At 33.8% G+C, this 72,089-nt stretch overlaps 3 protein-coding genes across 5 annotated transcripts; 2 read left to right on the forward strand and 1 right to left on the reverse strand.

The window, feature by feature from the left end:
- The first annotated feature begins 25,350 nt into the window (after nucleotides 1–25,350).
- Nucleotides 25,351–34,098, forward strand: LOC115715675 (elongation factor G-2, mitochondrial). The gene is made up of 20 exons (XM_030644333.2): nucleotides 25,351–26,022; nucleotides 26,431–26,652; nucleotides 27,008–27,129; nucleotides 27,225–27,375; nucleotides 27,682–27,753; nucleotides 28,553–28,648; nucleotides 28,732–28,820; nucleotides 28,921–28,987; nucleotides 29,357–29,395; nucleotides 30,466–30,526; nucleotides 31,551–31,660; nucleotides 31,755–31,829; nucleotides 31,941–32,009; nucleotides 32,111–32,232; nucleotides 32,418–32,543; nucleotides 32,625–32,745; nucleotides 32,880–32,980; nucleotides 33,072–33,132; nucleotides 33,630–33,683; nucleotides 33,776–34,098. Exons 1-20 carry the CDS (start codon nucleotides 25,606–25,608, stop codon nucleotides 33,878–33,880), a joined length of 2,280 nt encoding a protein of 759 aa, XP_030500193.2. The 5' UTR covers nucleotides 25,351–25,605; the 3' UTR covers nucleotides 33,881–34,098.
- On the reverse strand, nucleotides 34,011–37,576 carry LOC115715677 (3-hydroxyisobutyryl-CoA hydrolase-like protein 1, mitochondrial). Of its 3 annotated transcripts, none has more exons than XM_030644334.2 (14): nucleotides 37,385–37,576; nucleotides 37,228–37,308; nucleotides 36,876–36,944; nucleotides 36,657–36,720; nucleotides 36,429–36,508; nucleotides 36,091–36,174; nucleotides 35,798–35,882; nucleotides 35,505–35,590; nucleotides 35,294–35,418; nucleotides 35,086–35,146; nucleotides 34,882–34,980; nucleotides 34,672–34,773; nucleotides 34,473–34,514; nucleotides 34,011–34,366 (listed from the first exon to the last, which is right to left on the reverse strand). In XM_030644334.2, exons 1-14 carry the CDS (start codon nucleotides 37,508–37,510, stop codon nucleotides 34,247–34,249), a joined length of 1,224 nt encoding a protein of 407 aa, XP_030500194.1. In that variant the 5' UTR covers nucleotides 37,511–37,576; the 3' UTR covers nucleotides 34,011–34,246. The 3 variants fall into 3 exon arrangements, with proteins under 3 accessions (XP_030500194.1, XP_060971571.1, XP_060971572.1); XM_061115588.1 differs by having other exon boundaries at nucleotides 34,672–34,707; nucleotides 37,385–37,568; XM_061115589.1 differs by lacking the exon at nucleotides 36,876–36,944 and having other exon boundaries at nucleotides 37,385–37,558.
- Nucleotides 37,577–43,195: 5,619 nt separating this feature from the next.
- LOC115715680 (sucrose-phosphate synthase 4) lies at nucleotides 43,196–50,095 on the forward strand. The gene is given in 10 exon segments (XM_030644338.2): nucleotides 43,196–43,734; nucleotides 45,980–46,069; nucleotides 46,437–46,921; nucleotides 46,923–47,721; nucleotides 47,805–47,981; nucleotides 48,093–48,146; nucleotides 48,261–48,323; nucleotides 48,413–49,273; nucleotides 49,392–49,519; nucleotides 49,621–50,095. Coding segments are annotated over 10 exon segments (3,135 nt in total). The 5' UTR covers nucleotides 43,196–43,530; the 3' UTR covers nucleotides 49,895–50,095.
- Nucleotides 50,096–72,089: the final 21,994 nt, after the last annotated feature.

Here is a 72,089-nt window from a genome sequence, read left to right on the forward strand (position 1 = left end):
ATGTAGATAATGGGAGGAGATAGACATGTATATAAATAATAGAAGGAGGTAGACATTTAAATGTGTAAACAGATAAATATATATACATATGTTGTAAGGAGAAATATATATAGATATGTGCTATAAGGAGGTATACATATATATATGGTGTAGGGAGATAGACATATATATGGTGTAGGAAGATAGACATATATATATGATGTAGGGAGATATACATATATATGTTGTAAGGAGATAGACATATATATGTTGTAAGGAGATAGACATATATATATATGGTGTAGGGGGATAGACATATATATATATATGGTGTAGGGAGATAGACATATATATAAAAAATGACAGGAGGTAGACAGACATAATATGTTTGAGATAGGCATGTATGTAAATAATAGAAGGAGATAGACATGTATATAAATAATAGAAGAAGGTAGACAGACATAATATATAGGCATGTATGTAGATAATGGGAGGAGATAGACATGTATATAAATAATAGAAGGAGGTAGACATTTAAAATGTGTAAAGAGATAAATATATATACATATGTTGTAAGGAGACAAATATAGATATGTGCTATAAGGAGGTAGACATATATATATATGGTGTATGGAGATAGACATATATATGGTGTAGGAAGATAGACATATATATATGATGTAGGGAGATAGACATATATATGTTGTAAGGAGATAGCTATATATATGTTGTAAGGAGATAGACATATATATATGGTGTAGGGGGATAGACATATATATATGTAGGGAGATAGACATATATATAAAAAATGAAAGGAGGTAGACAGACATAATATGTTTGAGATAGGCATGTATGTAAATAATGGGAAGAGATAGACATGTATATAAATAATAGAAGGAGGTAGACAGACATAATATATAGGCATGTATGTAGATAATGGGAGGAGATAGACATGTATATAAACAATAGAAGGAGGTAGACATTTAAATGTGTAAAGAGATAAATATATATACATATGTTGTAAGGAGACATATATAGATATGTGTTGTAAGGAGGTAGACATATATATATGGTGTAGGGAGATAGACATATATATGGTGTAGGAAGATAGACATATATATATGATGTAGGGAGATAGACATATATATGTTGTAAGGAGATAGACATATATATGGTGTAGGGGGATAGACATATATATATGGTGTAGGGAGATAGACATATATATAAAAAATGACAGGAGGTAGACAGACATAATATGTTTGAGATAGGCATGTATGTAAATAATGGGAGGAGATAGACAGACATACATTAAGTGTTGTGAGGAGATGGACATTAAGTGAGGATCAGCGGTACCCACGAGCTCTTTTGATACACGCCTAACTGGTATTTGGTAATACCAATGTGAGATAGACAGTTTATAGCTTTATGAGATAGAAATGCGGTGACATATATTAATGGTAATATATGTATATATGTGCTAACATATATTGATGGTTCTTGCTTTGCGAGATTGACAGATTGACAGCTTTGTGAGATAGGCATATGTATATAGTACTCCTTATTTCATGTCATTGGCTGAGGACATATACAAACGTCTACATACTTGTCCACTGAAAAGTACCGAATATATATTAAATTGTAGTAGATTATTATCATATCTATCTCCATGATATATTACTCTTGTGTATCATATGTCTATTTCACAGATGAGTAGACAACTTGTCCGTCTTATTTGATAATACCTCTACAGTTTACAAGGGAGATAGACATATGCATATATGAGAAATATTTGTGATGTCCATATATATTCCAGTTAAATATATATATTTTTTTTTGTGATGATCAGATGGGATGGGAGACACTTGTCACTCATCTAATGTCTCCTTTTGCCTATAAATATAGTGAGTTACTTTCACTCTTGTTCACATTTGTTGGAGCTCTTGGTGAAGTAAGGCTTGAAGTCTTAGAGGGAGGCTTTCAAGTGGTAAGTTTTCTAAATCTTCTTCCTTGAATGTTCTTGTTATGTTTTTCATGTTCTTGTACATGTTCATATTTATTTTTGTGATGTAGATGAGTAAATATATTTTACTTGTTGTATGTTTGTGTGTGTGTTTGATCTTTGTGGGTAGCAAAAATCTACAATTACGGAATTTGGGCACCAGCAACCTGTCAAGAACAAAGATAGAGACAAAAGTTCAATTGGGAGCACCGGTGGGGTGTCAGCCAAAGGGACTCCGACGCTCAAGTCAGTACGATTATAGTAACAAATAATAATAATGGAAAATAAATGTAATATAAATGGTAGCCGGACGGATGAGTGGACAAGCGGACAGACGGACTAAAAGAGTAACTCCGATGGTGAGGCTTAAGAGAAAAGCTTAGAAAAGGCGACTGTCTGCTTGAGTCAGTGAGTAGTGTGAGTCTCGAATGTGTCCTCTCCAGCGTCTATCGTATGGTTCCTTTTATCGTGTGTTTTCAGTGTCGTTGCTCCCTTTCCATGTCACCCGTTCGACTCGTTCAAATTGGTTACTTCCCTAATTATTAGGGAGTAGTAACCGTCTTCCTGACTGGTTCCATATTTACTTGATTTCACCCATTTGGCTGACTGGCTGGGCTCGGACCCGGTTGCGGGACGATCCGGCTTGTGGCCCATAGGCTCACTCGTTAGTCTATTTCAAGGCCTAGTGAGTCTGTCTAATTTAATTAACCTAGCATGGTTATCCAAATAAGGCAAATGGGCCTTCACAATTGGGGTAGTTCATGTGAGGGGTAGCTGGGTTCAGTATGTCGTACCCACTTTTATTGGCCCCCAACTCTCACACAAGGCCCAAAAGAGAGGAATTTAACCTTAAAATGAACAACTGTTATTAATTGAATAGGCCCAAAAACTAAATGGGCCTAAATCAAATCTATCATGGTGTGACATTTTATTTAGCAACAACAACCTATATGCATCTATAACAAAAAATAAACATATAGGCTCACATAGGCACACAGATTTGGATGAATCCTATCATGTTACTCGGTCATACATAGATGAAAGAATAATGTAAAATTTACCTGTTACAAATTATCTACTTGACCTATTGACAATTGAACCATGGGTTAAAATCAGATCATTGGATCTGTCAACAAGTTAACCATGGCAATTTAGATCAAGCAATAATAGGTTTTATAAAACTTACACATAAGTTAAAACACATACTCCTGCAATAAGTTGAATTGGATAGTTGGATGTAGGGTTTATTTAATTTTAAATTATTTAATAAAAAAAAATCGAAAATAATAAATAAATAAATAAAATATTTTTCCGATTTTAAATATATATAATAATATTTAAAATTAAACCTACGATTTTGGATAAATTAGGTTTCAACTAACCTAAATATCATTTCAAAAAAAATTGCTAACCTCCTTTTAAATTTCATGTTATTTTATAAATTAAATGTTCAATAAAATAAAAAAAGATAAATAAATATCCTTTTTTTGATTTTATAATTTAATTTAAATAAAAAAATAATAAAATTTAAAAAATTAGCAAAATATCTTATATCCATTTAAAATATCATGATTATAATTATCTTATTTTAAATTTAAATAAGGTCAAATAATTTTAAAATTAGAGTAATTTAAAAAAAAAATTAATATCTGACCTTAAATTTAAAAATAAGATAAAATAATCAAATTTAAAAAAAAAAATAAGATAGATAATTAAGCAAAAAAGTTAGATATTTACCTATTTTCAAGTTCAAATTACAATAATATCATAAATTAATTTTAAAAAATTAAATTAATTTAATTCTGATAATTAGAATTGAAATAGGAATAGTAAATATCTAAATACAAAACTACATAAAAAATCGGAAGTTAATTCCATGAAAAAGCATGAAAAAATGAAGAAAACAAAAAAAAAATGTAAGTGGTACGGACAGTATGCATTCCATACTGTCCGCGCGCGCTCACTAGGTGTCACAGCCGAGAAACCTCGGCACTGGGTGTGTCCCAGCATGATTTCCGTGCGCAAAATGGGGTTTCAGACACCCCATGCACGTGTTGCTCGGACAAAACTTGTCCTAACATGCGTCTGGCCGAGGGAATGGGCCATCCGCGCGCGCGTGGGATAGGTGATCACCCTATCTTTTTTTTTCCAAATCTTCAAAAAATCATAACTAATTCAAATAAAATCGAAATTGAGTTCTGTAAAAAAAGTAAATTGCTTAATTTTTTCCAAACTATCCAATAGAAATAATTCCAGACACGAAAATCAATTATTTTTCACAAAATCTCACAAACATCAATCAATCATCATATGACACACAAAACAACATGAAACCATCCAAATCACACACAAATCGTTTTAAGTCCACATTTCTTGCAAGCAAATCAATTACCATGGCTCTAAGGCCAGTTGTTGGAATTATTTTATCAGGATCTTAGATCTACTCACAGGTATGTTATTTAACAACCTAAATATGAACTTCTAAAACGATTATAAATAAACACATACAAAGTATGAGAAACCTTACAGTAGTTGTAGCGGAATATAATGTCTCCTTCCACTCAGATCTCTAACCCTTGTATCCTTTTGGTCGCAGAGTATTATCAAGATCTGAGCCCGAATGTCCTTCTTGTTGAATCTGGATTCTTCACGATCTTCCACACTATGATTGAGGTACCACTTGATGTGTGTGGGCACTACTCTATCACTCAAGGATTTTGAATTTTAATGGTGAAGAAGAAGGCTTAAAGTGGCGGCTAGGTTTAGGGAGAGAAGGCACTCATTTTCTGAAGAAAGATGTGTTATTTTTCTGAAGTCATCACTACCTATTTATAGCAAACCACTAGGATAGGGTTAGAATTATTTGGCATTAAAATAATGAAAAAATAAATGATAAACCCTATAACAGTGGCTGGCCATGAATGTGGATAATGTGCCCCACTTTTGTAATTTTGCTGTTTTATCATTTCTGCATCTCATTTTTTCAAAAACGCCAATTTTCCAATTTATCCATTTAAATGTCAATTCCAATTATTTAATAACTATAAATAATCATTAAATAATAATGTCATTTAATACATTTATTAATTAGACTAATCAAAGTCTCTTAATTAACAAATGTACCCTATAAACTTTTTCCTTCACAATTATGCCCTTGCTTAGTGAAAATTTATAAACTAGACATAGTCTAATTTTAGAATTATAATTGATTAATCATAATCAATTAAATGAGTCTTAAAAGGTGTAAAGACCGCTTAGTTTAATTTGGAAATTAGCAGTTAATCACGTTTAATTATGAAATTATTTATAGCTATTTAAATAATTATTTATACTGTTATTATTGAATTCTGAAATGCATTTTATGTCATTTAGTAGTTTTCATAATTTTGCATTTCCGGTGCCCGGTATCATGGAACTCGGTGTTTGGCTCAGTAAAATCACAACTTAGTATGTTAGTAGTTTGGAACGGTTTATTAGACATTGGGAATGTTGGAAATGGCCGGGAATTTAGAATTTCCCAAAAATACCCCTTTAGTATTATTTATGTGATTTTAGTGTGAAGGGGCAAAATGGTCATTTTGCCCCATTGTTAGTTTGTCTTTTTGTGGCTTAATAAATGAGAAATATGTGTTTTATTTGATGTTATATTGGCTGAAGTAAAGGGATTAAGTGTCATTTCTTTCATTTTTCAAAACTTAGAAAAAATTACAAAATTTTCAAAGGAAAACTCTCTCTCCTTTCCTCCCTCTTTCGGCCTCCTTGTGCAGCAAGGATTCTTGCCATTTTTCTTGGATTTCAAGCTCACTTTGTTCAGATTTGGTATTATCAAGTTGTTGGTATGTTTCCCTTAGCTTTTCTTTAAGTTCTTGAAATTTTGGTGAATGTATGATCATTGCATGCATTGAGTTTTGTGGCCGTAGTGTTGCTAGGTTTTTGATTATGTTTTCAGAAGCCTAATTATGTCTAAAATGAATGGATTAACTAGGTTATAATGCATGCTTGCTATCTTGTTTAAGTTGTGTGATTTTTAGCTCAAAAGTTTGGTTTTCAAAGCAAATTCTTGATTTTCGTTGCTAGGGTTGCTGTTATGGTTAGGTAGGGTTTTCTTGTGTTAAATGATGTTGGAATATGTTGATTTATGCATGTTTTAGTGGCTGCTTGGAGGTTTAGACAAGTTTTGAGTTTTTGAACTCAATCTTGAACCTCCAATGGTGAAATGTGTTTCTGTGCTTAAAGCTTGGTTCTGTTGCTTTAGAAATGTTCTAAGGGTTATATAGAACAGGCCTGGAAGGTTTTGTGTGATTTGGAGTTGATTTGAGTGAGTTGTGAAATTTTGATTTCTGCCTGCGAGGAACCGGAATTCCGGTTGTGCATCTGGAATTCCGGATGGGTTTTGAAAATTCCCAGAACTGAAATTCCGGTTGGACAACCGGTCTGCTGGTTGGGTGATTTTCAGAAACCCTAGTTTTCCTCGTTTTTATGTTATTTGGGGTATTGCCATGCTTTTTATCGATAGGGAAACTTTTAGTTCCTAGTTTAAGTCCCCGGGAAGTGATTTAGCGTATCACTTATAGTGTTGTGATTTTTATGGTTTAGGAGCCTGTAATCCGCCGCGCAGATAGTTCCAGTCAGGTTGACCGGCACACCTGAATTCGGAATTGAGGTAAGATTAGTATAACAGTATGCATATGTAGATTATGTAGGAAGCCTGTTAGATTACATTAGATATGTATGTTGGCTTCGAACCATCCGACTGTGTCACGTCGGTACAGGCTGGAGTATGACCAGCAGCTGGAGTATGACCAGTTCGACCGATTAGGCTGACACTGTATCACGTCGATCTTGGGCGGAGTATGACCGACGGCTCGAAGTATGACCGGTTCGACCGATTAGGCTGATACTTAGGTTGGTGGTTCCGTACTATTTGACGTATCACGTCGGTACAGGATGGAGTATGACCAGCAGCTGGAGTATGACCAGTTCGACCGATTAGGCTTATGCTGTAACACGTCGGTACAGGCTAGAGTATGACCAGCAGCCGGAGTATGACCGGTTCGACCGATCAGGCTGTTACTTGTCAATAGTACCGTCCCTATGAACGTTCAGAACTCAGTACCGTGTTGGACACGGCAGTTAGGGGGACTCAGTATCGTGTTGGACACGGCAGTTAGGGTTATGGTCAGGGGTATGGGCGTCTGATCATGACCGAGATTTATGTATGAGTATTATTATGCTTTTCTTACTGAGTCTGTCGACTCACAGTGCTATGTTTATGTGTAGGTAAGGGCAAGGCTAGAGCTGATGGACCGTGAACGAGCCTATGAAGATTGTACATGTCGCGGCGGTTAGGCCTGGAGCGTACGATCATCGGGACAGCGAGGCTATTTTTGTAATTAGTCGCTAGGCGACAAGTATTTTATATAGACAGTAAACTTTTGTAAATGGTTTTGTAATCGGGATCCCGAGTATTTTGTATAAATATTTTACAAGTTTAATTAAAAAGCAAAAATTTTAATTAATCACGTTTTCCATAAACCTCGCTGATTAGCAACGAGCTGCACAGCATGTTTAAAAATCACGTAATACGCCTATGCTAGTTAGGTTGTTACAATTTGGTATCAGAGCCGCCAGGTTGTCTTCCAAAGATTGTCACGACATGTACAATCATCATCAGCAGTTAGCTCGTTCTACGGTTTAGTAAGCTTTTATTGCTTTAGTAGTTATTTATTTATTTTATGAATAAGAAAAGCCTGATAGGAAGCATGTTAGTAGCCTGATAGTAGAATAGGCGCATGTTTCGTTTTTAATTTCCAAATTAAGTGGCATTAGTAAGCTCTCCTTGAACACGACCTGATATGCCAACTCTTGGTTTCGCAGGCGGTTCCGACTAGATGGACGCCAGGTGGACTACCAGGAGCCAGGGCAATTCGGTAGGGTCGAATCAAGGTCAGGGAGCTCAGTTTCCCCCGCCAGCTAGGGGCCGAGGTAGAGGTCCCAGGGGTAGGGCTCGTGGTCGGGGTGATGAGAACCCGCCACAAGCTGCCCAGGCTCCCCAAGCCGATCAGGGAGCCCAAAATTGGGAGGTTAGGTTTGCTGAAATGCAAGCCAGAATTGAAGAGCAAGACCTCAAGATTCAGAGATTGAGGCAGCAGGGGGCTCCTGCAGTGCTTGTGCCAGTAGTTCCAGTGGCACCCGCCCCTGCTCCTCAGGCCGAAATAGTTGTGGCGACCAACAGAATGGAACCTTTGTATGAACAGTTCCAGAAGCAAGCACCTCCGGTCTTTCTGGGAGGTCCAGATGTAATGAAGGCCGAACAGTGGCTAACGGTGATCACCGAAATTCTGAACTTTATGGGTGTCACCGGTAATGACAGAGTGGTGTGTGCCACTTTCCAGTTCCAGGAAGACGCTCTGGTCTGGTGGGACATGGTGTCTTAGATCCATGACGTCACCCCCATGACCTGGGAAAGGTTCCAGGAACTCTTTAACGCCAAGTATTATAACGAGGCGGTCAGAAGCGCCAACAGGAAAGAGTTCGCCCACCTGACCCAGCGAGAGAATATGAGCGTGACCGAGTATACTACTTAGTTTGACCGGTTGGCGAGGTTAGCCTCGGGAATAGTGCCAACCGACTTCAGCAAGAAAGAGAAGTACCTCGATGGGTTAAATGCGAAGATTAAACATGACTTGATGATCACCACTGACGACAAGACCACCTATGCTGAGATGGTGGAGAAGGCACTGCGAGCTGAGGGCGCAGTTGGGTGTATGTCGGAGTCAGCTAGTACTCCGGCGAGTGGCGGAGCTCCTACCCCTCCTGCATCAGGCTTTAGCAGGGAAAGTAGTGGTTCGGCCATAGACCAGAAGAGGAGAGCATCCACTGCATCCGGTGGCTCGAGTCAGAACAAGAGGTTCCAGGGGAACCAGAATAGAGGTAGTCGTCCTGGTGGTGCAGAGACCCGGTTCTCCTATCCTGAGTGCCCAGCTGCAAAAGGCACCATCGGGGTGAATGCAAAGGTCAGGGATGCTTTCACTGTGGCATGCCCGGACACTTCAAGAGGGATTGTCCCCAGCTCCGATCAGAGGCACCGAGGGCTCCGACGATACCCACTCCAGCTAGGGTGTTCGCCATCACTCAGGCTGATGCAGATGCCAGCCCCTCAGTTGTAACAGGTCAGCTTTCTATTAATAACTCGTATTACTCAGTACTGTTTGATTCTGGGGCTACACATTCTTATGTGGCAGCCAGAGTCTTTAGTAAATTGGATAGACCGTATGATAGATATGAATCAAGGTTTGGAACCCTATTACCTGGCGGAGAGTTAGTTATCTCCAAAAGGTGGATTAGGTCTATGCCGATCAGGATAGATGGTAGAGAGTTAAGTGCTGACTTGATAGAGATGAGCCTAGTAGAGTTCGATATTATTTTAGGAATGGATTTCCTATCTAAATATTCGGCGAGTATTGATTGGAAAAGGAAGATGGTGATCTTCCAACCGGAAAGTGAAGAACCTTTTGTGTTTGTTGGTTCGGTTTGGGGATCTCGGATTCCGGTGATTTCGGCCATGTCAGCTAGGGAATTATTGCATGGAGGATGCTTAGGGTTTCTGGCCGTGGTGGTGGACACCCCTCGGCCAGATACCATTCGGCCAGAGGACATCAAGGTGGTTCGGGAATTTTTAGATGTTTTTCTTGAAGAACTTCCAGGGTTACCACCTCACCGGGAGATTGACTTCGTGATAGATTTGGCACCAGGGGTGGAACCGGTTTCCAAGGCTCCATATAGAATGGCTCCAGCTGAACTTAAGGAATTAAAGATTCAGCTCCAGGGGTTGCTTGACATCGGGTTTATTCGGCCTAGTGTGTCACCCTGGGGAGCCCCGGTTTTATTCGTCAAGAAGAAAGATGGAACTATGAGGATGTGCATCGATTACAGAGAATTGAACAAGCTGACAGTGAAGAATAAATATCCATTACCTAGGATCGATGATTTGTTCGATCAGCTTCAAGGGAAGACGGTCTTTTCTAAGATTGATCTCCGCTCGGGTTACCATCAGTTGAAAATCCGAGAGGAGGACATTCCGAAGACGGCTTTCCGTACTAGGTATGGACATTATGAATTTCTGGTTATGTCTTTTGGACTAACCAATGCTCCTGCAGCGTTTATGGATTTGATGAATAGAGTATTCAAGGATTTCCTCGATATCTGTGTGATTGTGTTTATCGACGACATCCTTGTGTACTCTCAGTCAGAAGAGGAGCATGAGTTACATCTTCAGATGGTACTACAACGGCTTCGGGAACACAAGCTTTATGCCAAGTTCAAGAAATGCGAATTTTGGCTATCTCAGGTGTAACACCCTAAATAATTAGGCACGCTACCCAAAATACTTATAAAGCCCTAATCCCCTAACCGGGATTATTAATTAAAATAGCGCAGAATTTAAACTTTTATATTAAACAGACTGAAAATAAACTTGTAATATATTTAAACTTTTCAAAATAGTTGGGATCCCAAAAATATTTACAAACTTATTACAAGTTCTTTCTTACTAGCCGACCTAAGCGGCAAAACAGAATACAAAAGTCAACACTGTTCGACCCATAACCCGCTTGGTCTGAAGTGGCATGAACATGTACATTCTTCGCCCTGCTCCTGAAACTCATGGCTGATCAGCTAATGCCTTACCCTTTCCTGCACAGTAGAGCACCCGTGAGCCAAGCCCAGCAAGACAGTATAAATCATAACAAATATATTATGCTCATTCACATATGTCTGTATAGCACAGACCTGATCATTATTTCATCATGCCCATTTATGTCTACGTGGCGTAGACCTATGTGTTGCGCTCACACATCTAATTAAATCTACGTGACGTAGATCCACGTGTTACTCTCACACGTCTAAATGCATTAAGGCCTTAGAAGCGGTTCATCTCGGTTATGAGTACCGAGTCCAACCTGATTATGCCTTGAGCACATAATCCTTATATCTCATTTCAATTAACATGGCATGGCATTTATACACATATATCACTAGGGTAATAACCCTAGGCTATTAGACCGTTCCTATTAGGGTAATAACCCTAATCCCGGTTACTTAACATTCATGCATATCATTCTCAACATAAGCGCCATTGCGCATACTCTACGTGCTAATCACTGTCTTACCTGTTGTCCCGCAATAGTAGAGATTCCAAATCCTCGGGTGCTCCTGACCAGGTGCCGGTAATCCTAGTCACAATACCGGGATTTACACAAATAGGGTTAATCCTAAATCTCACTTCCACAAAAATATAAAATTGGCATCCAAATCACATATAATCACATAGAGCTCGAAAAGAGCTTTCCAACGGTATAAAGAACGTCCCAAACGGAGTCCCGAGTCAAAAGTTATGGCAAAAACAAAAACTTAAAAAAAAATAGCAATCTGCCATTATCGTGGTCGCGACCATGGTCGCGACCACTGGGTTTAAAAACCCAGAAAACCCAAATTTCAGCTTCTAAAATATGCCAAACTCACCCCCAATTCAACCCAAACATGCATATAACTCAAAATCATGAAATAGAGCTGCTAGCATATCTCAGAGGATCAAAAACACATATCTCATGCATCAAATCCAAAAATTCAGATTACATAAATGACTCAAAACTCATGCTCAACTCATCAAAATCTCAAGTTCAAGAACATGAACTCAATCCAACACAAACCTAATAAAAATCCAGCAGCATAACACCATTTTAACATGAAAATCCAACTAAAAATACCATACAACCTCAGCCCAAGCTCAACAACAAAGCATACAATAAATAGAAGCTCAATTGCACAAGATTAACAAGCTTAAACTAATCAAAGAAACCACTATTATGCAACCTTTCTTCATCATCATCAAGAACATGCAATTCACAAACCCAAACATGCTTTTACCCACAATATTTCAGCAATTAAAACAAGGTTAAGATCATAAAAACTACCTTGATTCTCAACAAAACAAGAGCAATGATCTTCCTCCAAAATCAAGCTTCAATCAAACCAAAAACCAAGCTTTTTCTTCAATAATTCAAGTTTTGAAAAACAAGAGGGTAAGAGAGGGAGAGGGAGAGGGTGAGAGAGAGAATTAACCAGAAATTATCAATCTATTTTCCTCAAAATTCATTTTTAACAAACTTAGAAAATAAAGGTCTAATGACCAAAATGCCCCCATGGCTTAAATCCACACACACTCACCCACACAAGGGTAATTTTGCCATTTCACACTCAATTATATCCAAATAGAATTTCAGATTATCATTCATCAAATAAAATGCCAAATAATCAATCCAATTTACATTTCGGGCCCGAACCCGGTTCGGCCCGAAATTCCCGGGTGTGACTATACCGTGCTAACCTGTCAGAACACACCTGAAAAGACAACACAGGCATACTATATAATAATATAGTTCTATTAAGCACGTAATTAATTTAATCTCAACAATTTACCCTTCTCGGGTCATAATTACCAAAATGCCCCTGGCTCACCAACGGGGTCTTTAATATATTAAAATTTATATAAAATCACATATATTAAATTATATAATAATATAATTTCTTCAATTATACATAATTATCTAGTTAGGGTTTTGCTAATCCATTTCTTAATTCCGGGTATTACATCAGGTGTCCTTCTTAGGGCACATTGTGAGCAAAGATGGGATCAAGGTGGATCCCGGGAAGATCGAATCCGTCAGGGATTGGCCGAGACCGAAGACAGTGACAGAGATTAGAAGCTTCTTGGGTTTAGCTGGGTACTATCGTAGGTTCGTGGAAGGATTTTCAAAAATTTCAATGCCCTTAACGGAACTTACAAAGAAGAATCAGCGGTTTGTCTGGTCAGACAAGTGCGAAGCTAGTTTTCAGGAGCTGAAACAGAGGTTGATTACCGCTCTAATGCTAGCTTTGCCTTCAGATAACGAGAAATTTGTTGTTTATTGCGATGCATCCAGACAGGGTCTGGGGTGTGTGTTGATGCAAGTCGATCGGGTTATCGCTTATGCCTCCCGTCAGTTAAAGGATTACGAACAGCGATACCCGACTCATGATCTAGAGTTGGCCGCGGTGGTTTTTGCATTGAAGATTTGGCGGCATTACCTTTACGGAGAAAGGTGTGAAATCTATACCGACCATAAAAGTCTCAAGTATTTCTTTACTCAGAAAAATTTGAACATGAGACAGAGACGTTGGTTGGAATTAGTCAAAGATTACGACTGTGAGATTCTCTATCACCCTGGGAAGGCCAATGTAATGGCCGATGCCCTGAGCAGGAAGGGTCCCGGGCAAGTAGCTAGTATGGTTCAGATCTCGCCTCAGCTAGCAGAGGATATGGTTAGATTCGGCATTGAGTTTGTGATAGGTCAGCTTCACAACTTTAACGCTACAATCTGATCTGTTGGAAAGAATTAAAGCCGCTCAGATGACTGATCCATAGTTAGTGAAGATCAGAGATGAGGTTTTGGCTGGTCAAGCCAAGGATTTTTCAGTGTCAGACAACGGGATGCTTTTGTATAAAGCTAGGGTTTGTGTTCCGAATAGTGTGGAACTCAGGAATGAGATCTTTGAGGAGGCTCATTCTACCCCTTATTCTCTGCATCCCGGCACCACTAAGATGTACCAAGATCTTAAATTGTACTTCTGGTGGAGCGGTATGAAGAAGAATTTGGTAGAATTCATATCGAGGTGCCTCACTTGTCAGCAGATTAAGGCTGAACATCAGAGGCCAGCAGGGTTGTTGCAGCCTCTAACCCTACCGGAATGGAAGTGGGAAGATATCACGATGGATTTTGTGGTCGGGTTACCTAGGACCACAGGTTTATTGGATTCCATCTGGGTAGTGGTGGATCGATTCACGAAATCTGCTCATTTTCTGCCTGTTAGAACAACATTTACAGTGGATCAGTTGGCAAAATTGTATGTCAGAGAGATTGTAAGACTTCACGGGGTACCGAAGTCTATAGTTTCGGATAGGGATCCGAAGTTCACCTCCAAGTTTTGGCAGAGTTTGCAACGAGCAATGGGTACGAAACTGAAATTTAGTACAGCATTCCATCCTCAGACAGATGGTCAGTCCGAGAGGACAATTCAGATATTGGAGGACATGTTACGAGCCTGTGTTATGGATTTTGAAGGCTCATGGAATAAATATCTACCGTTGATAGAATTTTCTTACAACAACAGTTATCAGAGTACGATAGGGATGGCTCCCTATGAACTGTTATACGGTAGGAAGTGTAGATCTCCCATCCACTGGGATGAGACAGGGGAGAGGAAGTACTTAGGTCCGGAGTCAGTGCAGCGGACCAATGAGGCAATAGAAAAGATAAAAGCTAGAATGCTTGCCTCGCAGAGTAGACAGAAAAGTTATGCAGATCCGAAACGCAGAGATGTTGAGTTCCAAGTAGGGGACCATGTGTTTTTACAAGTATCTCCGATGAAGGGGATCAAATGTTTCGGGAAAAAAGGCAAGTTATGCCCTAGATTTACAGGACCTTTTGAGATTCTCGAGAAAATAGGTCAAGTGGCATACTGATTAGCGTTGCCTCCAGCTTTATCAGCAGTTCACAACGTATTTCTTGTCTTGATGTTGAGAAAATACGTTTCAGATCCCTCTCATATACTCAGTTATGAGAGCCTAGAACTGCAGCCAGATATGTCTTACGAAGAACAGTCAGTGCAGATCCTGGATAGAAAGGATAAAGTCCTTCAGAATAAGACCATAGCATTGGTCAAAGTTCTCTGGAGAAACAGCAAGGTGGAGGAAGCCACCTGGGAGCTAGAGTCAGATATGAGAGCTCAATATCCAGAGTTATTCAGGTTAGATTTCAGGGACGAAATCCTTTTAAGGGGGGGATAGTTGTAAAGACCGCTTAGTTTAATTTGGAAATTAGCAGTTAATCACGTTTAATTATGAAATTATTTATAGCTATTTAAATAATTATTTATACTGATATTATTGAATTCTGAAATGCATTTTATGTCATTTAGTAGTTTTCATAATTTTGCATTTCCGGTGCCCGGTATCATGGAACTCGGTGTTTGGCTCAGTAAAATCACAACTTAGTATGTTAGTAGTTTGGGACGGTTTATTAGACATTGGGAATGTTGGGATGGCCGGGAATTTAGAATTTCCCAAAAATACCCCTTTAGTATTATTTATGTGATTTTAGTGTGAAGGGGCAAAATGGTCATTTTTCTCCATTGTTAGTTTGTCTTTTTGGGGCTTAATAAATGAGAAATATGTGTTTTATTTGATGTTATATTGGCTGAAGTAAAGGGATTAAGTGTCATTTCTTTCATTTTTCAAAACTTAGAAAAAATTACAAAATTTTCAAAGGAAAACTCTCTCTCTTTTCCTCCCTCTTTCGGCCTCCTTGTGCAGCAAGGATTCTTGCCATTTTTCTTGGATTTCAAGCTACTTTGTTCAGATTTGGTATTATCAAGTTGTTGGTATGTTTCCCTTAGCTTTTCTTTAAGTTCTTGAAATTTTGGTGAATGTATGATCATTGCATGCTTTGAGTTTTGTGGCTGTAGTGTTGCTAGGTTTTTGATTATGTTTTCAGAAGCTTAATTATGTCTAAAATGAATGGATTAACTAGGTTATAATGCATGCTTGCTATCTTGTTTAAGTTGTGTGATTTTTAGCTCAAAAGTTTGGTTTTCAAAGCAAATTCTTGATTTTCGTTGCTAGGGTTGCTGTTATGGTTAGGTAGGGTTTTCTGGTGTTAAATGATGTTGGAATATGTTGATTTATGCATGTTTTAGTGGCTGCTTGGAGGTTTAGACAAGTTTTGAGTTTTTGAACTCAATCTTGAACCTCCAATGGTGAAATGTGTTTCTGTGCTTAAAGCTTGGTTTTGTTGCTTTAGAAATGTTCTAGGGGTTATATAGAACAGGTCTGGAAGGTTTTGTGTGATTTGGAGTTGATTTGAGTGAGTTGTGAAATTTTGATTTCTGCCTGCTATGTATGAGTATTATTATGCTTTTCTTACTGAGTCTGTCGACTCACAGTGCTATGTTTATGTGTAGGTAAGGGCAAGGCTAGAGCTGATGGACCGTGAACGAGCCTATGAAGATTGTACATGTCGGGGCGGTTAGGCCTGGAGCGTACGATCATCGGGACAGCGAGGCTATTTTTGTAATTAGTCGCTAGGCGACAAGTATTTTATATAGACAGTAAACTTTTGTAAATGGTTTTGTAATCGGGATCCCGAGTATTTTGTATAAATATTTTACAAGTTTAATTAAAAAGCAAAAATTTTAATTAATCATGTTTTCCATAAACCTCGTTGATTAGCAACGAGCTGCACAGCATGTTTAAAAATCACGTAATACGTCTATGCTAGTTAGGCTGTTACACAAGGAGTATTGTCTCAACTAGTATGGGGACCATGGGCCTATATATCCGAGCTTCCAATAAGCTGATCAAGAATTTACCAAGTAAATTCACTAGCTTATTAATTCCTTGTTGCATCCACTCTTGGAACTTAGAATTGCACTCTCAATCATATAGAACGCTCTATATATTCCACCATATAGATACGCTATTAATTATCCATTGTTATAATCCTAATTTGATCAATGACCCTCTATAGATGATTTACATTGAATAGGAATCCAAAATACCGTAACACTCTTTAATGTATTTTATCCTTAAAACACTTAGCTCTATATAAATGATATTTCAACTAAGTGAAATGAGTACTCAACCATTTATCTCTGTTTAGCTAAGCTCGAAGGAAATCATCATTTTACTTTCTATTTGCCAGATAGAAGCTATAGACTCCATCTTTATGTTTAGCGCTCCCACTCAATTGCACTACCATGTTCCCAAAAAGTACGTATCACCCTAACCCGAAAGCGGGCTTAACTAACAAATTAAGGAACATGTGTAATACTTTTGAGATTGAACCTAAACATATGAAGATTAAGATCATTTGATCTAGGATCAACTAGGTGATATTGAATTGAACAGATACTACGGTAAGTTTAATATATCTGGAACAAAATTCAATATTAGTCCCTTCCGATGCATACTCCATGCATCCAACCCAAGCTTTACTTTAACCAATAATCTGGAAAGAACATAGCACTTATCCACGGTGCAAGTAAACTATGTTGTAGATTCTCATATTAGTTAAACCCTGTATTCTGATAAATCTAGGAATAAACATTCAATCACATAATCTTGATTACTTTCCACTGTGTTGACGACACAATAAACAAGAATATAAATGTGAAATGGGTTTGGATGAATTTATAAATCAATTAGACAAGTAAATGATAACATGAACCAAATGACACACAAATGAGTGATAAATACTTCTGTTTCTTTATTGATATTTAAAAGAATAGAGATTACATTGAAATGGAGTTTTATTTAGGGCATAAAACCCAACAAGCTCATCTAAAATGAAAAATATTCTAGCAACCATTTATTCGATCGAAAAGAGAATCCGACATTGTCCCGTTTAGGCGAGAGACAAGGTCATTCTTATTTCATGAGCTTCCACCATTGTTTTAAACTTTTGTAAGTCTTACTCTTAGCAGCTACCATTAGGGTGGACGTCACTAAGAATAAAACACTTACAAATAATACTTATCCTTCGAGATTCTACGACGTTAAATTTCTAATGAGAACTATGTAGAACCAACAATAGAGATCGAATATCCTTAAAATAAAGCTCATTATTTAAAGCGTATTTTCATCTAATATTTATTTTAATCTATTTATTTTATATATATTTATTTAATTAAAATTACTAATTTAGAAAACTCTAAATATAAATTTTAATTCAATACTTATAAAATTATATTTAGATAGATCTGAAAATAAATAAAATTATTTTCCATCTTAGTAATAATTCTTAATAAATATTATGAAAATTACTTAATTTAATTTGGTCCAAAATTAATTAAAATTAATTTTCAACTCAAATTTAATTTTCTATAAATATATATAGCAAAATTTAAAATCCAATGTATTCAAAATAAATACATTTTCGAAATTGACATAAAATAAAACAAAATAAATACTGAAAAATTATCTAATTTATGTTGGTCCAAAATTAATTTTCAACACAAATATAATTTTCCTATTTAATTAAATTTCTAAGAAAAATATCAAATATTTAAGTATCTTGAATAAAATCAACTTAAATATTAATTTTCTATTTAATTAAATATCACTAGAAAAATACTTCAAGTAAATCATCTATAGAGGATCTTTGATTATGGGATTAGAACGATGGTTATATATTTATAGCGTATCTATCGTGGAACATATAGAGCGTTCTATATAATTGAGAGTGCAATTCCTCATTGCACTACAATAGAACTTGGAATTGCACTCTCAATTATATAGAACGCTCTATATGTTCCAAGATATAGATACGCTATAAATATTTAACCATCGTTCAAATCCCAATAATCAAAGATCCTCTATAGATGATTTACACCGAGTAGGGACACAATTACCATTTCACCCCTCAATGTATTTTATCCTTAAAACACTTAGCTTCCTATAAATGATATTTCAGTAAACTAACATAATCACTGAAATAAGAGCTCTTCCATTTATCTCTATTAAGCCAAGCTCGAAGGAAATCATCATTTCACTTCTATGTCCAGATAGAAGCTATAGATTCCATATCTATGTTTAGCGCTCCCACTCAATTGTACTATCATGTTCTCAAAATGTACGTTTGACCCGGACCAAATGGTAGGCTTTAACTAACAAATCAAAGAACACAAATAACACTCTTGAGATCGAACCTAACCATGTCAGGATTAAGATCTTTTGATCTAAGACCAACCAGTGATATTGATTTAGAAAGATACAACGGTAAGATTATAATATCTTTACCAAGATCAATATCCGTCCTAGTCCAATGTATACTCCATATATCTGAAACTAGCATACTTTGCCAATATTTTGGAAAGAGCATAACACTTATCCAAGGTGTAAGTATACTTTATTTCTGACTATCACATCAGTGTAAATCCAGTGCACTGATGAATCAAAGGACATTATCTTTTGAAGCATATAATCACAATTACCTTCCACTGTGTTGACATCACTGTGATTGTGAATAACTATATGTTCTGGATTTAACAGATTTTGTACACATTAAACCATAAACATGAAAACTACATGTACATGTAAATGACTCTAATCTTCTATTGATAACAAATCAGATTAAATTGAAATGGATTTTATTTAAGGCATAAAATCCCAACAACAACATCCTATGGGCTGCGAATTGGGCCCTAAAAGCCCATCAGAATAGTTGAATAATATCTAGATTCAATGACATTTTGGTCTTTTGTAATTAACTAATAAAATATACAAATATCTAGGGTTTTAAGTTGTAATCTAGGGCTTAGGCTTCCTACATAAAGGCCTTAACTCTAACCTAGAAAACCTAAGCTGAATCTAAGCCAAAATCTTGCCTCCAAGCTCTAAGCCTAATTCTGACTATTTATTTCTTCTTCACTTCCTCTCTCACATGCCCATACAAGCAGTTGTTGGATTTTGTGCCCTAAATAAAACCCATTTCAATATAATCAGATTTACTAATTAATAAGGATTAGAAATCATTTTATGTTGCATAGTTCACATGATTTATTTCACGATTATATTTAATGTACAAATTCTATTAAGTCTAGAACATATGTATTTGTTCATGATTATAGTGTTGTCAACACAGTGGAATATAATCATGATTATATGTTCAAAAGTTTAATTCCCTGATTTGTTATTTCAATGGATTTAGACTCGCATGATAATCAGCGATAGGTATACTTACACCTTGGATGTATGGAGTATACATTGGAAGGGACCGATATTGAACTTGGATTAGATATGATAAATTTACTGTAATATATATTCAATTCAATATCACCTAGTTGATCCTAGATCAAATGATCTTAATCCTGACATGATTAGGTTCGATCTCAAGAGTGTTGTTCGTGTTCTTTGATTTGTTAGTTAAGCCTACTTTTTGGTCAGGGTGATACGTACATTTTGGGAACATGATAGTACAATTGAGTGGGAGCGCTAAACATAGATATGGAATCTATAGCTTCTATAGGTATTTAGAAGTGAAACGATGATTTCCTTCGAGCTTGGCGGAATAGAGATAAATGATTGAGATCTCATTTTAGTGATTATATTAGTTCACTAAAATATCATTTATAGGTGACCAAGTGTTTTAAGGATAAAATACCTTGAAAGGGTGTAACGGTAATTTTATCCCTATGCAATGTAGATCATCTATAGAGGATCATTGATTATTGGGATTATAACAATGGATAATTAACAGCGTATCTATATTATGGAACATATAGAGCGTTCTATGTAACTGAGAGTGCAATTCCAAGTTCTATGGTGGATGCAAAGAAGAATTAATAAGTTAGTGAATTTACTTGGTAAATTCTAGGTCTGCTTATTGGAAGCTCGTTTATATAAGCCCATGGTGTTGGGTTTTGTGCCCTAAATAAAACCCATTTCAATATAATCAGATTTACTTATTAATAAAGATCAAAAATAACATTTATGTTGCATGGTTCACATGATTTATTTCATGATTATATATATATAATGTATGAATTCTATTAAGTCCAGAACATATATAGTGTTGTCAGCACAGTGGAATATAATCTTAATTATATGCTCGAAAGTTTATTCCCTGATTTGTCAGAACACTGGATTTAGACTGACATGGTATAATCAGCGATAGGTATTCTTACACCTTGGAAAAGTGTTATGTCATTTCCAGGACATTGGCAAAGTTTACCAGTATCGGATGTATAGAGTATATATCGGAAGGGACCGATATTGAACTTTGATTAGATATATTAAAATTTACCGTAATATCTATTCAATTCAATATCACCCGTTGATCCTAGATTAAATGATCTTAATCCTGATATGGTTAGGTTCGATCTCAAGAGTACTATACATGTTCTTTGATTTGTTAGTTAAGCCTACTTTTGGGTCAGGGTGATACGTACATTTTGGGAACATGATAGTATAATTGAGTGGGAGCGCTACCATAAATATGGAGTCTATAACTACTATAGGAATTTAGAAGTGAAACGATGATATCCTTCGAGCTTGGCTAAACAAAGATAAATGGTGGAGATCTCATTTCACTTCGCTGAAATATCATTTATACGAAGCTAAGTGTTTTAAGGATAAAATACATTGAAGGTGTAACGGTAACTTAGTGCCTATTCAATGTAGATCATCTATTAGAGGGTCATTGATCACATTAGGATTATAACAATAGATAACTAATGACGTATCTATATCGTGGAACATATAGAGCGTTCTATATGACTGAGAGTGCAATTCCAAGTACTAAGTGTGGATTCAATAAGGAATTAATAAGTTAGGGAATTTACTTGGTAAATTCGGTTCGACTTATTGGAAGCTCAGAAATATAGGCCCATGGTCCCCATACTAGTTGAGACCATACTGCTTGTAAGACTCAGTTAATTGATTTTAATTATTCAATTATAATTCTAAAGTTAGACTATGTCTAGTTTATGAATTTTCACTAAGCAAGGGCGAAATTGTAAAGAAAAGAGATTCTAGGTTTATTTATTAATTAAGATACTTTATATGTCGAAATTAATAAACATATTAAATGACAATATTATTTAATAATTATTTTTAGTTATTAAAAAATTAGAATTGGCATTTTAAATGGTTGAATTGGAAAATTGGCATTTTTGAGAAAATGGGATTGAAAAATAACAAAATGGGAAAGTTGCAAAGTGAGGCCCAATTTCCTTATATGGCGCCCACTATGCAAAGGGTTTACCATTTTATTGTTCCATTATTTTAATGCCATACAATTCTAACCTAAACCTAGACGGCATTCTATAAATAGAAAGTATTGGCTTCAGGAAACTCATGACTTTGCATATTGTTCCCTTCAGAAAAAGCCATGCGTCACCCTCTCTCCTTTTCCTCTCTTCAATTTCGAAATCCTTGAGTGAATGAGTAGTGCCCACACACATCAAGTGGTATCTCAATCATAGTGTGTAAGACAGTAGGAGAATCCAAACAACAAGAAGGAGAATCAACATCAAAGGAAGGAGAGAAAGAGATCCAGATTCAGATCTTGATAATGCTCTGCTACAGAAAGGAATCAAGGGCTAGAGATCTGAATGGAAAGAGTCATTATATTCCGTTGCACCCAATGTAAGGTTTCTTGAACTTTATATGTGTTTATTTCATTGTTTTAGAATTCATATTAGGATGTTAATAAAACATACTTGGTAGTAAATCTAGATCCTGGTAAAATATTTTCAACACATGGTCCCCATACTAGTTGAGACAAACTTCTTGTAAGACTCAGTTAATTGATTTTAGTTAATCAATTATAATTCTAAAATTAGACTATGTCTAGTTTATGAATTTTCACTAAACAAGAACTTAAATGTGAAGAAAAGAGATTCTAGGGTTTATTTATTAATTAAGAGACTTCATTAAGTATATAGAGGTAAAAATTTGCTTGATATTTGTGATATTTTTGAGAAGTCCAATACGCAAGTCAGACGAGCCCATTAATAATGGATCCAACAATATTGGGCCCAATAAGACAGTCAGACGGATTCACTAGGCCTTGAAATAGACTAACGAGTGAGCCTATGGGCCACAAGCCGGATCGTCCCGCAACCGGCTCCGAGCCCAGCCAGTCAGCCAAACGGGTGAAATCAAGTAAATATGGAACCAGTCAGGAAGACGGTTACTACTCCCTAATAATTAGGGAAGTAACCAATTTGAACGAGTCGGACGAGTGACGTGGACAGAGGGCAACAACACTAAGAACACACTATAAAAGGAACCATACGATAGACGCTGGAGAGGACACATTCGAGACTCACACTACTCACTGACTCAAGCAGACAGTCGCCTTTTCTAAGCTTTTCTCTTAAGCCTCACCATCGGAGTTACTCTTTTAGTCCGTCTGTCTGCTTGTCCACTCATCCGTCCGGCTACCATTTATATTACATTTATTTTCCATTATTATTATTTTTTACTACAATCGTACTGACTTGAGCGTCGGAGTCCCTTTGGCTGACACCCCACCGGTGCTCCCAATTGAACTTTTGTCTCTCTCTTTGTTCTTGACAGGTTGCTGGTGCCCAAATTCCGTAATTGTAGATTTCACCTTCTACAAAGTCTAATTAATAAATATGTTAAATGACAATTTTATTTGATAATTAATTTTAATTATTAAATAAATAGTTTTGGCATTTAAGTGGTTAGAATTGGAAAAATGGCATTTCTGAGAAAATAAGATAAATAGTTGGAAAAATGGAAAAATTGCAAAGTGGGGGCCCACATCCTATGGTCGCCCACTATTGCTCTATTTTTACCATTTGTTTTATTTTTTTAATGCTAAATAATTTAAACGTAAACCTAGGTGGTTCCCTATAAATAGATAGTGATGACCACAAATTGAAGGATGATGAACACACTTGCCTTCAGTCAAAAATTTGAGCCTTCTTCCCTATGCTATTCGAACCTCTCTTCTCTCTTCCTCTCTTCATATTTTCATACCTTGAGTGATAGAGTAAGTGCCCACACACATCAAGTTGGTCCTCAATCATAGTGTGTAAGACTGTGAAGAATCCAAACACAAGGAAGGAGTTTCGGGCTCAGATCTTGGTGATACTCTGCTACAAAAAGGATACAAGTGTTAGAGATCTGAGCGGAAGGAGTCATTTAATTCCGCTGCACCCACTGTAAGGTTTCTCATAACTTTGATGTGTTTAAATTACATTGTTTTAGAAATTCATATTAGGATGTTAAATAACATACATGGTAGTAAATCTAGATCCTGGTACAATATATTCCAACAACAGTATCACTTGAGTTTTGCCAGTCTTGATTAATACACTGTATTCCTAAGGGTGCTATAGTAGATTCCATCTATAGTGATCTAGATAGTATTAATCCTTGATATTAATACGATTAAAAAGGGAGCAGGTCATTACCTACTATCACAAGGGGGCCGAACCTCTATAATAAATCTGTGTGTTTATTACTTTTCATTCTTGTTTGTGCAACACGTGGCAAGCATCAGATCTATACGATCCTACTATCAGTTGATCACTTTTTGAAGTCAACACCCTCAAAATAAAAATGAGAAAGATTCAATATTTTTTTTTTTTTTGTAAAACTTAAAAAATTAATTTAGATCTTAAAATAATTATTTTGAATGATTAAGAAAATTAAAAAATAAATTAAATTTTAAAACTAATTAAGTGATTTGAAAAATTATTTATTTTTTAATTAAAAATTTAATTTTTGTAAAAACTAAATTTTACGGAACAAACTTGAGTATATTATTTTTTCTCAAAAAATATAGATTTATTTAAGTAAAGATAATATTTTTTTAGTTTAATTTCTAACTTTTTGTCAAAATAATTTTATATTTTTATTAAATTTTTGATTATTTTTCTTTATTTGTTAAGATATGAGTCTCATAAATATATATAAATTTGATTTTTCTTCATAAAATCTTAGTTTATTTAAATTATTTATTAAATTCTCAATAATTTTAGTTTGATTTTTTAAGATACGTATTTATAAATAAAATAAAATTCGAAAATATTTTTTAAGAATAAATTTAATATTTTTATCGGGTTTTTTTTAATACTTTTTATTATTTTTTTTATAAAATTAATAGAATATTATAATTTTTAAAATTAATTTTTTTTAATAAAAAGGACAAAATTTTATAGGCTAATTAGTAATTTTCCCCCCTGAACTTTGACATGTACTAAATCGTGCCCCCTGAACTTTTTTGGCCGTTAGAAATTCCCTCCGAACTATTGAGATTGTTAAATTTAAGGACTTTTGTCTAATTTGATTAAATTTTACTGTTTCAGTGATTGTTTATGTACTAAACCATGCTCCCCAGACTTTGATATCTACCAAATCATGCCCCTCAAACTTTGATATGTACTAAATTATGCCCCTTGAACGTTCATCTATGTTAGAATTTTTTACTAAAATTAGACAAAAGTCCTTAAATTTAACAATCTCAATAGTTCGAGGAGAATTTTTAACGGCCAAAAAAGTTCAGGGGACACGATTTAGTACATGTCAAAGTTCGGGGGGAAAAATTACTAATTAGCTAATTTTATATTGGTCAAAGTTTAAGGAGTAAAAATGTTAATTTTTAACAGCAAAAGAAACGAAGCCTAACAGAAGGAGCATAATTATATAAATGTTATATTTTAGAAAAATTTTTTAACAAGCCATATATTTTAAGGAGGAAAATTAAATAGTGAGTAAAGTTTAGATGGCAAAATTATTAATTATTCAAATACATTTATCAAATTTACCCGGGCACCAAACCGAATAACCAACCCGATCCGACCCAACAATCTGACATGGCACGAGTCTTCCTCTTCCTCATAAGTCATAACGTAATACTCAAAACAAAAACCCCAACCAAAACCCTTTGAAACAATCTAGCAGTCCACGCCAAACACAGGCGCAGAGCTTGTTTGTACTAGGGTTCAGGGTTTAACCAACAAACCCCGATCCAAAACCCTAGCATAAACCTAACATGGGGCGCTTTCCAACACCCTCTGGACCGCGCCTTCTCTATACTCTCTACAATTCACCCCGAAAATCGTCGCTTTCGGGATCTCCGTCTCCGTCACCAGCCTCCGCTGCACTCCTTGGAACCTTCCATTTCCGGAATTTCTCGTCCGGTAATCTAGCGCGATCAAATGAGGAGAAGGAACCATGGTGGAAGGAGTCGATGCAGAAGCTTCGCAACATCGGGATCTCTGCTCACATTGATTCCGGCAAGACCACGCTCACTGAGCGTGTTCTGTTTTATACTGGAAAGATTCATGAGATCCATGAGGTTAGAGGGAGAGACGGAGTCGGCGCTAAGATGGATTCCATGGATTTGGAGAGGGAGAAGGGAATTACTATCCAGTCTGCCGCTACTTACTGCACGTGGAATGGTTATCAGGTACTTAAATCTGAACAAGTTGGCCATTTGTCTGTTTGGATCGTTAGCCACTAGGTTGATTATTGGTGGTTCGGCTAATCGTTTCTTTTGGTCTTAGGAGTAGTTATGAAGTTTACAATTTGCCAATTGAGCATGCTGGCCACACACACACGCACACAGAGTTACAATGTGGCGTAATTCATCAATTTCTTAGGACAAAACTAAAATATAATCTCATTTCATATTGATTTTTACAGTTCAGTTTGATTTCAATGTAGAAATCTTTTTCTTTTTTTTTTTTTTTTTGAGAACTGGGATTTTAGAATTCTATTATTGTTTAAATATGACTTATTATTTTTGAAGTTGCTATCATTTATTATAAATTTATATAACTTTTTTCACATATACGTGGAATTGCTACAATTGCAGGTTAACATTATTGACACCCCTGGTCACGTTGATTTCACCATAGAGGTTGAGAGGGCGCTGCGTGTTCTTGATGGTGCTATTCTTGTGCTTTGTAGTGTTGGCGGGGTGCAAAGTCAGTCAATTACTGTTGATCGGCAAATGAGAAGATACGAAGTTCCAAGACTTGCTTTCATTAATAAACTCGATAGAATGGGAGCAGATCCATGGAAAGTTCTTAACCAGGTACATATTAACAATTTAAAATTGTTTTTATTTTTTTAGATAATAATAATTTAAAATTTATAAACTTTCATTTTACTTTTTTTTTTTGGGGGGGGCTAAAACTGTAGTTAGCACATATAGTTTATGATAACGATAATTGATGCAAATTGTCTTGCTGAGATGAAACTCTAAGACCATTCTCAAATGATGTGATAAGGCTTGACAAGACTGATGAATGGCCTTGCTGGTTTATATTAGTGACAAAGGATGCCTGGATAGTTTTGCAATATTCTTGAATTTATTCAGTTTTTTAAGTTTTAATTGATATTATTGCTGTGCTGTTCTTAATATATTTCGTTTTGGTTTTGTCTTTCAGGCACGGTCTAAACTTCGGCATAACAGTGCTGCAATGCAAGTGCCTATTGGATTGGAAGAAGATTTCAAGGGCCTTATCGACCTTGTTCAGTTAAAAGCTTACTATTTTCGTGGTCCTAGCGGGTATGTTTTCTGAGACATCATGTTGCACGAGCGGGTCTAACATACCTGGTCTTTCATTTTCATGCTTGGGTTGTTTTCTATGGTGCATGTTGCAGTGAAGAGGTAGTTGCTGAAGACATTCCTGCTGATATGGAGGCCTTAGCAATGGATAAAAGACGTGAATTAATTGAGGTTGTTTCTGAAGTTGATGATAAACTTGCAGAGTTATTTCTTAATGAGGAGCCTATATCTTCTACTGATCTTGAGGTAGGGAAAATTATGGAAAATTAACAAAACAAAAAATGCTATCAGATATATGTATCACATGGTTGTAATATTCTTTCTTAGAAATATTTACTTTTGCTTCCCATCCTGGAGTGTGTTAAAAAATGAAGATAAATATTCACAGCTCATGTGATAAGATGTTACAACATCCTTCAATATAATCATATGCGAAGAAATTCTATAACTCTTTTGGACCGTATGTAGTTTACTTTTTCAAGAGATTTTAGCTGTTCAAAGTGTTTGCATGATTGTTGAAACGTATGGCTTTCTTTTCTTTATCTCTTCCAGGAAGCAATTCGCAGGGCAACCATAGCACAGAAATTCATACCTGTATTTATGGGAAGTGCATTCAAAAACAAGGTACTTCCAAGTTTCTCTTTCTAATCAGTTGGTTTTAAATTGAAATTGAGAGAAGGTTTACATTTTTATTGTTTTTCCTTAACTTTGAGTTGAGACTTGAGATTGCAATGTTGTGTAGTGATTGTAAAGTAGAGCTTAAATTTATTTATTTTATTATCACTTCAAACTTGTGTGCTTTATTTAGGATACACGTTAAATATAGAAAATTAATTTTTGAAGGAATTCTGCGATTAGTGTTCTCATTGATATCAAAAACAGAGTTACAAAGTTCAATGTCTTCAAGGCACTAGGATAGCTCCACAAAGTTACTACTCTTACACAATTTAAACACAATAATCAGATGCCTTACGAAGGCAGCTGTTGGTATATTTATACAGTCAGCAAACTCTCTTATCAAAGTTCGTAAACAACTTACCATTACTTAAACTATCCAATCAATCAGATTTTACATTTAAAAACCTCATCCCTATTTTAATTAATTCTAATTTTGCCCTGGAATATGTTAGTCCAATTGGTGGCCCACCAGTTTATAAAAAGAAAATTAGTAGTAAATTATCTATTATTAGTATGAGTTTTAGAAAAATTAGGTACCCTGTGAGTACCCAGGAGGAGTTATATGAACCTTATACTGTGTGGGGGCAAATGACATGGCTGAACATTTGAGTACCGTCTTGGGTGGTATAGTGAATTATCATGAATATCATTATGTCTCATACTGGAGTAAAAAGTTCTCCACTCTCATTTTTGCTGTATATATTTTCATTGGTATCCGTTTATCTTTTGTCAATTTGGTGCTCAGGGTGTACAGCCACTTTTGGATGCTGTGCTTAATTATTTGCCCTGTCCAGTAGAAGTCAATAACTATGCTCTGGATCAGACGAAGAATGAAGAGAAGGTACTTAAGCTGGGGCACTTGTATTCCTGAACATTTATTTTGTAATTCTTGTTCTGGTGTGTAATTTGTGAATTAGCATGTAGGTTACATTGTCTGGAACGCCTGATGGACCTCTTGTGGCCTTGGCCTTTAAATTGGAGGAAGGTCGTTTTGGGCAATTGACATATCTAAGGTATCTTTGAGTAGTGCTGTGTTTGTCATGTTGCTTATCTTATTTTCACATTAATATCACTTAGCAAATCAGTTTGGCTAATAATTTTCTTTAAATAAAGAATTTATGAAGGTATTATTCGGAAGGGTGATTTCATCATCAATGTTAACACAGGCAAGAAAGTTAAGGTGAGTTTGAACACTATTAGGTTTTGGTTCCAAGCTAATTTCTGTGCCTAAGCTGTAGTGGTCATGTGGTCTGATTATCATTATCTCTATAACTTTTTGCATGGTATCATTTGTCTTTAACTTTTTCTTTACCTTTTTTTTATTATACTATAGAATATAGATGCATGCTTCAATTCGAATCAGCTTTTTTAACGGAAAATATTATTATCTTAAGTCTACTTTAGATGCCTCATAATTAAATAGCAGGACTGTTGACTTATTTTGTTTCTCTTTATTGAAGCTCCTTTTTTCTCCCACAATGGTATTGTGATGCTTTTCTCTGTATTTGTTTACATCACATCCTAAAGGTCTATTAACTCCTTGGTACAGGTTCCTCGCTTGGTTCGGATGCATTCTAATGAAATGGAGGTTAGAATTTGTTAGACTAAGCTTATTTTATTATTTATTTTCTATATATTCTTTTTTTTTTTGAACAACGAACAATTTCATTGAAAAAAAATCAGCTTTGAGTAAATCATAAAGAAGAGATGGAATATCCTCCATCCAAATTAGTTTACCATCCACCCTAAGTACGTGCATGCTAATTCATGCGTAGTCATAATGACCGAATGATTTGCATAAATAAGGGACGCCTTAGGAAAATTAGATGGTTAGCTAAAAAATAACATCTAAAAGAGAGCCTAAATCATTACAGAAGAAAAATCTCTTATAAAAGGCAGAAATCAAAGCTAAACAATCAGGCTCAAAAGAATGAGAGGAAGTCTAATAATTCCAACAACCAATCCCATGCCACCATTAGAGAATAGAGCTACAGCTTTTCCGTGACTGTGAGATTCCTTTGAGCCCATCTTAATCCAACCAAAAAGCAAGAACTGCTGCTAAAAAAGTTGATACCTAGACCAAAAAATACCAAACAAATAAATCAACTTCATAAGAAAACGTTAAAATAAGTAATTTTAAAATTATATCATATAAATTAATAATATTTAAAAAAAGAGAATTGTAATAAAGCTAATCTTTTGAAGTCCTTGCATCTTACAATGACCAAGTGAGTAAAATAAAAATACACTTATATAAAATGTATAAAATTAATTATTACACTACTTAATGGTAATATTAAAATGAAAATTTTTAATGTTGAAAAACATTTCAAAATATTATTTTATGAAGAAAATACTTATCTTTACTATCTATGGAACGGATCGTCACTACTACCTCTCGTCCTTCTTAGGATAAACACAAAACGAACCATCATATATAGTGAACCACCATATATGATACTAAACAATACACATGAGCACATAAACATACTACCATATATGATATTATTTTAGAATCAAATATTTGTATAATTTTTTTAAGTGCTAATTCTGTAGGTAGCTGTAGAATTGCTGCTGTTAGTATAATAATAGAAGCAGACTACGCGTCAACTTGACATGTATTTACTGACATGTATGTCTTGGGCTCTTTTTCTGCAGGATATTCAAGAGGCACATGCTGGGCAAATAGTTGCTGTGTTTGGTGTAGATTGCGCATCAGGTCTGACCATTACTCCAAATACAAACATGTTATTATTACTATCAATTGATGGTTGAGAATAGCTCAACAATCAATAGTTTTCTGGTCCCCAATTATTGTAGGGTTTGACGGGAAGCCTACATAAGAGGAAAAAATTGCGGTAATAATAACTTAGTGAGAACTGAGAAGAAGTTGCTTGCTGTATTTTTTTTAAAAAGGGATAGAGGCCATTGTCTTAGACTGGCTCATACCTGTTTTATATTGAAAGCCCTCACTTGTGGCAGAGGAAAACCGTTTGATATATGGTTTTAGCATAAAACACACCAAAAGAAGCACAAAAACAAGACAGGACACAAAGTATAAACAATACTTGTTTGTCCAAATGAAAAATTAGATCAAAGTTCTCCATTCTCTACTTAAATCTAAGAATGAGAAGTGTTCAAAATGATTAGTCTTGTACACTCAAGTGGCTGTCCAAAATCTAATTCTGTCCCACAAATCCTCTACTGAACATTCAGATCCTTCAAAAATTCTATTATTTCCTTCTAACCAAACAGCCACTACACAGCCATGACTGCTGTTCTCCACAAGCAAGACCTGCGCTTACTGCCTCTGTGCCTCCCACCTTTCTCACTATCATTTGGGGTACTGACTCGGGCAGAACCCATTGATTCTCAAATTCGTTCATCAGATTAAACCATAGATTGTGAGCAAGACGGCAGTTTAGGAACAAATGCACCACTTCTTCCCCACCCCTCTTGCAGCAAACACACCATCCCAGTGATAAAGGAAGAAAAGGTCTCTTTTTTTGCATCCTCTCATGTACATTAATTTTGCCTAGAGCTACCAGCCACCCAAAAACTTAACTTTCGATGGACCATTGCTTTTCCATAAAGTCTTAGGGGATAGTTAAATTGCTTGTGTGATTACTATAAGTGAAGATGGTGCTAAATAATGTGGCAATTTAATTATGATGTTTGTTCCTTTGATTCCCTTGCCCTTTGAGTTTTGAGAAATTTTTCCTGAGACTTTGTTATATGATCAGGCGATACGTTTACGGATGGATCAGTTAAATATACCATGACTTCTATGAATGTTCCTGAACCAGTGATGTCATTAGCTGTCCAGCCAGTCTCAAAAGATTCTGGAGGACAAGTAAGTCAGTTCTATGAAAATGTGTTTGTAAATGTTATTCTAGTCAGGCTATTTGATTTTGTGTTCTTCTAATCAGGCTTATTTTTTGATCTAGTTTTCAAAGGCTTTGAATCGTTTCCAGAGAGAGGACCCCACTTTTCGTGTTGGTTTGGATCCTGAGAGTGGGCAGGTCTGTTTGTTAATGTCATTCTTTATTCCGCTTGTTACAAATCAATTTTACTTTCTTTACCAAGCGTAAGAATAATTCTTGTTTCTTAGTGATCAATTTTCTTTTGATCAGACAATTATTTCTGGAATGGGAGAGCTACATTTGGACATATACGTTGAACGTATTAAGAGAGAGTATAAGGTGCCTGGCCTTTTTTCATTGCTAAATGTCTAATATGGGATAGTCTATCGCTATTTTTAATTAAAATGTGCTATTCTTTCTTTGTATTCTCTTTTATACAGGTTGATGCTACTGTTGGAAAACCTCGTGTGAACTTCAGAGAAACTGTTACTCAACGGGCTGAATTTGATTATCTACATAAGAAGCAAACTGGGGGACAAGGTCAATATGGAAGAGTATGTGGGTAAGCATGCACAATATTTGTTTGTGCTTGACAATAGTCTTTTAAAAAACATGACCACAACATGTGCCCAAGGCTGCTTAGTTCTATGCACTCTATATTGATTAACTTGCTAATTTAGTGAGCTTAACAATGCTGATTGATTTTCTGCATCGTGTACTTAAGTTTGTTTCAATTTGTATCTTTAGATATATTGAACCACTTCCTCCAGGGTCATCAACCAAGTTTGAATTTGAAAACTTAATTGTTGGACAAGCTATTCCATCGAATTTTATCCCAGCTATTGAGAAGGGTTTCAAAGAAGCAGCTAATTCGTGAGTCCTTTGCTGGTTGATTTTTGATCTTTGAAAATATTTCAGTTCACAACAGCTGACCTGTTTCTTTTATGTGCTCAGGGGCTCATTAATTGGACACCCAGTTGAAAATATTCGTATATGTTTAACAGACGGAGCTTCTCATGCTGTGGATTCCAGCGAACTTGCATTTAAGTTAGCTGCAATATATGCATTTAGAAAGGTTCTTTTCTATGTCATCTTTGTATTTTAATAGTGACAACTATATGTAATTTTGTTTCTATTTTATTTTGCTTTCTTCTTCGGCTCAAATTTGAATTTGTACTTATTTTTAATTTTCTTTTTCTTGTAAATCAGTGTTATACAGCAGCAAGACCTGTGATATTGGAGCCTGTTATGCTGGTTGATTTGAAAGTACCCATAGAATTTCAGGGCACTGTTGCTGGCGATATTAATAAGTAAGTTGCTTTTCTACTTTTGTACGTAGTGTATTTCAAGGTTCCATACCGATTTCACTAATTAATAATGGGTGGTGTTCACATAATGTAGGAGAAAAGGTACCATTGTTGGAAATGACCAGGATGGTGATGATTCTGTTATTACTGCCCATGTGAGTCATTTTTTTTTCTTACTGTTAGTATTATCTAGATTAGACTTGACTGATCATTTAAGAACATGCTTTAGCTTCTAAATATTAATTCCCTGATGTATTTATAAGTAGAAGGTTAGGAGCTTTTTGTCTTTACAATTTTTAAGACTGATCGAGTTGCAATGGCATTCTTCACTAGGTCTACTTCATAAGCATTAATGACACTCGTTGCATGTTTCTATACCAAATAAAACTAAATCTTCTCCTGACTTGAAATTCTTGCTATCTGTCATTGCCATTTGCATCATCTAAAAGCGCCAAAATACACCTGTTTTTGTTTAATCTCGATAAAGGAATAGTGCCTACTAATTGAGCTGTTAAGGGGTTGTGGAGTTCATGTAAAAACGGGTTATATTTACTTACCAATTAATTTAATAAATTAAATACTACCGCTGGTGGATTCTCTGAAAGAAAAATAGGTAATAAGCTTCTTACAATTTGTGATATTGGTCTTTCAGGTCCCTCTAAACAATATGTTTGGGTACTCAACGTCTCTACGTTCAATGACACAGGTAATGAAAATTGTCATGATTTTAAAAGGTGTACTCTTTTATGGTATGCATTTGATGTACAGTGAGTTGATACACTTATTCCATATTGGCAGGGGAAGGGTGAGTTCACAATGGAATATAAAGAGCATTTAGCTGTATCTCACGATGTGCAGGCGCAGCTAGTGAACAATTACAAGGGCACAAAGGAGGCTGAATAGTGGTAGATGGAGAGTCTTCATTATAGTTTTTCTTTTATTTTAAATTATATAGCAATTCTTGTAGTCGAAAAGACGAACTTCATAAATCCAGAAATTTTGACAGGAACTAATAAAATTTAGCTACCCGTGATTCAGGGGAAAATGATTGATGTCAATAAACTGTAGTCTCTTGTAACAACATTATAGCAGCATATTAATTCTAGTGTGCTTTTTCGGTTTGGAATGGGTAATCCTACCTTGTTTAACATATCAAACTCATTCTGTCTTCTTTTTGATTCAACTATACATGGTAAAACTCTTTAAAGTAAACCAGTCAGAGCTGGTATGAATTGATCCCAACAAATGTTGGATAGTAATTCTTCCCAATTAGGTAAATGCTTCCCGCAAATTCGTGGGTAGTTCCAGGTCAGCTTCAAATTCACTTAGGGGAGAGAAATAACGGTCCACCATATCTTCGGTAACTTGCCCTAATGTTGGAGGATCCCACTGCATTTTGAAACCATAGAAACTGTTACCATTAACGTTTCAGCACCTATTACATGATGTTATCAACCCACATTCTGTTAAAGAATTAAATATAAGAACATGATACCTTTGGTGCCAAATCTTTCTCCACTACCTTTGCCCGAACCCCCTGATAAAACGCATGCAGCAAGTAGTGATTAATTTAATGACTTGTCACGAGTCTATGCATGGCCTTGATTTCGTCCCAGTAGGAGACAAATTCTTGTAGCAAGTCTACGCATTGCCTTGGATTTTATATATCTATAATTTTCTTTTTTAAAATGTACCTCCGTAAAGTCCCCTGAAATCTGCTTAGATACCCCCTGCAATGACATTCGATATTCCCGAATCAAGCATTGATCAAGAGTCTGAAATCTACCTTCTCGTATCTGAGGAGACCAATATTAGAACAGTTAGCCAGGTCATAGGTATGATACAATCAAGTTTCATCAAAGAAAACTTCAAGAAGGTAGAGAGAGAGAGAGAGAAAGACCTACCGATCTCAATGAAACCTTCAAGCTCAATGGTGAAACTTCTTTTAGTCTCTTCGCAGTGGAAATGCACCATGCATCCTTCGTTCTAGCTGCTTCATTCTCCTGAGAATATGTTTAAAGAAGTTAGATAAGGAATTATTTTTTATGTCTTATATACAAAATCTCAAATTTAGTTGGGTTAATGGTTAAAAATCAGCATATGTTTACCATAGCATCAATGATTTCTTCAACAGTATCATGGCTGAAACACTTGTCAACTACTTCAATCCTAAAAATGCCAGAAATACAAACCAAGTAAAATATTTAAACAAACGATGTTATCAAATATTAAAAGAAAAGTTGATATTGTAAACTTGTTTAAATTGACGGGAAGTCATAGGGTATAGATTTTATACAAGGATTAGGCTAATTAAACCTGCTGAGGACACCATTCTCTGAGTCTGGATGGATAAGTTCACCATAGTTTTCTAAGGTTGTTTCAATCACTGAAGGATCATCAGTTACTAAATTCCCAAGTTGTTCTTCAATTAAAGGAACTCTCTAGGATAGAATAAAATTATTAATTAATGATTAAAAAATTGACAAGGAAAAAGAAAGAAGATTAAGCAGAAAAACGGTATCCTAACTGAGCTATGTGAATAGTGTGTAGCAAGCCCACAAGCAACCATTTCTGCTCCATTGAGTTTTTCTCCTGTTAAAGCCAAGTACTCGCCTGCAAATTACATAAATTTACAAAAGTAAAAATCCACTCACCCTTGGAATATATATACATGAAAACACCTCGTTCTACCTTGTACCTGTTGATTAACATATCCAACAGAAGATATTTATTATATTATAAAAGTTTTCTCCTTGATCAAAATTCCAAGTCTACTTCTATAGATTACTTAAATATTCCACAAAAACTATGAAAACATACCTAAGTGACCAGGTAGATGCGAGAGATAAAAAGATGCTCCAGCATCAGGGTGAAAACCAATCAGAGTTTCAGGGGTAGCAAAAACCTGCAGGAAGGAATACGGATATAAATTCTTCCAGCTGAGATCAAGAGAATATTTTGAAAATGTATTTTCTCTCTATAAGACAAGTTTAAAAGATTACACAATAAAACAGGATGCGTAGAATCATGTTACATTTAAGAACTCCAAAAAAGGAAAATATAAATTGAAGCACACAGTTTTAAATAACAGAGAAAACAATTCAAGCATTTACAGTTTTTTCTGTTGCAAGACGAAACATCCCAGGGATTGATACTCCAGCACCACCCCCCATTGTAATTCCATTCAAAATAGCCACCTGCAAAGTGATTGATATTGTAACTAGACTCATTGAAAGTGTAGCCAAAAAGTTTATGTATACTATAAAGTATTTTCTTGATGGTAAAGTGGCAAAAGGAACACAACAAGAGCTATCATAGAAATACCGTTTTTTGATAATCACGTAAGAAAACATTAACAAAAATATTACCACAATCCCAATTCAAGGGTGGTTATCTAAAGTAACAACAAAAAATGTTCAGACTAAAGATCCATAAAAATTGATTTACTTACATGGGGTTTCAAATAAGTACCAAGTATGTACATAAACGTGTACAATGACCTAAAGAACTCCTTACAATCTTCTATCTTCCCTGCAAATATTAAAAGCTTAAGGTTACTCAACTAACTACGAACAACAATGAGATTAGGTACTTAACTGAAAACCACTGATTTCCAACTACGATACATGAATTTTGGAGAATAAATCAACAAATAGAGAATAACAGACAAGTATGCAACCTTTGTTTATAAAGTGATAAAGAGAAACGATATCCCCACCGGCACAGAAGGCTCTACCGCGGCCCTTTAAAGGTTAAGAATTGTATGTAAGGTTAAAACTGTTTTATGACCTCAATAATAATAATAATAACAAACACGTTAGTAACAACAGAAGATCAATTTTTAATGTGAAAACAGTGAAAGTAACCCAGAAGAGGGGCAGTACGGGAAAAGAAGTACCTTCATTACTACAAAGCCAATATTAGGGTCATTTTCCCAGCATTGGTATAGTTTCTGTAACCTAGTCCCCTAGATGGAAAAAGGTTCATCCTATAAGAAGTTTATCACTTGATTTCAAATAAGAGAGCATTAAAAAATATAATCAGAACAAATACAGGAACAAAAAAGAAAAAAGAGATTTTTAGAAATCAAAGCACAGTTAAGCAATTTAGTCAATCAGGAGGTTGGGTTCTGACCGGATATCAAAACTGGACCAATTGCATTTTTAGCTATAAATTTAAGGAAACGGGTTCTAACAATAAAGTTGAGAAAGAAGAAAATGGAAGCCATGATATTGAACATAAATACGTACCATTACAGCAGTGAGAGCATTGAGGGCTGAGGGTCGATTGAGAATCGCAGTTCTCGACCAAGGTTTCCCTTCAACCAATACCTACAGAGAGAGAGAGAGAGCTAATTATTGAGGTGTAAATAGAGAAAATAATGGAAAGGGCAATCTGAAAACTTACTTGGCTGTCAAGGACATCGGCCGAAGCAGAGTGTGGCACGGAAGAGAGGGCTCTGTGATGGGTATGGAAGCCATAACAATGAAGATTTTGTCGTAGTAATGAAGCTGCTTTCTTGAGCCTCTGCATCGTTTTCCCTGGTTACAGCCTAATCAAAGTATCTATTTAACTTCTTGACCCTATGTTAGCATTGATTTTGTACTTGTGTTGTATGGTAAATTTAGTATTGGCATTTAAGTGGTTAAATTAGAAAATTGGTATTTTTGAGAAAATGAGATGGAAAAATGATAAAATGGCAAAATTGCAAAGTGGGCCCATTATCCAATTATAGAGCCGGCCACACTAATGCAATTTACCATATATTTTTTTTTATTATTTTAATGCTAATTAAATCTAACCTAAACGTAGGTGGTTACCTATAAATAGGTAGTGATGGCTTCAGGAAAAAGATGATGCATCTCATTCCTTCAGAGAAAAATTCTAAGCTTTCTTTCCTATACCCTAGCCGCCACTTTCCCTCTCTTTTCTTCTTCAATTTTTTTTTTTCAGCCTTGAGTGATAGAGTGAGTGCCCACACACATCAAGTGGTATCTCAACCATAGTGTGTAAGACTGTGAAGAATCCAATCAACAAGAAGGAGAATCGGACTCAAGAAGAAGAGAAAGAGATCCAGGTTCAGATCTTGATAATGTTCTGCTACAGAAAGGAATCAAGGGCTAGAGATCTAAACGGAAGGAGTCATTATATTCCGCTGCACCCAATGTAAGGTTTCCTAAACTTTATATGTGTTTATTTTATTGTTTTAGAAATTCATATTAGGATGTTAATGAAACATACTTGTTAGTAAATCTAGATCCTGGCAAAATGTATCCAACAGTTACAGGAAGTCTTCCCATAACGAGACGAGCACCTCGCTTACTTGGTCTCGAATCGACCCGACTGTTACACTTAGATTGTACATTATATACTAAGGGCTTCCGCAATCAATATGTGTCGCTTTCGTCTTCCTATGTGTACTGTCCTCAATGCTTTGCTCTTCGCATTCAGTGACATATGGTTTCTCGCTAATATGCTAAGTACCAGTTTGTATATTGATTCCTCGCCTAAGACCTTACAGTCAGAAGGTTACAAATATACTCTGATACTTACGTAATTAATGAGTTATTCCATAAAAGCGATTGCATCGATCCATATTCCCTTTATCTTGACACGTATCCTCTACTAAAATGGCAGCCAAATTTCGGGTATAACAAAATTTTTTTCACTTACATTAGGTACATACGATTAATTGTAAAAGAGGAAAGTTCACATAGAACTTCATGGTAAGCTGAATAGAAAAGTTAACTAAATAATTATCTTACTATATAGTTCCAGGAAAAAAAACACAATTATCTTACTAATACTTATAAGGTCGAATTAAATATCTACATATTTATTCTATATAAAATGTGGTTATGTAACAGAATTTTTAGTTTAGCGGTAATTTTTAATTTTTTACGTTAACTCTAATAGAATATATTATTAATTACTTAATAAAATATACTTTATTAATTTTATAATAATATTACATATATCTAATTAAAAAAAATTATATAAATATTTTATATAAAAAAATTTAATCATATTTTTAACTTTTAATTTTAAATTAAAATAAAAAAAAATCATATAGATATTTTATATAAAGAAAATATAAAAAAATACATATGTACTTTTAATGAGTATTGGGTATTACCCATGAATAGGTGGTACGAGGAAAAATTAAGTTTTTATGTTTAAATTTTTTATCTAATTAAAAAAAATAATTCATTTTTACATTATATGGGTTGAGTTGCATGTTTCATAAGTTGAAAAAAAATAAAAATATATATATTTATTTCTTTAGCATAAAAAAAGTTCAGCTTGACTTAAATATTTTTTATATATATGTATATTTTTGATATAGTGTTAAACTAAATATTTTCTTGTATTTTTTTCAAATTAATTAAGTAGCTAAATTAAACATAAAAATTTAATTTTTTTTATTATTCGTTAATAGAATACTATTAAGAAGTGTTATATATATATATATATAAAAAAAATAGTTTAATTTATTTTGGACAACTCCATCAATTAGTTTGTTGCATTATTTATTTCGAAATGGAATTATCGAAAGCAACTCCACTGAAGAATCTTTCCTAGTAAATGTGTACCTTGAGCTAGCTAGAAACTAATCAATACCAAATAAACCGGATCCTTACAAATTGACCTCACAACCTACAATGTAAAAAGTACTACAAAATTAAAATATTCTTTATTTTAACTACTTATTAGTTATATAATTAATGAGTAACTAGTTACTAAGTAATTAATTCATTACTAACTAGTTAGTAATAAAAATACATTAATAAGAATGAAAATTGGTAACTTGTTAAGTAGTTGTAACTAACTATTTACTAGCTACTAAAAAACACATGAATAAAATTAAAAATCGAAAAAAAAAATAATAAAAAAAAATAGAATTAATTGCTAAACTAATTTTTAGAAATTAATTTCTAAACTTTTTATTTTAATACTCTCTTATGTTATTCTCATTCACAATATTTAACAAAATATTTGTTCAAAATATTCAATATACACATATACTATACATAAAAAATATACAATATAATTACAATATTTGTATACATACATATACATACAATATATATAATTACAAAATATGTATACATACAATACATATTCAATAAAACACAAAATACATGCATATATATACTATTAAAGTTTAAATTTTTATCTTATTACCGAAATCCGGCCCCCAATACCGACCAAAATTCGGCCACCATGCACAACCACAAGAACAAAATCTTAACAGTATAGGAAAATCCTAAAAAAAAAAAATTACAAAATAAAAAATAAAGGAATTTCCATTAATAAAATTATTAGAGATTAGATTTATACCTTAATGGACATTGAGATTCAACGATTTCTCCACCAAAAGTGGCGGCCAGAGCTACAACCACCACCTCTAAGCTCGGTTTACCCTAAAAAACCAAACAAAAAACGATCAAACTCTAAGAATATATTTTTGGGTATGAAAAATGCAAGATTTAAAAAAAAAATGGGTAAAAACAGATGAAAAATGAAAACAAAAAAAAAAGGGGGGGAAGAAATGGGTGGTTGGGCGAGGGCTTTGTGGGTTTGAGAGGAAGAAGGGCTGCTGGTTATTTTAGGGTTTGAAGAAGACAATAGCTGGAGAGATTATATAATAACATATAATGTCGGTTATTACAAAATAACTGACGCCATATGTATTTTTCATTAAAATTAAAAAATCACCTGCGGAGTCGGTTATTACAAAATAATCGACCCCGTAGGGCTTTTTTTTATTAAAATTTAAAAAATTATTACCTACGGAGCCAATTATTACAAAATAACCGCCTCCGTAGGTGTTTTTATTAAAATTTTATTAATTAATTTCCTGAAGAAAAAAAACCGCATCTAAATGTTTAGTTTGTAGTAGTGGCCATAAATGGTAGCACACTGTTATTAGTGTATTTCAATATTGGGTCTCACAAATTGTAATTAGGTGAATTTAATATAAGAAACTGTTAACTAATTATAAGTGTCATATCTATATAGTGTTGGACATCTTAAGATGCCAAACAATAATATTCTAATAATAATAATAATAATAAAAAATTATCATAAAAAATATTATACCTAACATTATACATAAAAAAACCCACAAATTTTTATGTAAGAAAACATACAAAAAAAAAAATAACTGTAAACACATAATTAGCAATCACTCATAAAAAAAAAAAGATTACATTAAGTTTTACAATTGTGAATTGGAGCATGGTACTAAAATTTAATATAAATATGTCACAAGATTTTTTTTTTGGCCAAATATAATACAATTTTTATATATCTAGGAGATATTCTTACAAATTTAATATAATAATAAAAAAATTAAAATTTTAATCGAGGTTAATAAAAATAAGTACATATTAATTACGAAAAATATTAAAGGACACATTAAAGTGCCAAGCACTACTAGCATACTATTATTGGTGAATTTCAATATCAACTCTTAAAAATTTTAAATTAATAAATGATTTAGAAAACTGCTAACTAATTATTAAGTGATATATCGATATGGTATTGAGCATCTTAAGGTATCACATAATAATAATAGTACAAAAAATTATTTAATAAAAAAAATAATACAAAGATCATTAATAACAAATAAAAAATAAAAAAAAAAATAATAATCGAAGTTAATAAAGATATGTACATATTAATAACGACAATATTAAAGGGCACATTAAGGTATCAAGCACCATAAAAGATATCATACTGTTATTGGTGCATTTAAGTATTAGCTCCCATAATTTTTAATTTAATAAATGATTTAGAAACATGTTAATCAATTATTGTATATTCGAATAATATAGTATTAAGCAACTTATGGTGTCACATGACAATAATATAGTACAAAAATTATTTACCAAAAAAAGTATTACAAAGATCATTTATATAAAAAAAAACAAAAGATAAAATAAATGCTAATAATACAAGACAAAAAAAAAACGTATTAATCAATTATTGGATACTATATTGGTATAATATTGAGTACCTTAAAATACTAATAGCAAGTAAAAAAAAATATTTACTAAAATAAATACCATATTGGTATGATAAAAAGCACCATAAGGTTAAGGTGCTAATAGAAAGTATAAAAAAAATTATATACTAAAAAAATATTATATAAAAAAGCCAAAAACAAAGAAAAAAAAAAAAAAGCTAAATGACAAAAATAAGTTTGTTTTTGTATTGTATAAACATGCATTTCTATTGCATTGATATATATTATTTATATATATATATGCACTTTTATTCAATAGATCACAATTTTGTAGCAAATAAGTAAAGGGAAAAAGAATAATTGATAGATCATAATCATAATGCTAGGTATAAAATGGTTAGGAAATGTAGGGCTGCAAACAATTTTGAAGAGAATTAATTTTGAGAGCAGAATGAACACGCCATGCATGACAAATGACTATGTGTCCTTTGGGGTTAGGACAAAAAATGATTTTAAATAGTGGGTGGTTCTTCCATACTATCCTCATGCAAACAAAATAAAAATATCAACCCAAACTGCATATACATGCATCGAACATAACATTTTTACTTCCTACTTTAACTTCCTATATTATCACAAGTTACAACAATTAAAACTGTTCACTTTACACTTTAAGCTTCTGGTTCTTCTTTTTTTTTTAGAATATATTTATATACACACGGTATCGATACTCTTAAGAACTCCACCACAACTCCCGTGAAATTATTAATTGAAAATGAATAGAAAAGACAAAAAGGGCAGGACACTTTACTAATAGATATATAATACTTTCATGATATTTGCTCTCTTTTTTGTACTTGAACGGCCTAGGTAATTTTCAAATTTTACCTAAAATACCAGATTATCTCTTTTTAATCTATTCAATAAAGAATTAATTTCTTGAGCTTTGTTTTTTCTTTTTTATTAAAAAGTACAGTATCGATGCCATAAGAATATAATGCCTATACGGAACACTTACGCGCAGGATTATTACATTTATATATATGAAGGTATACTTTGAATAATGATAAAGAAAAAGTAATATATTTAGAATAGAGTTTTGGGGTGTATGGTGGAGAATATAATAAAAAGTGTAGAAAGGATAAGGATGTTAGAGTAATATACCCTAAAAAAGAATAAGATTGTAATAGAGAGAACCAAAGCCACCCGATGCATATTGACAAATTCATTTTGGAAAAATAAAAATAATAAACTTATTGAAATCAGGGGCCTTTTTAGCGATCGGGGATCCTCATCCTTCCATCAGGAAAGGATTTCAAAGTGTCAACTCCATTCAAACACTAACATCTCTCTCTCTCTTCTCACCTTTTGCAACGATTTATTTAAGCTCAAGTCTTATTGTGTTCTCCATTCCTTGTTAAAGTCTTAAAGTTCAAAGCCATTCTTTCTTCTCTTTTCTCTGTGTCTATTATACTATCCTACATAAATGAATAAATACATATAGATAGTTTTCTCTGTTGAAAGTATTATACAGATATATATAGATATATTTTCAAGTATATAAATATATATAAGGTGTTCGATGGCGAGAAACGAATGGATAAATGGGTATTTGGAGGCAATCTTAGATATGGGGAAAAAGGGTGACGGGAAGCTGAACAATATTGCAAAGTTCGAAGTGAAAGAGAAAGATCATCAGGATAAGTTGTTTAGTCCAACTAAATACTTTGTCGAAGAAGTTGTTAATAGCTTCGATGAGTCAGATCTCCACAGGACTTGGATTAAGGTTTGTCTTAAATTAAAGCACTACCAACGTAGAAAATAATATTAATATTAATTAGATGATTGCAAATTCCAATTTTTTAGTTAATTTTGCAATGGAAATCATTTTTTAAAATATATTTTTTTTATAACAGTACTTATTATAATTACAATATGATACAACAGGTTATAATTTTGAAAACACAGTTGATATTCTAATTTAGTGCCAGTGATAAGAAAAAACTTTAAATTTATTTTTGATAATGCAAATTATTTAAAAAATTTCAAAATTTGCAGAAATAATAGTGTAACCATAATCAATAATGTCATCAATTTTTCTTTTCTTTTGGAAAAAAGATATTTTGAATATATTTTTAAGTAGAGAGTTGTAATAAGAGGTGGGTGGTATCGTTGGTGAGTAGGGTCGAAATCATTTTTGTTTTCATTCATCCAATCATCTTCCTCACTTCACACGTGGACGCACAAGTAACAATTCCAACATCCTCCTCCTCATAAAATATTTTGTGGATACTTCTCTTCTCGCTTCGTAGCTATACACAAAGAAAATGCATTTTAGAATCTTATGTATGAGAGTAGAGTAATGTCAGGACAAAAATAAAATATATATCAACTACATCTACATGTGTATTATTAGAACGGTAGATTTTAGCTCAATAACTTATATAATTTATAAGAGTAATGATGCCTACGTGGCATGAGCGCCTTATATAATATAATGGTATATTGTTGGCGAAAAAGTAAGATATGACATTCTGTGATAGGCAGCATCTAAATTGGGGCCATGAATATGATGATTTGGAGTACACTGCACAATCAAAAGTATAACCAAACGAGTTTTTTCTTTTCTAATAGTTTTAGAATTTAGGAATGTAATAGATGGATTTCTATTTCATTACAGTAGTAATTCATTTATTTTATATATACTATTATTTTTTAACACATTAGCAATATGCGTCTAATTAATTTTAATATATTTTTTTTCACGTTTGGACTTAAAACATGTGGGTATAATGAACGATATGCTAAATTACAAAATTTAAGGGTGTGTACATGGTCTTACATGGAGAGTAAAGGCGGAGATATATAGTAGAAGCTTTTAATTGCTCTAAGTGTGTGATTTAAGGTGCATGGAGTTTCATCTCAAGACCAATTAGCTATGAGAGAAATAGCTGATACATCTTATATATGGTATTATATTTCTACACCCTAGCAATGTGTAACATCCCCCCAAGATTGTGACTAGTATTTGCTCACTAATCTTGGACAACTCGATCACAAGTGGCACTATTGACTCACAATAGAACACAAATGGCTATTTTTTTGGCTCGTCATTTTGGACCGGCGGTACTTTGGGCTCACAACGGATCACAAGGGGCTCTTTTATGGCTCATATTTTTGGATTGGCGACACTTTTGGCTCCCTATTTCCTAATCACAAGCGGCTCTTTGGCTCATCTTTTTAGACCGTTGATACTATGGGCTCATAACGGATTACAAACGGCTCTTTTCACTCGTATTTTTGGCCCGATTATTGGATTTGAATTGGATACTCGTTAGATTTTTTATTTTTGTTTTTGGCTATGATACTAGATATACGAGGTTCTATCTCAAAACAAGTTAACTACAAGAAGAGTAATCTATTAATCCTATAGATGTTATTATGTTGGGGTTTTTACAAAAATAGTGGATTTTGGGTAAAAATTTATAATTTTAGTGTCACATAATTTTTTACAACTGTAAACACAACAAAACAGAACAACTAAAAGAACAATGGAACAACTAAAAAACAACCGTATGTAGAACAACAATAAAAACTTAACACGATACACAGTATAAAACATATACAGTATTTTTTTAAAAAAAATTACCTACAGTAAAAAAGTAAAAAAATTAAAAATTTCATAGTATAAAAACACGTATTATTTTTCACATACATTATTATTTGAGACTATTTGTAATAAATAGAGAAACAAATACGATACCAATATTGCTATGGGCATGCCAAAACAAATATTCATGATATAATAGTCGAATATTGAATTTTACATATTCTACTTTTTATTAAAACTCTTATCGATGTTATCATGCATGTTTCGTGTGGAAACAAAAAAGAAGGGGACAAATCATTGGACGCTGAAACCCTCAAAAACGATAAACGAAGAATAAGAAAGAAGAAATGATTTGACATACAGAATAACTGAACAAAGTCACAATAAATGTGAATAAACAATATACATTGATGGTTTGCAGGTAATAGCCACAAGAAATACCCGTGAACGCAGCAATAGACTGGAGAATATGTGCTGGCGCATTTGGCATCTGGCCCGCAAGAAGAAACAGGTATATGTATACATATTTATTTCTTTTATTAAAATGTTTTACAATACTGAATGAGCACTCTTATTTATATACACAAATATTTATTAGAAATCCTATGTATATAGACAAGATTCTGGCGCTCAAGCATTACTACTTATAATTACAAAACAGCTAATAAAAAGTTACATGATTGTGAATTTGATGTTTGGAGATTTCATGTATTAATTAGTGTGTGGCGTTTCAAGTAATGAAAATGTTAAAATAGAACAGTTATGTAGCATCCGCATTGTATATATTATTCAAGTTTATCTTCAATTATCAACATCCAATACCAAATTTTGAGGTATAATATAATTAGCATAAAAAAAATTGTTTTCCCTGACTGTAGATTGCATGGGATGACGCCCAAAGGTTGGCTAAAAGGCGTATAGAGAGGGAGCAGGGCAGGCATGACGCTGCCGAGGACCTCTCTGAGCTTTCCGAAGGTGAAAAGGACATTATTAGTAGTAAAGGAGATAACAATGATGCTGCTTCTACTACATTTGAGCACAATGTCATCACTCGAATCAACTCCGAGATTCAAATATGGCCAGACCATGATCACGATGAGAGTATGAAGTCTTCTTCTTCTTCAAGAAAGCTTTACATTGTGTTAATCAGTATGCATGGCTTGGTCCGCGGACAAAATATGGAGCTCGGCAAAGACTCCGACACTGGTGGTCAAGTCAAGTACGTGGTGGAACTTGCTAGAGCTCTAGCCAACACAAATGGAGTCTACCGTGTCGACCTTCTCACTCGGCAAATCACATCCACTGATGTTGACTCCTCCTACGGTGAGCCAAATGAGATGCTTTGCTGCCCCACCGACGCTACTGTGTTGTGGGGCTTACATAGTCCGCCTCCCTTGCGGACCTCGCAACGAGTACATTCCCAAGGAGTCTCTCTGGCCACACATACAGGAGTTCGTCGACGGGGCACTAGCTCACATAGTCAACATGGCTAGAGTCTTGGGAGAGCAAGTCAATACAGGAAAGCCTACGTGGCCTTACGTGATCCACGGTCACTACGCTGATGGTGGAGAGGCTGCAGCTCGACTTTCTGCTGCACTGAATGTGCCGATGGTGATGACGGGACATTCGCTGGGGCGGAATAAGTTCGAACAGTTGCTAAAACAGGGGAGATTTTCCAAGGAAGATATTAATGCCACATACAGGATCATGAGAAGGATTGAAGCCGAGGAGTTGGCCATTGATGCGGCAGAAATGGTGGTGACCAGTACTCATCAAGAGATCGATGAGCAGTGGGGACTGTATGATGGATTCGATCTCAAATTGGAGAGAAAGTTGAGAGTGAGAAGACGTCGCGGTGTGAGTTGTCTTGGCCGCTATATGCCAAGGATGGTGGTTATACCGCCAGGGATGGACTTCTCAAACCTCGCTACAACAACTGATATTACTGAATCAGATTCTGCTGATCTTAAATCATTAATAAACTCTGGTAGAGGTCAACAAAAACCCAATCTACCTCCTATATGGTCTGAGATAATGAGATTTTTCACCAACCCTCACAAGCCCATCATTCTTGCTCTGTCACGTCCTGACCCCAAGAAGAATGTTACTACATTGCTCAAGGCTTATGGAGAATGCCAAGCCCTTCGGGAGCTTGCCAACTTGGTAATAATATAAATTAGTACGTAAAATAATTTATGACCAATATTCTTTAAGTATATTATTATATATTTTGTACTTGGATGCAGACGTTAATACTTGGCAATAGGGATGACATTGAAGAAATGCATAATAGCAGCTCCGTTGTGCTTACGACAGTGCTCAAGCTCATCGACAGGTACGATTTGTATGGTCAAGTGGCCTATCCCAAGCACCATAAGCAACATGATGTCCCCGAAATATATCGTCTTGCTGCGAAGACAAAGGTAATACATACCTGCATCACTTGATAGTCTCTTCAATAAATAAACAATAAATTGGGAATACTAAAATTACTAATATGAATACGATTTTATTTGATTATTTTTTGATTGCAGGGAGTATTCATCAACCCAGCTCTAGTGGAACCTTTTGGTCTCACAATTATAGAGGTAAGAATTTTATACATATGATTCTTAGTACACTACAGAAAGAAAAGTCATTATGTAGATGCATATGGTGTATTTCCATTCAAAAATTTAGCAATTGTACATGTTAATTTATAGGCGGCTGCATATGGCTTACCCGTCGTCGCCACTAAAAATGGAGGTCCTGTTGACATTTTGAAGGTAATAATTTCAGTTTTCATGCTATATTATAAGAGAAGATATATTGTATTTTCCCTCGTTGATACAAATGATGAATTATTCTAGTACAGGCATTAAATAATGGGGTCTTAGTCGATCCACATGACCATAAAGCCATAGAAGATGCACTTCTAAAGCTCGTGGCAGACAAAAACCTTTGGCTGGATTGCCGAAAGAATGGGCTAAAGAACATTCACAAGTTTTCATGGATAGAACATTGTCGAAACTACCTCTCCCACGTGGAACACTGCCGTAATCGCCACCCCACCAGCCGCCTTGAGATCATGCCTGTTCCAGAAGAGCCCATGAGTGATTCTCTCAAAGACGTACAAGACCTCTCTTTGAGATTCTCCGTGGAAGCTACAATAGACTTTAATTCCTCTGAAAACTTGGATCCAGCCACCAGGCAAAAGGAGCTAATTGAAGCCATTACAAAAAGTCGAAGCAAGGGCTCCTCCAATGGAAAGGTCGGAGCTACTACCTACTGCCCTGGCCGAAGGCAGAGGCTATTTGTAATAGCCATTGATTGTTACAACGAAAGCAATGGAGATTTTGCTGAAAGTTTGTTGCAGCCTATCTTGAAGAATGTGATGAAAGCTGCAGGCTTGGGTGGCCGAACAGGGTTTGTGCTTGTAACTGGTTCAAGCTTAGGAGAGACATTGGAAGCATTAAAAAGATGCCAAATCAATGTTCAAGAGTTGGATGCGCTCGTGTGCTCAAGTGGAAGTGAGATGTATTACCCTTGGATAGATTTGGTGGCTGATGGAGACTATGAGTCCCATATCGAGTATAGATGGGGCGGCGAGAACGTGCGGTCCATGGCAGCAAGGCTTATCAGGGTAGAAGGAACGGATGAGGAAGACACCAAAGACTATGTAGGAGCTAACCGAGCGAAGTACTGTTACTCCTACTCTCTCAAACCTGGAGCCAAGGTGAGCTTTAACCTTTGGTGACATTTTCTTTAGTGATAAATTAACTATAATAAAATATTAATCTTAGTTACAAAGTCAAATTTATACATGTTATACCCTTGAAAATTGAAAATGGCAGATACAAAAGGTTGATGATCTAAGGCAAAGGCTGAGAATGAGAGGCTTCCGATGCAACCTTTTCTTTACACGAGCTGCATCTAGGTTGAATGTTGTGCCATTGTACTCTTCAAGAGCACAATCCCTAAGGTTAGGCTTGCTTAATTCATTCAACAACAATAATTGTATATTATCTTTAATGTCATTATTGTATTTAACTGAAATCAAAACTGTCATTGGTACGTATGTAGGTATCTTTCCGTTAGGTGGGGAATTGAACTCTCCAAAATGGTCGTCATCAGTGGAGAAAGAGGGGACACTGATACTGAAGACTTGCTCGCTGGGCTTCAGAAGAACATAATTATAAAAGGCTGTGTTGAGTGTGGCAGTGAAAAGTTTCTTCGGAGTATAGACAGTTACAAAAGAGAAGATGTTGTCCCACAAAATAGCCCTAATATTGCCATCTCAGAGAGTTATGAGGCGCATCATATCAAACAAGCTTTGGAAGCTCTTGGAATCCAGTGATTTCATATTTACTATTTATCTTGATTACACAGTTATATATTGTGAGCAAAATATATGAACACCAAATATAATAAATTACCTATAAACTCGTGGAATTTATATTTTCCAATGATGTTTTTGTAATACATACATTTATACTTATGTATACGTACAGATGAAAAGCTCATGTATTAGATATAAATAAGAAATGTATTTGTTTTATTGTAGGAGTTTAATAACAGATAATTACATTCATATGATTATAACTTAAAAAAATAATTTTTTTTGAGGGGAAGGGTGCCCATTAAATAGAAAGAAAATCATTGAGATTACAGGAGTCATCACCAATCCAAAACGCTACTTCGTCTAACCCCGTAGCCCAAGTTGCCAACTTATGTGCAAAAGTATTTGCTGTCTGGCTGACATGTGAGACATAGGCGTTGGGGAGGAGAGACAAAGCTGCGCTAATTTGATTAATTAGGTCACCAAAGCACGATAGATCTTCTTCGGGACACTCTAAAGAATCCGAGATAGCTTTACAATCTGTTTCCACACAGTGAATGGGGAAGCTTTCTTCAATACACCAATGCAAGGAGGCGAGGAGAGACTTGGCTTCAAGTGTGGGAATGTCTCCTCCCCCTATATAAGAAGAAGCTACTGCAGCTACCACCAAACCGTCGCTGTTTTGGATGACACCACCAAAGCCAACTTTTGACGTATTCTTTGAAATTGCAGCATCAACATTCAGCTTTAGGCGACCAGGATCCGGAGGTATCCAGGATGAGACCGAGGGGGTCCAGTTCACATAAGCATGAAATTTTTGAGCTGATACTGATGATTTGTAATCCGTCAGAAAACATTGCGCTAGGTTCACTATAGCATGAGACTGGTCTTGTGATTGTCCTCTGAGAGCTCTGTTCCTGCTATGCCAAATAAGCCAAGCAACACAAAGAAAGCATTCTACATCTTCCATGGGTAAAGTAACATAAATCATGTAAATAATATCATGGAAAGTAATAGTACAAGGAGAAGAAAAAATATAATTGTAAAAAATCGTACCTTCCCAGACTCTTCGAACACTCTTGCAGAAGAAGAGAGCGTGAGAAACAAATTCGACATGGTTTCCACAGCGATCACAGGCCGGGGATTGGATAATTTTCCTAAAAGCCAGATTTCTATGGGTTGGAAGGGTAGAGTTGGAGGCTCGGAAAGAAAAGTGTTTTACCTTAGGCGGGATACTAAGATGCCAGAGGTTTTTCCACCAAGGTGAAGGGGAGGAAGAAGAAGGGATATCAGGGGGGAGGTGGATGAGAGACTAATGTGGTAACCAGATTTTACTGAGTAAACACCAGATTTTGTTGGCTCCCATATCAAAGTATCACTAGAGGGTTGGAGAGGAAGTGGATGGAGAGGATTTCCTGGACAATGTGAAGGGGGAAATAGTTCCTAAGGAGAGGGAGATCCCAAGTCATATCATTCTTAATGAAGGAAGCCACCCTGTCAGGAGCAGGGCTAGAAGGGGTGACCTGGCGATACCCGAGAATCCAATAATCAAGGGTAGTGAAAGTGTTTTGCCCATTTCCAATTTTAGAGATGAGACCTTTGTGCAGCAACTCTTTTCCCTAAAAAATGCTTCGCCAAACAAACGAGGGGGAGTGACCCAAAGAGAAATTGATGAAAGAAGAGTTTAGGTAGTACCTGGCTGCTAAGATCTTTGCTACAGTTGAGTTTGGATATTTAAGAATGCGCCAAGCTTGTTTTTCCAGCAAAGCCTAATTGAAATGGAACAAGGATCGGAAGCCGAGCCCACCGTATTTTTTTGACTTACAAAGCTTTTGCCAACTTTGCCAGTGAGTCTTAGGACAATTGTTAGCCCCACCGAAAATTGGCCATAACAGACTCAAGGGAGTGACAAGTGGCAACAGGGAGACAAAAACAAGCCATGGTATAAGTGGGGATTGCTTGGATAACTGACTTGAGAAGCGTTTCCTTACCACCTTTCGAGAAGACTTTGTGCTTCCAGTTGTTAAGATGGCCCCAAACTTTGTCGTGGAGATAGTGGAAGACTTGTTTTTTCGTTCGACCAATGTGCTGGGGAAGCCCAAGGTATTTTTCGAAGGAGGTTCTCACAGGGATCTGCATGAAGTCTGAGATGAGGGTTTGGTCCCTCAAGGCAACACTCGGGGAGAAATAGAGGGATGATTTTTGGAAGTTCACTTGTTGCCCCGTGGTCCTCTCATAAAGATCGAGAACCTCTTTGATGGTGTTGCACAAATTAATGGAGGCCTGACTGAAAAGGAAACTGTCATCAGCAAAAAGAAGATGGGAAATGGTCGGGGCAATCCGGGCCACTTTGAAGCCAATGAGCGCTCTGCTTCTTTCCTGTTGCCTGAGCAAGGATGAGAGGCCTTTAGCACAAAGAAGGAAAAGGTAGGGAGAAAGGAGATCGCCTTGATGAATGCCCCGAGAGGGGATGACATGGCCAGAGGCCTTTCCTTTGACATTAAATTGGAATGTGGCCATGGAAATGCAAGCAGAAATTAGTTGAATTATTCGCGGCGGGAAGTCAAATTTCCTAAGAATGGCGAAGATAAAAGACCACTCAACTCTATCGAAAGATTTGCCCATATCCAACTTAACCGCCATCCAACCTTTTTTCCCTTTGGATTTAAGCTTAATGGAGTGAGCGACTTCCTCGGCAATAATGATGTTGTCCGAAATGAGCCTACCAGGAAGGAAAGCGCTTTGATTGGGGGAGATCAAGTTGTTAAGAACAGATTTAAGCCTGTTTGCGATCGCTTTCGAAATAATTTTGTAGATTATGTTGCACAGGCTTATGGGTCTAAAATCTTTGACCGAAGTGGGTTGCTTGTGTTGGGCTTTTTGCCCTAAATAAAACTCTATTTCAATGTAATCTCTATCTTTTAATTATCAATAAAGAGACAGAGTATTTTCATCACTTATGTAATGTGTCATTTGGTTCATGTTATCATTTATATGTTTATTTGATTTATAAATTCATCCAAACCCTTATCACATTAATATTCTTGTTTATTGTGTTGTCAGCACAGTGGAAAGTAATCAAGATTGTGTGATTAAATATATATTCCTAGATTTATCAGTACACATGGTTTAACTGATATGATAATCTACAACATAGTTTACTTGCACCTTAGATAAGTGCTATGTCCTTTCCTGGGCATTGGTTAAAGTAATGCTTGGGTTGGATGCATGGAGTATGCATTGGAAGGGACTGATATTGACCTTGGATTAGATATGATAAATTTACCGTAATATCTATTCAATTCAATATCATCTAGTTGATCCTAGATCAAATGATCTTTATGCTGACATGGTTAGGTTTGATCTCAAGAATATTATTCATGTTCTTTGATTTGTTAGTTAAGCCTACTTTTTGGTCAGGGTTATACGTACATTTTGGAAACATGGTAGTGCAATTGAGTGGGAGCGCTAATCATAGATATGGAATCTATAGCTTCTATCAGAACACAGAACTGAAATGATGATTTCCTTCAAGCTTGGCTTAACAGAGATAAATGGTTGAGTACTCATTTCAGTGATTATGTTAGTTCACTGAAATATCATTTATAGGTGGCTAAGTGTTTTAAGGATAAAATACATTGAAGGGTGTAACGGTAAATTAATCACTATACAATGTAGATCATCTATAGAGGGTCATTGATTATTGGGATTATAACAATGGATAACTAATAGAGTATCTATATCATGGAACATATAGAGCGTTCTATATAATTCAGAGTGCAATTCCAAGCTCTATGGTGGATGCAATGAGGAATTAATAAGTTAGTGAATTTACTTGATAAATTCTAGGTCTACTTATTGGAAGCTCGGATATATAGGCCCATGGTCCCCATAGTAGTTGAGACAATACTACTTGTAAGACTCAGTTAATTGATTTTAATTAATCAATTATAATTCTAAAATTAGACTATGTCTAGTTTATGAATTTTCACTAAGCTAGGGCTTAATTGTGAAGAAAAGAGATTCTAAGGTTTATTTGTTAATTAAGAGACTTTGTTGAGTCTAATTAATAAATATATTAAATGGCAATATTATTTAATAATTAATTTTAGTTATTAAATAATTAGAATTGGCATTTAAGTGGTTAAATTGGAAAAATGGCATTTTTGAGAAAATGAGATGAAAAATGAGAAAAATAGCAAAATTACAAAGTGAGGCCCACAATCCATGGCCAGCTACTTGGGATGGATTTTGCCACTTTATTTTTTCATTATTTTAATGCTAATTAAATCTAACCTAACCCTAAGTGGTTTCCTATAAATAGATAGTGATGGCTAAAGGAAAAAGATGATGCATCTCATTCCTTCAGTAAAAATTTTGAGCCTCCTTTCCTATACCAAAACTGAAACCTTATCGCTCTCTTACTCTCTTCAATTCAAAACCTAGAGTGGTTAGAGTAAGTTCCCACACACATCAAGTGGTACTCAATCATAGTGTATAAGGTCATCCAAGAATCCAGTTTCAAAAGAAGGAGATTCGGACTCAGATCTTGGTGATACCCTGCTACAGAAAGGATACAAGGGTTAGAGATCTGAGTGGAAGGAGATATTATATTCCGCTGCAACCACTGTAAGGTTCCTGATACTTTATATGTGTTTATTTCATATCGTTTTAGAAGTTCATGTTTAGCATGTTAATAACATACTTGTTAGTAAATCTAGATCCTAGTAAAATAATTGCAATAACTAGCCTCAGAGCTATGGTAATTGATTTACTTTCAAGAAATTTTGACTTAAAATGATATATATGTGTGATTTGGATGGTTTCATGTTGATTTATGTGTTATTTGATGATTGTTTGATGTTTGCAAATTTTTTACGAAAAATAATTTGAATTTTTTCTAGAATTATTTTTGTTGGATAGTTTGGAAAAAATTAAGCAATTCACTTTTTTACAGAACTTAATTTCGATTTAATTTGAATTAGTTATGAGTTTTTGAAGTTTTGAAAAAAGATAGGGGTGGTGTCACCCCATACGCGCGCAGATCCGAGTGATCACTCGGTCACGCGCGCTTCAGACACGAGGCTGTCTGAGTTTTCTCGGTTTGAAGCCTCAGTTTTGTCTGAAATCCTGGGCACCGCGCGCGGATGACGCTTCTGGCATCCTCTCTGGCCGATGTTTCTCGGCCATGCACCCTTCCTTGCGCACGCGGATGGTATGCACTGCATACCATCCGCATCAAACCCATTTTCTTCAATTTTCTTCAATTTTTCATGTTTTTTTCATGGAATTAATTTCGAATTTTTTGTGTAATTTTGTATTTGAATTTTTATTTTTCATATTTCAAATCTAATTATCAGAATTAAATTAATTAGTATTTTTTAAATTAATTTAAGATACTAGTGAAATTTGAAGCTAGAAAATAGGTGAAAATCGTATTTTTTTTTTGCTTAATTAATTATCTTATTTTTAAAATTTGATTATTTTATCTTATTTTTAAATTTAACGTCAGATATTTATATTTTTTTATTTTTTTAATAAATTGACCTTATTTGAAATTTAAAATAAGATTATTTTAATCATGAAATTTTAAATTGAAATAGGATATTTTGCTAACTTTTAAATTTTGTTATTTATTATTTAAATTAAATTATAAAATCAGAAAAATAATATTAAATTATTATTTATTTATTGAATATTTAATTTTTTAAAATAACATGAAATTTGAAAAGTTGAAATTAAATAAACCCTATATCCAACTATCCAACTTGTTACATGTTTGTGTGTTTTATATTGTTTGATTATTAAAACAAGTTTTATGAAACCTATTATTGTTTGATCTAAATTGTCATGGTTAACTTGTTGACAGATCCAATGATCTGATTTTAACCCATGGTTCAATTGTCAGTAGGTCAAACAAATAATTTGTAACAGGTAAATTTTGCATTCTTCTTTCATCTGTGTATAAACCTAGTAACATGATAGGATCCATCCAAATCTTTGTGCCTGTGTGAGCCTATATGTTTGCTCTGGGCTTAGATGCATATAGGTAGCCCATTTAATTTTGTTATAAAAATGGACTAGATTGCTAAATAAAATGTCACATATTGATAGATTTTAGTTAGGCCCAATTAGTATTTGAGCATATTCAATTAATAACAGTTGTTCATTTTAAGGATAAATTCCTCTCTTTTGGGCCTTGTGTGAGAGTTAGGGGGCCATAGAAGTGGGCACGATATACTGAACCAAGCCCTCCCTCACATGAACAACCCCACTATGAAGGCCCATTTGCCTCATTTGAATGTGAGTACTAGGTTAATTAAATTAGTTTAGCCTAATAAAATTAATTAGCAACATAATTAATTTCGAAATATATGAAATTAATTTTTCATTTGAATATTTTAAAATTAATTTAAGAAAAACACACTTAGTTTAATCAAACTTATTCAAGATAAATTATATGTATTTTTCTTGTATTTAATTAAATATAGAATTATAACTAATTAGATTCTTCTGAAGCTTAATTACTTAATATTTCATTAAATATTCCTATTTAAGTTGTAAATTAGTTATTTATATCTAATTTTTTTTATCAACTTGAATTTGAATATTTTTAAAATTCAAAATTAAGTTGAGCAATTCTAGGAATTAGTTATTGAAAGATTCTTGGAATATTTTTTAAGTTGAAAGTTTGTTAATTTTGGATCAACTTAAAATAGAATATTTTTCAAATTTGGTGGTTAGCAACTTAATTTGTTATTTAATTAAATTTTGTTTGAAAATAATTTAAGTTGAATTTTTTTTTTTTTTGAACAACTTGAATTAGATATTTTTTAAATTTTATTTTATTATATTTTAATTCATTTATTTATTTTTCGAATTTTTTATATTTATATATAATTTTCGAAAAATTAAATTAAGGTTGGAAAATAATTTTCTATTAATTTTGGACCAACTTTAATTTATAATTTTTATTATTAAAATAAATGATTAAATAAAAATAATTTTTTTTTAAATAATGAGCTTTAATCAAGAGACATTCGATCTCCATTGTTGGTTCTACATAGTTCTTGTTTTAGTGAGTAATCCTCCCTAATGGAGGAACGTTCATTAGCAATTTAATGCCATACAATCTTGAAAGATAAGTATTATTTGTAAGTGTTATTTTTAGTATGGATCACCCTAATGGTGGCGATTATTAGTAAGGCTTACAAAAGTATGAAATAATGGTGGAGGCTCATGAAATAGGAATGACCTTGACTCTCGCCTAAACGGGACAACGTCGGATTCCCTTTTCGATCGAATAATAGGTTGCTAGAATATTTGTCATTTTAGATGAGTTGACTACTCTATTCAATGGATGATGCTTTGACTCTTACCTAAACGGGACACTGTATCAGTTTGTGGAAAACCTTGGAAAATAAAAATATGTTTCAATTTTGGTATTTATATAACCATATTTGTTATACTTGTTATTTTCTGAATTTGTGTATGAATTTATTGAACCAAATGATTTACTTCTGTTTATTGATATTTGTAGTGTCAAAATGAACAACCCACACCCCGACCCACTCCTAGTCAATGACTTTGCAAATGAACTCTTTGTTGGAAATATTTTACCAGGATCTAGATTTACTAACAAGTATGTTTCAGTAACATCCTAATATGAATTCTAAAACAATGAAATAAACACATAAGGGTTTAAGAAAACCTTAGATTGGGTGCAGCGGAATATAATGACTCCTTCCGTTCAGATCTCTAGCCCTTGATTCCTTTCTGTAGTAGAGCATCACCAAGATCTGAACCTGGATCTCTTTCTCTCCTTCCTTCATGCTGATTCTCCATCTTGTTAATTGGATTCTTCACAATCTTCCACACTATGATTGAGATACCACTTGATGTGTGTGGGCACTCACTCATTCACTCAAGGTTCGAAAATTGAAGAAGAAAAAAAAGAGGGAAAGTGGCGGCTAGAAATTTTCTCTGAAGGAATAAGATGCATCATCTTTTTCCTGAAGCTATCACTACCTATTTATAGGTAACCACCTAGGTTTAGGTTAGAATTATTTGGCATTAAAATAATAGAAAAATATATGGTAAAATACACTAAGTGTGGCCGGACATGGATTGTGGATTGGGCCCACTTTGCAATTTTGCCATTTTGTCATTTTTCCATCTCATTTTCTCAAAAACGCCAATTTTCTAATTTAACCACTTAAATGCCAATTCCAATTATTTAATAACTAAAAATTAATTATTAAACAATATTGTCATTTAATATATTTATTAATTAGACATATAAAGTCTCTTAATTAACAAATAAAACCTAGAATCTCTTTTCTTACAATTTCGCCCTTGCTTAGTGAAAATTCATAAACTAGACATAGTCTAACTTTAGAATTATAATTGATTAATCAAAATCAATTAACTGAGTCTTACAAGCAGTATGGTCTGAACTAGTATGGGGACCATGGGCATATATAACCGAGCTTCCAATAAGCAGATCAAAAATTTACAAAGTAAATCCACTAACTTATTAATTCCTTGTTGAATACACGCATAGAACGCACTCTCAGTCATATAGAACGCTCTATATGTTTCACGATATAGATACACTATTAATTATCCATTGTTATAATCCTAGTTTGATCAATGATCCTCTAATAGATGATCTACATAATATAGGGATTAAATTACCGTTACACCCTTCAATGTATTTTATCCTTAAAACACTTAGCTCCGTATAAATTATATTTCAGCGAAGTGAAATGAGTACTCAACCATTTATCTCTGTTTAGCCAAGCTCGAAGGAGATCATCGTTTCACTTCTAAATACCTATAGAAGTTATAGATTCCATATCTATGTTTAGCGCTCCCACTCAATTATACTATCATGTTCCCAAAATGTACGTATCACCCTGACCCAAAAGTAGGCTTAACTAACAAATCAAAGAACATGTATAATACTCTTGAGATCGAACCTAATCATATCAGGATTAAGATCATTTGATCTAGGATCAACTAGGTTATATTGAATTGAATAGATATTACGGTAAATTTTAACATATCTAATCAAAGTTCAATATCGGTCCCTTCCGATGTATACTCCATACATCGGATACTGGTAAACTTTGCCAATGCCCTGGAAAGGACATAACACTTATCCAAGGTGTAAGAATACCTATCGTTGATTATCATGCCAGTCTAAATCCAGTGAACTGACAAATCAGGGAATAAACTTTCGAACATATAATCAAGATTATATTCCGCTGTGCTGACAACACTATAATCATTAGCAAATATATATGTTCTGTACTTAATAGAATTTATACATTATATATAATCATGAAATAAATCATGTGAACCATGCAACATAAATTGTTATTTCTGATCTTTATTAGTAAATCTGATTATATTGAAATGAGTTTTATTTAGGGCACAAAACCCAACACTCTTTAGTGTGAAAATGCTCCCTGGAAAGAGCATTAACTCACACCTGTTAATGATGAATCTGAAATTCCAATAAGCAAACTTGCTTGGAATTGAATTATCAAAAGAACAGTGGGTTCAATTCATACTTAATAGTCTTCCTCCAGAGTATAATGTACTGGTTGTATCTGTTGGAAATTATTTTACCAGGATCTTAGATCTACTCACAAGTATGTTGATTAACACCCTAAATATAAACTTCTAAAACGATTATGAAATAAACACATTTAAAGTATGAGAAACCTTACATTGGGTGCAGTGGAATAATATGACTCCTTCCGTTCAGATATCTAGCCCTTGATTCCTTTCTGTAGCAGAGCATTATCAATATCTGAACCTGGATCTCTTTCTCTCCTTCTTTAGTGCTGAAACTCCTTCTTGTTGAATGTCTCTCTTCACGATCTTCCTCACTATGATTGAGGTATCACTTGCTGTGTGTGGGCACTACTCTAACACTAAGTGATTTCGAAATTTCAAGGAAGAAGAAGAGAAGAAGGTGGCGGCTAGGTATAGAGAGAGAAGGCTCAGGTTTTTCTCTGAAGGAAAAGTGTGAAAGTTAAGTTTAAATTTCCTGAAGCCTTCACAATCTATAAATAGCATTCCACTAGGGTTAGGTTTGAATTATTTGGCATTAAAATAATGAAAATATCAGAAGATAAATCCTATAAAAGTGCTCGGCCCTATACCATGTGGATTTGGGCCTCACTTTTTGCAATTTTGCAGTTTTATCATTTTTGCATTTGATTTTCTCAAAAACGCCAATTTTTTAATTCAACCATTTAAATGCCAATTCTAACTATTTAATAACTATAAATAATTATTAAATAATATTGTCATTTATCATATTTATTAATTGAACCATATTATTTAATAATTATTTAATGACAACATGACAATATGATAAATGACAATATTATTTAATAATTATTTATAGTTATTAAATAGTTAGAATTGACATTTAAATGGTTGAATTAGAAAATTGGCGTTTTTGAGAAAATCAGATGCAGAAAAGATAAAACTACAAAATTGCAAAAAGTGAGGCCCAAATCCACATTGCATGGCCGACCACTTTTATAGGGATTATCCTCTGATATTTTCATTATTTTAATGCCAAATAATTCAAACCTAACCCTAGTGGAATGCTATAAATAGATAGTGAAAGCTTCAGGAAATTTACACTTAAATTTCACACTTAATTTTCTACTTTTTTATTCAGAAAAAACTGAGCCTCTCTCTCTCCCTATCTTTGGTCGACCACTCCCTCTCTCTCTTCTTCCTTGAGATTTCGAAATTCTAGTGTTAGAGTAGTGCCCACACACAGCAAGTGACACCTCAATCATAGTGAGGAAGATCGTGAAGAAAGACTTTCAGCAAGAAGGAGTTTCAGCACTAAAGAATCAGAGAAAGAGATCCAGGTTCAGATCTTGATAATGCTCTGCTACAGAAAGGAATCAAGGGCTAGATATCTTAACGGAAGGAGTCATTATATTCTGCTGCACCCAATGTAAGGTTTCTCATACTTTATATGTGTTTATTTCATCGTTTTAGAAAGTTCATATTTACGGTGTTAATCAACATACTTGTGAGTAGATCTAAGATCCTGGTAAAATAATTTCCAACAACTGGTATCAGAGCCATGGTAATTGATTTGCTTGCAAGAAATTTGGACTTTAAAACGATTGTTTGATGTTTTGGATGGTATCATGTTGTACTGAGTGTTATATGATGATTGATTGATGTTTATGAATTTTTGTGAAAAATAATTGAATATCTGTTTCTGGAATTATTTTTATTCGATAGTATGGAAAACATTAAGCAAGTTACTTTTTTACAGAACTCAATTTCGATTTAATTTGAATTAGTTATGATTTTTTGAAGTTTCGAAAAAATCGGGGTTGAGCAGCAGGGCTCCTGCGTGCGCGAAAATTATGCAGATTTCCCCCTGCGCCGAGAAACCACGCCCAAACAACCCTTGTGCACGCGCAGACAAGTATGCACAGCATACCGTCCGTACAGCTTGCAATTTTTTTCGTTTTTCTTCGTTTTTCATGCTATTTCATGGATTTAACTTCCGATTTTTTGTGTAGTTCTGTATTCATACATTTACTATTCCTAATTCAATTCTAATTATCATAATTAAATTAATTAATATTTTTTAAATTTAATTCATGATATTAGTGTAATTTGAATTTGAAAAATAGTAAATATCTATCTTTTTTGCTTAATTATCTATCTTATTTTTTAAATTTGATTATGTCTTATCTTATTTTTTAAATTTAAGGTCATATATTATTATTTTTTTAAATTAATTTTTTTTTAAATAATTTGACCTTATTTAAATTTAAAATAAGATAACTATAATCATGTAATTTTAAATAGATGTAACATATTTTGCTAACTTTTAAATTTTGTTATTTTATTTATTTAAATTACATTTAAAACTTGAAAAATATATTTATTTATCTTTTTTTAATTTTTTATTTAATTTTTATTTATAAAATAACATTAAATTTTTAAAAGTAGTTAGCAAATTTTAAAATGATATTTAGGTTGGTTGAGACCTAATTTTTCAAAATTGTAGGTTTAATTTTAAATATTTTTTTATTAATTTCGAAAATATTTAATTTTTTTTTTAAATTTTCGAAAATAATTTTTTTTATTTCATTAATTATTTTTTTTTTCGAAATTATTTATTTAAAATTAAATAAATCCTACATCCAGCTATCCAGCTAACCTTGTTGCAGGAGTATGTGTTTTAGCTTGTTTGTAAGTTTTTTAAAACCTATTATTGCTTGATTGCAAATAGCCATGGTTAACTTGTTGACAGATCCAATGATCTGATTTTAACTCATGGCTCCTTTAGTCAAGTAAATAATTTGTAACAGGTATATTTACAATCTTCTTTCATCTGTGTATGACCTAGCAACATGATAGGATCCATCCAAATTGTGTGCCTGTGTGAGCCTATGTGTTTAATTTTATTATAGATGCATATAGGTTGTTGTTGCTAAATAAAATATCATAGTTCTTGATAGGTTTTATTTAGGCCCATTTAGTTTTGGGCCTATTCAATTAATAACAGTTGTTCATTTTAAGGTTAAATTCCTCTCTTTCGGGCCTTGTGTGAGAGTTGGGAGCCATAGTAGTGGGTACGACATACTGAACCTAGCACCCCCTCACATGAACCACCCTAATTGTGAAGGCCCATTTGCCTGATTTGAATAACTGTACTAGGTTAATTAAATTAGTTTAACCTAATAAAATTGATTAGCAACATAATTAATTTCATTTATTTTGAAATTAATTTAAGAAAACCATAGTTTAAAGAATTTTTTATTCTAAGCTAAACTATATTTATTTTCTTGTATTTAATTAAATATAGAATTATAACCATCTAGATTCTTTCTGAAGCTTAATTTAAATTTTTCATTAAATATTCCTATTTAAGTTGATATTTAGTTATCTATAACTAATCAACTTAAATCTGAATATCTTTTGGATTTAAAATTTCAAAACTAAGTTGAGGAATTTTAGGAATTGGTTATTAAGATTCTTTAGATATTTTTGTTTAAGTTGATATCTTTTCGAATATTAACTTAAAATGGAATATTTTCAAATTAAGTGGTTACAACTTAATTTTTGATATTTAATTAAATTTAAATTTGAAAATATTTAAGTTCTAGATTTTTTCTAATACAACTTAAATTAGATATTTTTTCAAATTTTGTAGAAAAGATACTTAGTCAAATAAGATATTTTCTAGATAGTTATGTCTAGACTACTTATTATTTCTAATATTAAATAGGAAAATATTATACATTGTGAAATTAATTATTTAAATAATTAATTTTGGTACAATTTATTTTAAGTATATTTTTCCTAGTATTAAACTAGAGATTAATAATTAAGCCTTCTCTACACTTAATTATTTATTTCTTGAATTTAATACATTTAATTAATTTGAAAATTAAATATCTAAGTTGATTTTCATCATGATACTTAAATATTTCTTTTTCATGCCACTTAATTAAATAGAAAATTATTTTTAGTTGAAATTTATTTTTTCAACTAAATTTAAATAATTTTCAAATTATATTTTTTCTTTATTTTATTAATCAAATTTCGAAATTGCATTTCTTAAATGCTGGAATTTCGAATTTTATTTGAAAAATAGATTAAAGTTGTAAATTATTTATTTTAATTTTGGACCAACTTAAATCAATGATTTTTTCATTTAATGATTAATTAAAATAAATGAAGTAAAATATATTATTAGAAATTTAATTAATTAATCAAAGGAAAATCTAGATAGGTGATATTTTTGCTTGAAGTATTTTTCTAGTGTATTTAATTAAATAGAAAATTAATATTGAAGTTGATTTTCATCATCATACTTAAATATTTGAAATTTTTCTTATATATATTTAATTAAATAGGAAAATTATATTTTTTGTTGTAAATTAATTTTGTTAATTAATTTGGGCCAACATTAAATTAGAATAATTTTTCCAGGATTTATTTTTTATTTTAACATGCATTTTCGAAAATTGTATTCTTAAATACTTTAATTTTTTGAAATGCAATATATATTTATAGAAAATTAAATTTGAGTTTTAAATTAATTTAAATTAATTTTGTAACAACTTAAATTGAATATTTTTCTAAATATTTATTGGAAATAATTCATGTTATTTTCATATCCATCTAAGTAAAATTTATAAATATTAAATTAAAATTTATATTTAGAATTTTTCATTCTAAATTGGAAATTTTAATTAAATAAATATATATTTAAAATAAATAGATTAAATAAAGAGAATCAAAGAAAATACAACTCTCTTTAAATAATGAGCTTTATTATTATTAAAATATTTGATCCCCATTGTTGGTCTTACAATAGTTAAATGTTTTCAATATAACCTCGAGATGCTAGACTTCGTCCCCCTATGGATGGTTATTCGTTGAACGCATTTAACACCGTAAGATCTCATTTGATAAATGTTTTGTAAGTTTTCGTCTCTATTAGACTCTCCCCTACGGTGACTACTTTGAGATAAACTTATAAAACATGAAGCAATGGTGGAAGCTCATAAAATGAGAATAACCTTGACTCTCGCCTACCGGGACAACGTTGGATTCTTATTTTGATCGAATAAAAGGCTGCTAGAATGGTTTGCATTTTTAGATGAGCTGACAACTCTATTCAATGAATGATACTTTGACTCTCGCCTACCGGGACACTGTATCAGTTTGTTGGAAACCTTGGAAATTATTTAGGATTGTATGTTTTAGTATTTTCACTTGTCATTCCTACTTGCTATATGTTTAATAATTTCTGAATTGTGTATGCATTTATATTGAACCATGTTATTTTCTGTTATTAAGTTTTAGTTTAATTTCGAATCTTCATTGTTGGTCTAACTTGGTTTGTTTATCTAATGAGATAAATCCCTAGTGGATTTTCACCATTAGACATTCATAATAGTGTTAGATCTCGAAAGATAAATATTGTATATGCAACATCTAGCTGTTCATCAATTGATGACACCTTAGACTAGTATTTTTACGATATGAAACAAGAAGATTGTATAAATAAGATTACTTTGACTTTCGCTAATCGAAGCATCGTTGGATTCTTATTTATAAACGAAATTATCCTAATTCCTCCTAGCTTATTCATTTCGAATTAGCTCAATAATATATCATTGGATGAATGGTCTATAAATCATTTAATGTCATTATATTTTCTCTTAAGAAATTAAATGACGCATATGATTATAATCCCGAAATTCAATTCCCAATTGATATAAATCCTCAATCTTAGAAATCTCCTACTTGTATAGGCAAATCAGACTTAGAGTTAAATTAGTACTGGTGGTCCAAGATAGAATTACTCATAATATTTGGTATAAATTTAAGTCTTTGACTTTAATTTTTGATTCCAAACAGAAATTTTCTTATATTTCTAATTCCAGAATACAATACAGTTACACTTTCTCAAGTGTTTAATATTCATCTTCTATTAATGGATTCAAACTGTATGGAATATGAGTTTAGTATTCTGTGACCAGGATCCACTAGCAGTATTCTATGAACTCTTTGATGTAACTAAACCTAAGTCATCAAAAGACACTACCACATTTTTTTAATCTATGGCATTTGTATCTTGTTCATAGTGGTTTTGACAAGATCAATCTCTGCAAAGAGTTAATATGCCTATATCCACTGAAAGTAGTTCATCTCATTCGCAGATGGATGTACATTCAAGGGTGGATATGCGTTTTTCGTTGTATTCTTAAAACGATCACTCTAGATTATACCTTATGCAAAGAAATTTGAAATGTTTGAAAAATTTCATAAATTTCTAGCAATGGTGAAGAACCATTAAGGTAAGTTGTTAAGATCTTGCGAACTGATACGGGTGGAGAAATAGTTAGTAGATATGCAGTTCAAAGATCATTAAATTGATTTTGAATTATATCCAAACTTACCTCCCTAGAAATTCGAGTTGCATATTGATTATTAGTTACTAGTCGTTGCCTAAATCCTTCTATGGTAATACAATTTCAGAATGATGTAATGGTTGAATACTTCATGTAAATCATTACTAGATTCATGGATGACCTAATCAAAATCTTAAGAAAAACTAGAACTGTTAACCATGGTTTGTTAGCTATTCTAAGTGATTAGGGGTGGACCATCCCATAGTCAATAGATAAGAAAGTGTTTGTTCAAACAAATACTACTTTTCTAAGAAAATGACTAAGTCTGAAAATAAAGTAGCAAATAAAGGAGATATTTTTCTTGATTCCAAAAGTGTTCTATCATCTTATATGACATATGATGATCCCACTGCCTATGTTTTCTTGTCACAACCAAAGAGGTTAATACCATTTAGTTTTCTTAGACATAATTCACGGTACCTTGTCGTAGTGGGAGAGTTTCTAGGAACTCACCTTCTTGGAAGACACTAGTGATTAAAATCAATTGTGAGTTTAAACAAGTAATGGAGTGTCAAGATAAGAAACTAAGACGAAAAGCCAATAGAACTATGGTTTAATCCATTCACATGGAATAACCTAAAGTTTTCTAATACAAGGACATAAAAGGAAATTTTTTTTTATAAGTCTATTCAATGGATTTAACAAACTTCCTGTTCCTAGTATTATAGGTTTGAGTTTATCTAAACCTATGGCTTGTGGTATACCTGGTAATTACTTACTCTAATGCAAGCAACTTACTTTAGTAAGATGCTGAAGCATTTTCTTTCTAATGGCAGTCTAAGGGACTGAATGTTAAAGTTGCAGGAAAGGTACTTATTCAGTCTAAGGAAAGTTCTATACATCTTTGGCACCATTCCAAATTGCCTTAACTACTAGTGTTACTTCCTGAATAACCTAGAAGTAGTTGACAAAGGTATAGAATCCAGTATCCCAAGAGAGTAGACATATAGAGAGGAATTTCACATTATCAATGATTTTGTGATTAAGGAAGAGTAATGGTGGAGAAAAGGTTGTGTTTAATTCAACCTTTCAGATCCTATTACGAGGAGTTTACTACTACTACACTTGATTTGTATATCAAGGTGTTGAGATTATTTGAAATGCACATTTTGTTTTATATTAGTGCAAGTGGGAGTTTGTTGGGTTTTATGCCCTAAATAAAACTCATTTCAATATAATCAGATTTACTTATTAATATAGATCAGAAACAACATTTAATGTTGCATGGTTCACATGATTTATTTCATGATTATATGTACATAATGTATGAATTCTTCTAAATCCCTTTTCACATACTTGATCTTGTTTATTGTGTTGTCAACATATTGGAAAGTAAACATGACTATGTGAATAAAGTTTCCTAGATTTATAAGACACAGGGTTTTACTGATATGATAATCTACAACAGAGTTTACTTGCATTTGGAGAAATGTTATGTTCTTTCCAGAGCATTGGTTAAAGTAAAACTCAGGTTGGATGCATGGAGTATGCATCGGAAGGGACCGATATTGAACTTTGACTTAGATTTATTAAACTTACCGTAATATCTATTCAAGTCAATATCGCCTAGTTGATCCTAGATCAAATGATCTTAATCCTGTTATGATTAGGCTCAATCTCAAGAGGCTATTCGTGTTCTTTGATTTGTTAGTTAAGCCTACTTTTGGGTCAGGGTGATACGTACATTTTGGAAACACGGTAGTGCAATTGAGTGGGAGCGCTAACATAAACATGGAATCTGTAGCTTCTATCTGGCGAATAGTAAGTAAAGGATGATCTTCTTCGAACTTGACCAATCGAAAATAAATGGTGGAGATCTCATTTCACATAAGCTGAAATATCATTTATACGGGGTTAAGTGTTTTAAGGATTAAATACATTGTAGTGTGTAACGGTAATCTAATCCCTTTACAGTGTAGATCATTCATATAAAGGATCATTGATCAAATTAGGATTATAACAATGGATAACTAATTATGTGTCTATATGGTGGAACATATAGAGCATTCTATATACTGAGAGTGCAATTCTAAGTTCTATGCGTGGATTCAACGAAGAATTAATAAGTTAGTGAATTTTAGTAATAAATTCTTGATCTGCTTATTGGAAGCTCGGTTATATAGACCCATGGTCCCCGCACTAGTTGAGATAATATTGCTTGTAAGACTCATGTAATTGGTTTTGATTAATCAATTATAATTCTCAAATTAGACTATGTCTATTTGTGAATTTTTCACTAAGTAAGGGCGAAATTGTAAAGAAAGAGTTTTTAAGGCATATTTGTTAATTATGATACTTTTTATGGTTCAATTAATAAATATGATAAATGACAATATTATTTAATAATTATTTATAGTTATTAAATAGTTAGAATTGGCATTTAAATGGTTGAATTAGAAAATTGGCGTTTTTGAGAAAATGAGATGCAGAAAAGATAAAACTGCAAAATTGCAAAAAGTGAGGCCCAAATCCACATTGCATGGCCGGCCACTTTTATAGGGATTATCCTTTGATATTTTCATTATTTTAATGCCAAATAATTCAAACCTAACCCTAGTGGAATGCTATAAATAGATAGTGAAGGCTTCAGGAAATTTACACTTAAATTTCACACTTAATTTTCTACTTTTTCATTCAGAAAAAACTGAGCCTCTCTCTCTCCCTATCTTTGGCCGATCACTCCCTCTCTCTCTTCTTCCTTGAGATTTCAAAATTCTTAGTGTTAGAGTAGTGCCCACACACAGCAAGTGACACCTCAATCATAGTGAGGAAGATCGTGAAGAAAGACTTTCAGCAAGAAGGAGTTTCAGCACTAAAGAATGAGAGAAAGAGATCCAGGTTCAGATATTGATAATGCTCGCTACGTAAAGGAATCAAGGGCTAGATATCCGAACGAAGGAGTCATTATATTTCGCTGCACCCAATGTAAGGTTTCTCATACTTTATATGTGTTTATTTCATCGTTTTCGAAAGTTCATATTTAGGGTGTTAATCAACATACTTGTGAGTAGATCTAAGATCCTGGTAAAATAATTTCCAACAGTTCGTTGGAGACGGTATTGATGACGACCCATTAACCTACAAATAGGCAATGGCAAGTCCCGAACAGAAACAATGGTCAGCCGGCATGGATTCAGAAATGGATTCCATGAAAAATAACAAAGTCTGGGAATATGTAGACGCACCCGATGACTATCGTCCAATTGGATGTAAGTGGGTCTAAAAGCAGAAAAGAGGCGCTGGAGGCGAAGTCGAAACTTTTAAAGCTAGACTGGTCGCCAAGGGTTACGCCCAAAGAGAAGGCGTGGACTATGAGGAAACTTTTAGTCCGGTCGCCATGCTCAAATCCATCCGAATTATTCTCTCCATAGCAGCCGCTTTTGATTATGAACTCTGGCAAATGGATGTCAAGACAGCCTTCCTTAACAGAATTCTTGAGGAGACCATCTATATGGAGCAACCAGAAGGCTATGTTCTTCTAAGGCAGGAAAAGAAAGTTTGTAAACTCAATCGGTCCATTTATGGACTTAAGCAAGCTTCTCGCTCCTGGAGCAAAAGGTTTGATGAAATCATCAAGACCTACGACTTTCTTCAGAATGAAGATGAACCTTGTGTTTACCAACTCAAAGAAAACCAAGTGGTAGTCTTCCTGGTCCTTTATGTTGATGACATTTTGATTATTGGCAACAATATCAAGAAAATGACTGACATCAAGGAATGGCTTGACACTCAATTCAAAATGAAGGATTTAGGTGAAGCTGCATATGTTCTCGGTATTCAGATTATCAGAAACCGGAAGAACAGATCCCTTGCTCTCTCTCAAACAACTTACATAGATAAGGTTCTAGAGAGATTCTCAATGACAAACACCAAAGGGGCATCAATGCCTTCTAGATTTGGTGTCCGTCTATCTAAGGAACCGTGTCCCACTGATCCTCAAGAGATAGAGGACATGAGAAGGGTTCATTATGCTTCAGCAGTTGAGAGTCTAATGTATGCAATGCTATGCACTAGACCTGACATCTGTTATGCAGTAGGAATTGTGAGCAGGTATCAGACGAATCCAGGACAGGAACAATGGAATGCTGTTAAGCATATCTTGAAGTACTTGAAAAGTACAAGGCAGTTCGTGTTAGTCTACAACGGTGGTGCTTTGAATCCCATAGGCTATACTGATTTAGATTTTTAGGCATGTCTTGATGACAGGAAATCTACATCTGGGATGGTGTTTACTCTTGGGGTGGATCAGTGGTTTGGAGAAGTGTTAAACAAACCGCAATTTCAGACTCTACCATAGAGGCAGAATACATAGCTGCTACATAGGTTGCTAAAGAACTTGTCTGGCTTAGAAAGTGCTTCACAGGACTTGGTGTTGTTCCTGGAATGGAAACACCAGTAGTTTTGCTTTGTGATAACACTGGAGTCATAGCCAACAGTAAAGAGCCTCGAAGCCACAAGAGAAGCAAACATATATAAATGAAATATCACATCATCAGAGAGTATGTGACAAGAGGGGATGTACTGGTGGAGAAAGTGGACACAGAGGACAACATAGCTGATCCATTCACCAAAGTTTTGGCAGGAACTCCATTTGAAAAGCCCCGACAGAATTTAGGATTAATTGAAATGTATTGATTGTTTTATATTAGTGCAAGTGGGAGTTTGTTGGGCTTTGTGCCCTAAATAAAACTCTATTTCAATGTAATCTCTATCTTTTAATTATCAATAAAGAGACAGAGTATTTTCATAGCTTATCTAATGTGTCATTTGGTTCATGTTATCATTTATATGTTTATTTGATTTATAAATTCATCCAAACCCTTATCACATTAATATTCTTGTTTATTGTGTCGTCAGCACAGTGGAAAGAAATCAAGATTGTGTGATTAAATATATATTCCTAGATTTATCAAGACATTGTGGCATAACTGATATGATAATCTACAACATAGTTTACTTGCACCTTGGATAAGTGTTATGTCCTTTCCTGGGCATTGGTTAAAGTAAAGCTTGGGTTGGATGCATGGAGTATGCATCGGAAGGGACCGATATTTAACTTGGATTAGATATGATAAATTTACCGTAATATCTATTCAATTCAATATCACCTAGTTGACTCTAGATCAAATGATCTTAATCCTGACATGGTTAGGTTCGATCTCAAGAATATTATTCATGTTCTTTGATTTGTTAGTTAAGCCTACTTTTTGGTCAGGGTTATACGTACATTTTGGGAACATGGTAGTGCAATTGAGTGGGAGCGCTAATCATAGATATGGAATCTATAGCTTCTATCACGACATAGAAATGAAATGATGATTTCCTTCGAGCTTGGCTAAACAGAGATAAATGGTTGAGTACTCATTTCAGTGATTATGTTAGTTCACTGAAATATCATTTATAGATGGCTAAGTGTTTTAAGGATAAAATACATTGAAGGGTGTAACTAAAAATTAAACCCTATACAATGTAGATCATCTATAGAGGATCATTGATTATTGGGATTATAACAGTGGATAACTAATAGTGTATCTATATCGTGGAACATATAGAGCGTTCTATATAACTGAGAGTGCAATTTCAAGTTCTATGGTGGATGCAATGAGGAATTAATAAGTTAGTGAATTTACTTAGTAAATTCTAGGTCTACTAATTGGAAGCTCGGATATATAGGCCCATGGTCCCCATACTAGTTGAGATAATACTACTTGTAACACTCAGTTAATTGATTTTAATTAATCAATTATAATTCTAAAATTAGACTATGTCTAGTTTATGAATTTTCACTAAGTTAGGGCTTCATTGTGAAGAAAAGAGATTCTAGGATTTATTTGTTAATTAAGAGACTTTGTTGAGTCTAATTAATAAATATATTAAATGGTAATATTATTTAATAATTAGTTTTAGTTATTACATAATTAGAATTGGCATTTAAGTGGTTAAATTGGAAAAATAACATTTTTGAGAAAATGAGATGAAAAATGAGAAAATGGCAAAATTACAAAGTGGGTTGTTGTTGGGTATTATGCCCTAAATAAAACTCCATTTCAATGTAATCCATTTTATTCAACATCAATAAAGAAACAGAAGTATTTTTCATTCATTTGTGTATGTTTTGGTTCATCTTATCAATTGCTTGTCTATTTGATTTATAAATTCATCTGAAACCCTTTTCACATACTTGATCCTGTTTATTGTGTTGTCAACACATTGGAAAGTAA

The sequence above is a fragment of the Cannabis sativa genome, chromosome 5 (genome assembly GCF_029168945.1).
Source record: "Cannabis sativa cultivar Pink pepper isolate KNU-18-1 chromosome 5, ASM2916894v1, whole genome shotgun sequence".
In the NCBI taxonomy this organism is placed as follows: Eukaryota; Viridiplantae; Streptophyta; class Magnoliopsida; order Rosales; family Cannabaceae; genus Cannabis; species Cannabis sativa.

Bases quoted from the DNA above. Each gene is read 5' to 3' on its own strand.
- LOC115715675 (XM_030644333.2), top strand. From the start codon at position 25,606: ATGGGGCGCTTTCCAACACCCTCTGGACCGCGCCTTCTCTATACTCTC. The intron at 26,023-26,430 runs GTACTTAAATCT...CTACAATTGCAG, and splicing joins GCACGTGGAATGGTTATCAG to GTTAACATTATTGACACCCC. The intron at 33,684-33,775 runs GTAATGAAAATT...CCATATTGGCAG, and splicing joins CTCTACGTTCAATGACACAG to GGGAAGGGTGAGTTCACAAT.
- LOC115715677 (XM_030644334.2), bottom strand. From the start codon at position 37,510: ATGCAGAGGCTCAAGAAAGCAGCTTCATTACTACGACAAAATCTTCAT. The intron at 36,175-36,428 runs GTAAGTAAATCA...ATCACTTTGCAG, and splicing joins GTACTTATTTGAAACCCCAT to GTGGCTATTTTGAATGGAAT. The intron at 35,591-35,797 runs GTATGTTTTCAT...TGTAATTTGCAG, and splicing joins GCATCTACCTGGTCACTTAG to GCGAGTACTTGGCTTTAACA.